At 33.2% G+C, this 72,089-nt stretch overlaps 5 protein-coding genes and 1 long non-coding RNA gene across 7 annotated transcripts; 5 read left to right on the top strand and 1 right to left on the bottom strand.

Moving 5' to 3' along the window:
- Positions 1-5,750: 5,750 nt before the first annotated feature.
- LOC103501368 (protein REVEILLE 1-like) lies at positions 5,751-9,288 on the top strand. 2 transcript variants are annotated; one of them, XM_008464939.3, is made up of 6 exons: positions 5,751-6,392; positions 7,142-7,255; positions 7,353-7,464; positions 7,547-7,608; positions 7,777-8,157; positions 8,249-9,288. In XM_008464939.3, the coding sequence occupies exons 1-6, from the start codon at positions 6,366-6,368 to the stop codon at positions 8,960-8,962; spliced, it is 1,410 nt and encodes a 469-aa protein (XP_008463161.1). In that variant the 5' UTR covers positions 5,751-6,365; the 3' UTR covers positions 8,963-9,288. The 2 variants fall into 2 exon arrangements, with proteins under 2 accessions (XP_008463161.1, XP_008463162.1); XM_008464940.3 differs by lacking the exons at positions 5,751-6,392; positions 7,142-7,255 and having other exon boundaries at positions 7,376-7,464; positions 7,547-7,670.
- A 6,302-nt stretch (positions 9,289-15,590) lies between these two features.
- On the top strand, positions 15,591-18,312 carry LOC103501395 (uncharacterized). Its single transcript, XM_008464965.1, has 5 exons — positions 15,591-16,850; positions 16,948-17,033; positions 17,209-17,303; positions 17,403-17,571; positions 17,727-18,312. Exons 1-5 carry the CDS (start codon positions 15,591-15,593, stop codon positions 18,310-18,312), a joined length of 2,196 nt encoding a protein of 731 aa, XP_008463187.1.
- An 8,232-nt stretch (positions 18,313-26,544) lies between these two features.
- On the bottom strand, positions 26,545-27,748 carry LOC127151029 (uncharacterized). Its single transcript, XR_007823709.1, has 2 exons — positions 27,481-27,748; positions 26,545-26,836 (listed from the first exon to the last, which is right to left on the bottom strand). It is a non-coding gene; the product is annotated as an uncharacterized LOC127151029 (long non-coding RNA).
- An 18,289-nt stretch (positions 27,749-46,037) lies between these two features.
- On the top strand, positions 46,038-56,674 carry LOC103501369 (expansin-A13). Its single transcript, XM_008464941.3, has 2 exons — positions 46,038-46,588; positions 56,092-56,674. Exons 1-2 carry the CDS (start codon positions 46,092-46,094, stop codon positions 56,399-56,401), a joined length of 807 nt encoding a protein of 268 aa, XP_008463163.1. The 5' UTR covers positions 46,038-46,091; the 3' UTR covers positions 56,402-56,674.
- Positions 56,675-60,602: 3,928 nt separating this feature from the next.
- On the top strand, positions 60,603-61,292 carry LOC103501397 (uncharacterized). Its single transcript, XM_008464967.1, has one exon. The coding sequence runs from the start codon at positions 60,603-60,605 to the stop codon at positions 61,290-61,292; it is 690 nt and encodes a 229-aa protein (XP_008463189.1).
- Positions 61,293-69,979: 8,687 nt separating this feature from the next.
- Positions 69,980-71,518, top strand: LOC103501370 (glutathione S-transferase 3-like). The gene is made up of 2 exons (XM_008464943.2): positions 69,980-70,309; positions 71,174-71,518. The coding sequence occupies exons 1-2, from the start codon at positions 69,980-69,982 to the stop codon at positions 71,516-71,518; spliced, it is 675 nt and encodes a 224-aa protein (XP_008463165.1).
- Positions 71,519-72,089: the final 571 nt, after the last annotated feature.

Raw genomic sequence — 72,089 nt, 5'->3', positions numbered from 1 at the left:
TTTCAATTTATACTTGTATAATTTTTATTATCTGTCATTTATGTTATTTGCGATTGAAGTACAAGATTTGATGCAATTATAACGCGTTTAGTTTTCCTGGTCTCAAGCTTGACTCCTCGCGTTTAAGTGTTTTAATGTCTTCGCACTTCAATGATAACTTTAAATAAGGTGTTTTAACATAAGTTAAAACAAAGCCAAAAATGTGAAAATTTTTTAAAAAAATCTTTCACTCTTTTATTCAATTGAAAATAACAACTCCAATGTTGCCTCCTCCCACAAAAAATAAGAAGCAAAACTTCAAAACAAAAAATTGAGACTTGAGTTAATAAGTGGCGACAAGAGTTATAGTTGAGGAGATGAACGGACTCATAGAATGCCTATAATTTTCCACTCAACACAAAGTCCTAACCAAATAAGAGATTTTTTTTTTCTTCGCCAAAAAGTATTCAAAACTCTTAAAAAATTTAGCCATTTCTAAAAATTGAAAATAAAATTTTTTTGGGGGAATGAACAATGGTGTTTTGAGTAGTAAGCTTGCCGCATTCTGAACCTGGAAATATTTTCATTGTGAAGAGAGTACATAATGAGAGTAAATCCAATAATGAATAAGATTGACTCGCATCATGAGAAGTTTAGGGATGCGAAAAGGAAGGTAGGTCTTTGAGGTGGAATTGTGCTTGGGGACAAGCAGTGATACAGAGTGATGCTTGAGGACAAGCATTGTTCTAAATTTAGGGATGTGATAACTTGTATTCTACAAGTTATTATGACCTTTTAGGAAGAAAAATGGAGCTAAAATGCCTGATTAATGTATCAAAACGTGTAGCTTCTATCGTAAATTCATAACTATTAGAGAATACAACTTACATAAGTCTCCATGTTTGTTTTACCCTGTTTTTTCAGTGTTTTATCGCAAAGATTATATATAAAAACAAAAGTTAGTGAATCAGAGGAGCGTGTGCTACGCGATAAGAAGTTTGTTGGCGACAAAACATCTCTAGGCGAGATCCACATCAGCACGAGAGGAAGATTCACTAGAAGATAATAATGGTAGTTGGAATTGATGTGACATGATCAGAAGAATAGAAGTTTTTTCGTCGAAAGTATCCTATAAAAAGAACTTTATCTCTACCAAGTGAAATAGCAAGCTTGAATGGGTCAAACTCTAGAGAGCTCCATTGGAGCCAACGAAAAGGACTAGCCTTTACGCCATCTGTAAAAAATTATTCTTCTTCTCCGGTCAATCTTGTAAGTGAGAGCTTCGAGAGAGATTAAAGAAAGATTCCACCATTTTCTGGCCCCCTAACTTGTAATATTCTTCATTCTCTTTACCTTCCACTTTTTCATTGTAATGTATAGTGTTCATATTGTACTGTGACCTAAGGTCTATATTCTTTAATACATTACATGTTTATACCTTTTCATTCCATCAATCTTTTACTGTTCATCTGTCAAAGTGTTATAAGTAGTTTAGTCTTGTGATAAGTTCTTGATAAGAAGCTTAGCTTATAAAGTTTTTCGCGTTAGTTGAGCTATAATCACCGCTTGGCCAACTTTTGATGCCAACTACTCAAGAGAGTAAGTAGCAAGGATATAGCTAACACACGCAAGAGGGAGTTTGGAGATAAACTCCACGTTGACGATTAAACCTCCATCATTTGTGTCTTGAAAGGAGAACAAGTGTGGTAACTTTTCGCTCAGAGGTTGGCACACCCTTAAAAGGGAGGTAATATAAGTCTTATAAGTAAATACTACTAGATAGATATCGCTTAACTAAGCTTTATCATTTTCATCGTGAGAGAAGAGCAAGTGTAGCGTTCTCCTAGCTTTCCTGTTCCCAAACTAATACCTAATGACGTTTCTAGACTTTAACATATTGTCTATACTAATTTCATGATTAATATAAATACTACCTAATGACATGTGTAATTAAATCAACACCCTAAAACATCTCACTTTGCATTTAAATGTTTGTTTGTTATGTTTACTTTGTTTTCAAAATTATTTCATTTCGGTTGCTAAAAATTGATTTGACTCTGAAATAGCTAAACATAAACGATTGATTGATCCTTGAGGATGATACTCGACCTCTTAGGTCGTTTTATTATATTATAGTTTGATCTCGTGTAGTTGCATGTTTGCTCATATCCGACATAATAAATTTTTTTTTATAAAAAAATATTATTTTAAACTTAATGCAGCGTACTCTTCTATTATAAACTTTGCTGTACTAATACTAGAATTTTTTGTTCTCGGGCAAAGTAGTATTATCCATATTAGTGGAAGAAGAATATCCAATGAAAAAGTGAGAAGAAAATGAGACACCTCATAAAAAAAAAAAAAAAAGGAAAAAAAAGGGAACTCGAATGTTCCCTAAACTTCTAATTAAGAAAAGACACGTGTCGCATAGTAGAGCTTAAAAACCGCCACTTTATTGTACGCCTTTTGTTCCACGCAAGGGTCGTTGTAGAAAATTCTTGTGGTTGTCATTTTTTAACTTAAAAAAAGGAAAAAGAAAACAGTTCAGCCAATGAGAAAGGAGGTGGAGGAAGACATCCACAAGGGCGAGATGGTATTGGTCTACGAATGTACACGTGGTAAAGTGGACAACAGAAAGTGACGTGGCCAAAAAGCGCACTTGAGATAATTTAGGGATGGCCTCAAATCCACCTGACATGTCGTTCTTATTTTTTCATTTATTGTTCCAAAATTAGAAAAGAAAAAAAGAAAAAGAAATTAATTTGAAATTAATATTTGTATGCCTCATCCATAACTCCTGGCCTACCTTCTCCGCCTCTCTGCTTCAATATTATAGGCCCTTCATCAAGATATTTCTTTTCTTTTCTTTTTTTCTTTTTCTTTTTCTTTTTTTTCTATTTTCTTTTATACTTATCAAGTCATATTTATAAATAAATATCATTTTCATCCTTTTTTTTTTGGATAATATCTTTCTTTTCCTTTTGTAACACATACTTTTTCTTTCCTTTTTGACTGTTATTGTTGTTTATGCTTATTCATCCAATAAATTTTACCAATTATAAAGTCAACAATCATCATTTGTGAATTTTCCCTGGTTGGTTGTATGAGTGAATGTAAAATTGTTAAAATTACTTTTACTAGATTTTAAATTGCTATCGAGTGCGTAGTTAATAACTAAAAATGATTTAATATTTTTAAATACAATCTTTATATCTTCAAAATTAGTTTTGAAATATTAAAAAACACCATTTATATTGATTTTAAAAATTTTAGAAAAGTGGTTTTAATTATTTAAAAATTATCACTTCCAAACATTTTTTTTATTGTCTTCCAAACATTTATTTACTTGCAGTTTTAAAATTTCTTGAATAATAATACTTTGACAACAGTTAGTATTTCTCATAAAATTTTGAAAAAAGCATACCAATTATTTCTTATAAGAAAAGAGCACACACATCAATTTAATTGAAATAAAATAAAATCGTTGGAAGGTCAATTTTGGGGGAAAAAGATCAAACAAAATTTATTTGGCCAAGATTTTTTTGGTTTCCCTTCTATGGATTTGATGGATTTACCAAAAAAAGCTGTCCCGTCCAGATTCAATTAATTTATCATATTTTTATTAATGACATTCATATATTTTCGTATAAATTTAATTTAAATATCATAACTAAATTTATATATAACCAAATAATAATAACAAAACCTTCAGGCTTCCTTCAAGTAATTGTTTAATCCCATAATAAATTATAATCTTCGTTAATTTAAATATAAGAGATAAGATAAACTAATAACAGAAGAAATTGAAAAATAAAAATCTGAAAGTGAAATAGATGACGTCATAAATAGATTTAAAAGTTATCTGATGTAGAGGAGGTTGGCCAACAGAAGATAATAGAAGAATTGCCACGTGTTCTCTACTTATCTTCGGACGTGAGCCACAAATTCTATTTTTTTAATTCCACCTTTTTCTTTTTCTTTTTTCTTTTCTTTTTCTCGTGGCTTCACCTCCTATTAAATTAAACAAAAATTTGAAAAAAAAAAATTCATTTATACTTGTTAATTTTGAGATTGTATTATGAAAGCTTTATACTAATAATCACCCAAATTTAAAGTTTAAATTCTTTTTTCACGTTAGATCATCACTCAAGAATTCTATTTTTAAATTCTCAACTAACATATATATCTTGATCAATGAAATTCACGAAAAGCAAATATATCCCTTTATGTTCTAGACCTGCATTGCTTTAGGATTGTTTTCCATTTTTCACTTGTATGTGTCCTTTCCATGTATAACCATCTTCAAATTGTGCAACAAATGTTTGAACTGGACAGACGACCGATCATAGTTTCGAAACACCTCTTAGTCGTCAACAATACCTAATGTGTCTACATCAAACTGAATTTTCTTGTCCTTTCCAACCATTGCAGCCTCAATGAATAACACCATAGCAACCTTCACAACGTCTTTGCCGGTTGTAAAATTGCATCATTTGAAGACATCCTCGACCTCCAAACATGTTTTCAATTTCTCTTCTGGGAGCATTGGTCCAAGTATGAGCTCCCGCAGCCTATCTACGGAGGTGACTCTTTCAACTATTACACCGATTGGCCACAATCTAGTTATCAAGTTAAAATCTTCTTCTGAGAATGTTACTTTCTTCTCCACTTATGACGTTCGACCTATCGTCACTTACTTCCCTTAATAAGGAGTGGTGAAACAACTGCTCATTGAAGACTGTGTCAACGTTTAACAATGGTCCAAATATCGTTTTATTGAACATTTCCACCTATTCATTTGTTAGAATCACTGTATGGATCTTGTGTACTGGGCAAGAAACAGTGGTCGAGAAATATTTGCTCTCATATACAGTCATCCTAACCAAATTGGTCATAGAAAAATAATACATACTCAATTACTAAACCTTAAACCCTAAACTCAAAAATGTCAAACGATCATGTAGACATGCTAAACGACTGTGTAGAAATGTCAAAAACGATCGTTTAGGAAATCTAAAATTTTGGTTAAAATGTCTAAACACAATCTTTCAGTAAATCTAAACGATATTTTGACCTAGACTAAATGACCTATCAATTATTGGTAATTGATTGTCGAGTAGGTGACAATTGTTTAGTAAAATTTAAGAGATCGTTTATTTTAGGTCAAAATATCATTTATTATGAGTTAAGAGATCGTTTAGTATATGAGGACATTTCTTTTAGATCGTTTAATATAAGAACATTCCTTTTAGATGAACAAGTAAAATACACGAAAGTCTAGGTGGTGAAAATACCTTCGGAGTTCAAAGGGAATATGAAAAATGTAGAAATGAGATGAGCATTGAGAAAAGCGTAAGCAAAGAGAGAAAGCGAATGAAACAAGCAAATGAGGTAAGAGACGATTGTTATTCAACCTTATTTTATATCACATGGGTAAAAAGGATATTTGACGTTTAATTTACTCGTTTAGGGTGTTTTAATAAACGAAAGAACTAAACAATTGGTGAATTATTTACTATGTGATCACGCACTTGAGTCTAAATGATTGAACACTTACTACTAAGCGATAGTTAATATTAAGTGACCGAATATTTATGATAATTTGAAGTTGCATAGAGAGAGAAAAAGAAATATAAAGTTTGTTGAGTAGATAAAGGTAAGAATGTAAATTGATGGCAAAAATATTAGTTGTAATAATGTTTTTAAGAATGAGTACGTGTAAAAAAAAGAAAAACTTTTAGTTTTTACTATTAGAGTATTTGGGTTACTTTCCATCCTTTCTTCTTATTCACATAATTCCCCTTCTTCTTCAACCTCCTCAACCTTCTCCTTCTTCCTTTTCAGTTTCGGACTCTGTTTTCTCCTCCACCCGTCTTCTTCAATCTATAATAATATCCTTTACTTCTTCATTCTTTTCCCCTCTGATTTCTTCTTCCACTTCAACATTCATCTCATTTCTTTTTCTTCTCTCTATCTACCCACAACTTCTTTCATCTTAACAATCAACCCCTTCTTAATTTCACTCTCTTCTTCTTCTTCCTCTTCCTAATCTTATAATTACTTCTTTTTTCTTGCCTTTTTTGTACGGATGAAACACCTTTTGAGTTTCTCTTAACCTGCCTGCCAATCTGATTGATTCTCTTTGTTTTTTCCTTGGCTTCCACCCCTACAACTTGGTTTACTTCGGTGCCTACTCACTCGATTTTAGGGTTTTTGAATAACCATCTTTAAACGTAGAAGTGGAACTAAATCGGTTCGATTTCAAGCTTTGGAATGCAAACCCAGTTGGAAATATGACTATTTAGGGTTGTTTATTCTTTAAAGTACGGAAGATTTCTTGGTTACTGTAAATTGGAAGAAGATTTGCAGTGGAAGAGGAGTTAGCCATGGGTGCTGTGAACATGGAATTACAAGTATGAATATTATTCAATTTCTTCTTCTCCTCTGCTTTCATATTTCGAGACGTAAATTTGAATATTGGACCAATGATCATATGATTTTTTTCGTCCATTTTTGTAGCTTGAAAGTTGAAAGTATTTAGATCTTGTTAATTATTGGCATGAGAATCGAGAAATAATAGGGAGAACGTGTTTTACATTCCTTTTTCCTTCTGTCCATGTGATGAATTAGATGAGTTTTTTTGGTCAATATTAAAATTTCAACCAATAGATGTGTTCATCCACGCCTCCTAAAATTACTCTTGAAATGCTTTTCGATTATCCCTGCGAAATATTAGACAAATTTTTTCCTCGTTTTCGTTATGAAGTTTGCTACGAAACTGGGTAGATATTTCCCTCTCGGTGAAAAAGTATATACAGGGCCTTTGTGGAGTGTGAAGAAAACATTCAATCTTTACTTATCTCATCACCCATTTTTTCAGTTCATTATCACTTGTTTTTGTTCTTGAGCTTATTCTTGGATTTGAAACCATGCTGTATAATCATCCTATGCACCGTTTTGTTTTGGATAATTCTGGAAATATCAACATGGTAACGTTCTGGCTCGAGTTCAAGTAGTTTAGTTTCCATTTTTTTAACAGAATTTTGTGTGAAGACTGAATTTCTGGATGTTTCTTGTGACATGGGTTTTCATTTTTCCTTCTATTGTAAAAGAATGAAAACAAATGTTTGTTAACTTATCCTCTGATTCTTGATCACTGTAGAACACTGGGGGAGGTCTCTGTTCTGACAGCATTAGTTCAGCTGGTTATGAACCAACTGTATCCCCTGATCAACACTCATCGCCAAATGTTCAATTGAAGGAATTTTGTCCCAAGGTTTTGCTTCTATTGCCTAATTATCTGTTCCAGAATTATGATTTGCTTCATTTCAAGCATTTGTAAATTACTTTACACTATGTTTCTTGTTGGATAGGTGAGGAAACCTTACACAATCACAAAACAAAGAGAAAGGTGGAAAGAGGAAGAGCATGAAAAGTTTATAGAAGCTTTGAAGCTGTACGGTCGCGATTGGCGACAAATAGAAGGTATGGTTGAGCAAAAAGAAGATGATGGGAAGAATTCTTATTATATTTTTTCATTCCTTCTCAAGTTAATTTTATCTAACAGAGCATGTGGGCACGAAGACCGCAGTTCAGATTCGTAGCCATGCTCAGAAGTTCTTCTCCAAGGTCTAATGCTCTTATTCCAGTACCCATTATCTACCATAATATACATATTCCGATTTATGAATGTAAGTAATTGTTAAGAATCACAAGGGGTGCTAAAGATACTTGAAGGATTAATGCTTGTCTTTCATGATTTTCCAACTTCTCATTTATTTTCTTCTTTTGCCTTAGGTCACACGTAATTCAAATGGGTGTAGCACAACTTCAGTAGGATGCATCGAGATTCCTCCTCCACGTCCTAAACGAAAGCCAGCTCATCCATATCCCCGAAAAGAAGTACCTCAATCTCGTAAGGCATCTCCCATATCAGAACAGACAAGGTCTTTGTCTCCACAACTTTCAGAAAAAGAATGCCCGTCTCCAACATCAATAGTTGTAGCAGGGAATGGTTCAGATACACTAATGTTCACTGATTCAAGGATCCATCACGACAGTGGATCTCCTGATTCGTCTATTCCATCCACGGAACCAAACTCATCTTCATTGGACAACGAGTCTCTAACAGCAGCCCTAGGGACGGAAAATTCAATCCCTCATGATAACATTCCAACGGTGCTGCTTCTTTTTCTCTCCCTTTTGATAGCAATTACTTGAATTAAATACCTATTCATGGAACTAAAAGCTACGTTATTTTTTATGACAGAACCTGGAGTTATTTACAAAGGATGATGTGATTGAAAAAGATGACTCTACAAAAGAAGTATCAATCCAGAGTCTGAAGCTCTTTGGAAGAACTGTATTAATAACAGATCCCCACAAACAAAGTCCGATTTTAGAGAACAGCATGCCTGAGGCTGACCGTAAACCAGGGGACAACCAAAAGCAAGTATCACCATGGAACTCCATAGTGATGGACTCTTCTACAGGAAATACAGATTGCACTTGGAATCATGGAGCTTTCTATTTCATACAACTCAATAACGGAGACTCAAAGCAAGGCCCCGGTTCTGCAGTTCCAGTATCGTGGTGGAGCTCCTATGGCAGTTATCCATTTTCTTTTGTGCACTGTTTCAAACAAGCAGATTCAAATGCAAATCAAGTCGATGATAAGGAAACTCACAAGGATCAATCATGGTGCGGGTCTAACACTGGATCAGTAAACAGTGGGGAAAACGGTGATAAAGCTAGCGAAAATGACATCCAAAGCTGCAGATTATTTCACAACAATAGAGATGGAGATTCAGTTTCTAAAGAGGAGTTGATTGGAAAAGCATTGTCTTTTGAATTAATAAGTAGCCATGAAAAGAATACCAAAGGGTTTGTTCCTTACAAAAGATGCATGGCAGAGGGAGCTACAAAATCCCATACAATCACAGAAGCAGAGAGGGAGGAGAAGAGGATTAGGCTTTGCTTATAGAATGAAATTAAATTGTGTACAGGGCATTATGGAGCACACAAGAGGCTTAAGTGATATAATCTCAGGTTTATAAAAAGATGGTACAAATCTGATCAAAATCACAACATCACTGGCCTTGGCTTCTTTAAAGTTTTGCCTTATTTAGTATTATTATATTTTTTAACAATGTCCTTTTTCATAAGTTTTCCTTTGTTCATTATATATAATTATGTTCTTTCTTGCTCATCTAAATAATTTTATCACTTTGTAACTGTAAATTCTCACTTCTTTGGTGGAATCTCAAAGATTCGACTTTCTTTTAAAGAGATTAAAACTTCATTTTGTTCTGGCCTTGTTTCTCTATTATTATTGACTTTTGCAAATGCATATCGGTACATCTCTTTGATAGGTCAAAAGTTATCAAAAGTTTGTATTTCACTTATACATTTGTAGATCTTGTTGTAAAATAAAATAAATAAATAATTGGGACTAGGATTTTCCCCAAAACTCTTTTGTTTTAATATTAAAACAACAACCAGAAATAAAAATGACTACTTAATAACTAATATGATTGAAAAAAAAAGATTAGAATAAGGAAAATAAAATTACAAAAAGGAAGTAGTAGTCAACACTGGTATATGCTTAGGACAAAAATTACCAATCAAACAACTTCATTTCACCTGTAATCATCATAATTTTTGGGAAAAGTTTCAAAAAAAAATCATCTATATCAATGAGTATAATTCTACTGGCTTGGTTGATTCCTACCATCAATAGCAAAAGAATAAGGCTCAAAAGTTGAGAAATGAGAGGAGAAGGCAGCACTACATCTACGTCATTGTCAAATATTACCTTTTAGAATATAATAAGAGATTTGCATCATTGACCTCTTGATTGGTTATATACGTCTTAACTAATCGTGCTATACTTAAGTTAGCAGTAATGAAAAGGTTATTTATTTGGTTTTATTGGTGCACTCATTTTCATTGCAAAATGAAATAATAATTCAATTTAACTTAAAATTGAGACTCCTAATGACCCACGTTAAAAGAAAGATAAAAATAACATGAACTTATATATTCTTTGGAAAAGAAAATGGCTCATACTTTGAAAGAAATCTAAAATACTCTAATGCGGGAGAAGTTAATAGAAGAGCTAAGGGTTAGACTAACTTAATCACTCTGCCAAAAATACGATCGTCTAAAAGTACAAATTCATCAAGTTTTTTCTCGAAAAACAATATTTATTAATCACACTATACTACGGCCTCTAGAAAGGATATTCATATCTAATATTAATAGTTTATAAACAGATGATTCAAATGTATGACATATTAGAAGAAGTAGAAAGAAGCATTTCTTAACTTTTTACTACGCTCATACCCATGTAACAAACACTAAATCATATGTTATTCCGTTTAATAAGTAGCATTAACTTTATATGTGGAATCCTTTTGAGCTAAAAATTGAATTTAGTTCGTGAAGCTTTTAAGGAGCCAATAAGATCATGGCACTTGACAATATAAAGTACAACTTCTCTCACTTTCTTTTTCTTCATTTATCTTTTGAGAGGAACTCGATATCACAAGTCACAACCAAAGCATTTCTCAAGGGTCCCATATTTTAAATATTCAAACAATTGGAAGGGACAGGGCCATTCACAATTGTCCCCAAGTAGACAATAAGCCCTCACTTTCTTTTACCTTTAATATACACACATATATTTCTATTTCTTTCTTTCCATAAATCCACTCTCACCTATGATTTCTCTTAATATATATGGGATTTAACCTTTTAGGATTAAAATTAAAAAATATATCCTCATTTATTTATTTTTTTTAAAAAAAAATTATCCTCATTTAGAATTTACATGTTCGTCTAGTTGTAATTTAATTAAAAAGTTGTTCAGAAGCTAAAAATAGATTACCTTTTTTAAAGCGTCTAAATTTTTAAAGAAATCATTTAAAAAAATTGAAGTGTTCGGTAACTTTTCAAAATGAATTTTTGAAAAATTAAATTTAAAAATAATTCATTTTAAAGAAAACACTTCAAACTTAATTTTGAGAAAATAAGTTTTTAAATAAAATAGGTTTTTAAATAAAATTATTTATATAAACACTTATAAAAAAATCTAACCATGTAAGTGTTTAAATTTTAAACTCATTTTAAAAGAAGTGTTTAAAAGAAAATGTATTATTGAAAAACAATTTTATTTTCATAGATAATCCAAACGTTTTCTTAGTATAGCATTTTGAGAGAAAAGTTAATTGTTTTAGTTAGTAGTTTTACAAGTGTGAGTTATAACTATTAGGAAATAAATCAATCTTCCCAAATCTCCCTCCATAATTTAAGCTCATAATTGTAAATTAAATTGTAATCAATATTTCCATAATTTAAGCCCATAATTATAAATTAAATTATAATCAATTGTCATTATTTTCTACCATAACCTCATTGTAATTGTATAAATAAGCAACATCTATTAATGAAAAAATCAAGCAATTCAGTGCAATTTGTTTCACATTTCTTTCATAATATCAGAGCTAGTCTCAAACTATTTTTTTTTTTACTTACCTCCTCTCAATGGCAACTTTCAGTTTCCAAAATGATCCAATCACCACTAAAAATCCCACCAATTCCATTCCCACAGAGCCATCACCACAAAATCAAACCGTTCCCACTTCCACCCTCTTCTTGCTATCCAATATTTGAAACCTCGTACCTCTTCGATTGGACTCCACAAATTATGTTCTATGGAAATACCGAGTTTCTTCCATTCTCAAAGCTCATTCCCTTTTTGACCACATTGACGATTCCCTTTCCTCCCAAATTCTTGCCTTCATCGACTACTGAAACCAATCTAGAATATCTTCAATGGCTCTCCCGTGACCAAGCCCTCATCACCCTCATCAACACCACCTTATCACCCTTTGCTCTTGCTCATGTCGTTGGATTAACCTCTTCCAAATCCTTATGGATTTCTCTAAAAAAGAGATATTCTTCCAACACCCGAGTCAATATCCTCGACCTCAGATTTGCCCTTTACACCATAAAAAAAATCCGTCTGAAACGATTGAACAATATACCTCTAGAATCAAAGTACTTGTTGACAAACTTGCCACTGCATCTGTTTCTCTTGAAGAAGAAGAAATCTTGGTTCATACCTTAAATGGTCTTCCTGCCGCCTTTAATACCTTCCGTACATCGATTCGAACTCGAAGCGGAACCATCTCCCTTGAAGAGCTTCACACCTTACTCATCTCAGGGGAATCAACCATAGAAAAATCTTCCGCAACCAAAGCTTCTCCCACCGCCTTTAATGCCGCTGTGCATGATTTTCATGGAAGCTGTGGAAGAGGTAGAAAAAATAACTCTAGTTTTTATTCCCCAAATAAATCTCAATTTCGTGGAAATCCACCTTATTCTTCTGGATCGCATGGAGCAAATTTCTTATAGCCCAAAAGCCCATTTCATCACTCTCAGCCCATAACATGTCCAAACCGTCGCCCAATTTACTTCTCTCCAGCCAACAATTTTTCTTCGGGCCATTCCCATCATCATGGGCTTATTGGGCCGGATCCCATTTATAGGCCTATTTTCAATCATGAAAATAATTTTGCAGCAGGACACATTTTTTGTCAAATATGCCAAAAACAAGGACATGGAGCTCTTGATTTCTATAATCGCATGAATTTCTTATATCAAGGCCGACATCCACCTTCTCAACTAGCGGCAATGGTGGTAAATTCTATGAATTCTCAATCTTTTGAACATACTAATAATTTTTTGCTATCTGACAGTGGATGTAACGTTCATATGACGAATGAGTTGGCAAATCTCAACCTATCTAACAATTATAATGGTGAGGAAACTGTCGCAATGACCAATCTTTAAATATTCAAAATATCGACAGTGGATAAAGTCATTGATCGAATACTGTATACTGGTGAAAGCATCAATGGTCTCTACCCTATTCCCAGTATTTCTACTCTACCCACATCTACCATGCATTTAAAAATTTTAAATTTTCACGCAAAACAGGAGCATTCATCATTATGGAATTTTCGTTTAGGTCATCCTACTCCAAGGATTCTCAGTTCAATTTTATCTCGCATAGGTCTATCTTTGTCTCATTCTCTTTCTACTTACAATTGCACTAGTTGTTTAAAAGCAAAAATAAAAAAATTACATTTTCCTATATCTTTATCTACTTCTCTTACACCACTTGCACTTTTTCATAGTGATGTATGGGGATTATCTTCAATAATTTCTTCTAATGAAAATCGTTATTATGTTTGTTTCATTGACAATTTTAGCAAATTTACTTGGCTCTTTCCTATTGCTTATAAATCAGATGTTCCTTCTATTATGCAAAAATTTGTTTCTTTTACTGAAACTCAACTATCTCAAAATATTAAAGTTTTTCGATCCAATGGTGGTGGCGAATTCTGCAATAATTCTTTGCAATCCTTTTTTTGAATCCAAAGGTATTTCTCACAAAAATCATGTCCTTATACTCCTGAACAAAATGGCATTGCAGAACGTAAACATCGTCACATTGTTGAAACTGCAATGTCTTTAATTTTTCACTCCTCTGTTCCAGTTGAATTTTGGCCTTATGCCTTTTCTACTACAGTTTTTCTTATTAATCGAATGCCCTCACCCTCTCTTCACATGTTGTCACCATTTGAAAAGTTTTTTGGTAATACTCCTGATTTGCGTTATTTAAAAGTTTTTGGATTGTCATGTTATCCCCTTCTAAATTCCTACACCAAACACAAACTTGAACCCAAAACCACACAACACATATTTTTAGGCTATCCTCACAATTTTAAAGGTTATCTCTGTTATAATCCATCTACCAAACAAACCATTGTTTCACATCTTTCATGAAACAATTTTTCCCTTTGCCCAATCCTCTCCTTCTTCTCCATCTCATACTAAATCCATCTCTGATCCCAGCCTACTACTCACCTTACTAAACTTTCCACAATCTTCAAACTCTACATCCCCACAATCTCCCACTTCTAACTCATCCACTGTTGACAATACTCGCTCACCTTCTATGGATACTAATGCCACTCGTCACTACTACTGCTAATCTTTACTCGATACGACAACTTCTCTCGTTCTTCCATAGAAGCAGAATATCGTTCTCTCGCCACTACTACTGCTGATTTTTACTAGATACGGAAGCTTCTCTGTGATCTCTGTGTTCCTCTAAAAACTTCACCAACACTATGGTGTGATAATGCTTCCATTGTCTCTCTTGCTCATAGTTCTGTTTTCCATGCAAGAATAAAACACATTGAGATTGATTATCACTTTGTTCGGGAAAAAGTTCTTCGCAAAGATATCTCTGTTTGTCACATCTCCTCTGACAAGCAACTTGCTAATATATTCACAAAATCATTGTTGGCTTCAACCTTTCTTCATCTTCGCAACAAACTACTGACTCAATCTGAGTTATCCATTAGAGGGGGGATATTAGGAAATAAATCAATCTTCCCAAATCTCCCTCCATAATTTAAACCCATAATTGTAAATTAAATTGTCATCAATAATTCCATAATTTAAGCCCATAATTGTAAATTAAATTGTAATCAATTGTCATTATTTTCTACCATATTTACCTCATTTTAATTGTGTAAATAAGCAACATCTATCAATGAAAAAATCAAGCAATTCAGTGCAATTTGTTTCACATTTCTTTCGATAACAACTAATAAGTCATAATAGTTTGTGGTTGGAAAGTAGACTATTGTCTAACTATAATAATTTGTGTTTAAAGTGCATAATATATTAGTTTGAATAGAAAATAGTAGATGTGATAAAAAAAGAGAATAATCTCTAACAAATAAAAATTTTGAATGGTATAATTGTAGTTATCGTCATTATAATTGTTGAAAACAGTATATCATCGTTATCTTCCCACCTCAATAAAGGATGGATCCTCCACCCAAGAAGCATTTTGAAAAAGCGGGCGCGTGAACTACACGCGCGTCTCTCAACTTTTCCAATTTCGGTGTTCGGGCGATCGGCGTTTGGAGGTGCGCGGAGGCATTTTTCTGGCGAAATCAGTCGTTTCACTCACTGGGTTTTGTAGGGTTATCATTGATTTCATCAGATTTATCATTATTATTGATTGAATTAGATTTTCGGGATGATTTCAATCGATTTTCGATTCAGTTGAAGGCCGTCGGACTAGTTTTTTTGGTCGGGGATTTCTACGTCGTTGCCTCAGATTTTAAGAACTTTTTGCTCTATTGTGTTGATTAACGCTTTTGCTTTCTGATTTGAATGGTTTATTGTGCCGATTATATGTGATTTCATTCAGATCTGGGTTTTGGTCGATTAGTTCTTTTGATTGAGGTATGAATCAGATCGGAAATCGGGGCGTTTGACTTCTGTGGAGTAATCGGCACGTTTATTGTAGTTTTCATTGTAAGATGATGTCTATTAATGGAGATGGATTGGTCGATGATGCATCAAAAGCTCAAAAACGGGCATTGGCCGGACTGTAGAAGGTTCACAAGGCAGCGGTAAGAGAACGAAAGACGAATGACCTAGGTACGGTTCGAATATCGCTGAACTGGCCGACTCAGAAAGATCGGTCGATTGTGCTGAAAGTTCATAACGCTGATTCTATGATGGACGGGCTGAACGTAGTTGGGCCTGACTTAATTGGGCCTGATGTTGAATCAGAAGGAAAACGTGGATCTAAAGAAGCTGGTCGGCGAGACGATGGGCTGGGTTCTTTTGGGCCGCGAAATGAAACTGTAATTGGAAGATGTGGGTCTTCGGTGTGTGGGCAGAAGCTGGATGATATTTCAAGTGGGTCGCGAATTGAATTTGGTGATTTTTTTAATTCTGGAGAGGATGAGCCGAGCAACGTTTCGTCTGGTTGCGTTTTGAATAATCAGAATGCAAATGTCTCTAATGTTGTTCAGAATGGAATTAATAAGCAGCTTATTGACTCTAAATCCACATGGGCTTCGCTATTTGGGACCTCTTCTGAAGAATCCCTGCTCTATACTCTGCCCAAAATTATTGGGGATAAAATTGTAGTCACTCCACCTGAAGAGGTTATCGATCAAGGAATTAAAGTGTGGGAAAATTCTTTGGTAGGTCAGCTGATTGATTCCAAGCTACCTTATACCGTTATTCAGCATTTGGTTGAGAAAATTTGGGGGAAGATTGAAATGCCCATTATCACTATTTTGGAAAACGATCTCATTTGCTTTCAATTTAGACGGTCAAAATCAGTGGAGTGGATTCTTTCGCGTGGACCATGGCATCTCGATGACAAGTCTATGCTCCTCAGAAAATGGACTCCAGGTATTGTTCCTGAATTCTTTGTGTTTAATTCAGTTCCGGTTTGGATTAGATTGGGGAAATTACCTATGGAGTTATGGACAGAAGCTGGGTTGGCTGTTGTAGCGAGTGCTGTGGGGAAACCTATATCTTTAGACTTGGCCACTAAGGAGCGTCGTAGGCTCTCATATGCTCGTGTTTGTGTTGAATTAGAGGCAGGGTCAAATATGCCTGCTGAAATTACTGTTAGTCTCAGAGGAGTAGATTTTAATGTTTCGGTTAATTATGAGTGGAAACCACGGAAGTGTAATTTGTGTTGTGCCTTTGGGCATTCTGGTAGTAATTGTTCTAGAAGTGTGGAGAGTAAAACCATTCAGGAGGAGGTTGTGCACAAGGGGGATGATGTAGACAGTGAACCTTGTGGGGAAGTTGTTCTTGAATCGTTCAAACAGTTAGAGGAAGGTGAAATTAGGAACTCTCCTAATAGACATAACAGCCAAGTGGAGAAGGGGGTGGGTAAAAGTGATGAATTTACCCTTGTAACTCGCAGGAAGAGTGAGTTGGTCTCTGTTAGAGATCGTGGAAAGAGTATGGAGGTGATTATGTCAAACTCTTTTGGTAGTCTTTTGGAGGTGGGGTGACGCTGACAAGTGGGCACTATCTATAATAGAGGGTTCTCCGCCACCCTTACAGGTTGATGAAGGTACTGATATTCTTAATGGTGTTAGTTCTTCTATTGGTCCTAAAGGATTACCTACACTTAATAATTCTCATGATTAGTTGGTGCACTTGGAATGTACGTGGTTTAAACCACCAGATGAAGAGTAAGGCAGTTGTTGATTTTCTGGGGTCTTCCTCAGTGGGGTTTTGTTGCCTCTTGGAGACTAGAGTTCGAGAAGGTAATTTTGATTCTGTTTCTAAAAGGTTCAGTAACTCTTGGGATTACTCTTGTAGTTACAGTAATAGTGGTGTTGGTCGGATTTGGGTGATGTGGAAGAAGAATCGTTTTTCTTTCTCTACTAATGTGATGGATGAGCAGTTTATTACAGGTACGTTAACAGATCTTTTATCCGGTGTTTGTGTAGAGGTGTTCTGTGTTTATGCCTCTAATAGTAATATTGAGAGACGTTTATTATGACGTCGATTAGTTGAGATTACTTCTGCTTGGTCGAGCCCAGGGGTTGTCATGGGAGATTTTAATGCTATTAGAGTTTATTCTGAAGCATTTGGGGGATCTCCTATTCAGGGTGAGATGGAGGATTTTGATCTGGCTATTCGCGATGTTGATTTAGTGGAGCCTTTGGTGCAGGGGAACTGGTTTACTTGGACTAGTAAAGTTCAGGGGTCTGGGTTGTTGATCGTCTGGATCGTGTTTTAGTGAATGATGATTGGTTATTTGCATGGCCTACCATGTTGGTAAATGTGCTTCCATGGGGTATTTCTGATCATTCTCCAATTTTATTTTATCCTAGCTTTCAGCTAAATAGCAAAGTGGTGTCTTTTCGGTTCTTCAATCATTGGGTGGAGGATCCATCCTTTATTGAGGTGGTTGCTAGGAGGTGGAGTCGTCATGAGGGTGTCTCTCCGCTAGTGAGCCTCATGAAAAACCTTCATCATCTCAAACCTATTCTCCGTGGACGGTTTGGTAGACACATCAAGAGTCTTAATGAGAAGGTGCGCATTGCTAAGTTGGCCATGGATATAGCTCAGAGAAAGGTAGAACGTAACCCAATGTCGGATGTTTTGAGTCGCCAAGCAAGTCTTGCTACTGAGACTTTCTGGACAGCAGTTAGATTGGAGGAAGCCTCGCTTCGGCAGAAATCCAGAATTCGATGGTTAAAGCTGGGTGATCAGAATACGGCTTTTTTCCATCGTTTCGTTTACTCTCGTATGAGTCGTAATTCACTACTTTCTCTAGTTGATTCTGATGGTGATGGATCCAGGGTGTCTTCACATGATGGGGTGGTTCATATGGCAGTTAATTATTTTAGTAACAGTTTGGGGTCCCAGGAGATTAGCTATAGAGAATTGACCCCAGTTATTGATGAGATTGTTTAGTTTCAGTAGTCTGAGGAGTGTTGTCAGGCGTTACAGTTACCTATTAGTAGGGAGGAAGTTAGGAGGGTCTTATTAACTATGGATAGTGGAAAGGCTCCCGGTCCTGATGGGTTCTCTTTAGGTTTCTTCAAAGGTGCCTAGTCTGTGGTTGGGGAAGATTTTTGTGATGTGGTTTTACATTTCTTTGAGACCTGTTACCTTCCAGTATGGGTTAATGCTACTGCTATCACCCTCATTCCTAAACATAATGGGGCTGAGCGTCTGGAGGACTTTCGTCCTATTTCTTGTTGTAATGTGTTATATAAATGCATTTCTAAAATTCTGGCTGATAGACTTCGTGTGTGGCTTCCTTCTTTTATCAGTAGTAACTAGTCAGCTTTTATACCTGGGAGGAGTATTATCGAGAACATCCTGCTTTGTCAGGAATTGGTAGGAGGTTATCATCTTAACTTTGGTTAACCTCCATGTACTTTGAAAGTTGATCTTCAAAAAGCTTATGACTCTGTTAATTGGGATTTTCTGTTTGGTTTGTTGATTGCTATTGGTACTCTGCTGAAGTTTGTGAGTTGGATTAGGGCCTGTGTTACTTCCCCTATGTTCTCTATTATGATTAATGGCTCACTAGAGGGGTTTTTTCATGGCAGGAAGGGTGTAAGACAAGGTGATCCTTTATCTCCTTTTCTCTTTGTTATGGTGATGGAAGTTCTTTCTCGTATGCTGAACAAGATTCCTCAGAGTTTTCAATTTCACCATCGTTGTGAAAAGGTTAAGTTAACCCATCTGACCTTCGCCGATGACCTTATGATATTTTGTGCTGCTGATGAGCTCTCTATCAGATTTATTCGAGATTGTCTTCAGAAGTTTGGTGAGCTTTCAGGTTTGTTTGCAAATCCTAGGAAAAGCTCTATCTTTGTTGCAGGAGTTAATAATGAGAATGCTTCTCATCTGGCTGCTTGTATGGGTTTTGTCCGTGGAAATCTCTCTGTTCGTTATCTTGGCCTTCCTCTTCTTACTGGTCGGTTATGTTCTAATGATTGTGCTCCTCTGATTCAGCGTATCACTAGCCAAATTCGTTCTTGGACTGCTCGAGTTCTTTCGTTTGCTGGTAGAATGCAGCTTGTTTGTTCTGTGCTTCGTAGCCTTCAAGTTTACTGGGCTAGTGTGTTTGTTCTTCCTGCGTATGTGCATAATGAGGTGGACAAGATTCTCAGATCTTATCTTTGGAGGGGTAAGGAGGAAGGTAGAGGAGGTATAAAGGTGGCGTGGGTGGATGTGTGTCTTCCCTTTGAGGAGGGTGGTCTTGGTATTCGAGATGGCCCTTCTTGGAATATTGCGAGTACTTTGAAGATTTTGTGGCTTATGTTGACAAATTCGGGTTCTCTTTGGGTGGCTTGGGTGGAGGCTTATATATTAAAGAGGAGGTCTTTGTGGGATGTGGATAGTAGAGTGGGTCGATCTTGGTGTCTTCGGGCGATCTTACGTAAGCGAGAGAAGCTGAAACATCATGTAAGGATGAAGGTAGGGAATGGCAATAGATGTAGAGTTTGGCTTGATCCGTGGTTGCAGGGGGGTGCCATTCTGGAGTAGGTTGGGGAGAGAGTGATTTATGATGCAGGTAGTTGGAGGGAGGCTAGACTTTCTGACTTTATTGACCCAGATGGAGAATGGCTTTGGCCACGAGTTTCTTTGGAATTAATTGACTTATGGGAGAGGGTTCAGGAGGTTAGTCCGTGTCTTAGTGTTAGTGATAGTTGGGTCTGGATTCCTGGTCGTTAGGGTGGTTTCTCTATTGCAAGTGTATGGGAAGCTATTCGTCCTAGGGGTGGTAGGGTTCTTTGGGATGATTTATTGTGGGGTGGGGGAAATATCCCAAAACATTCCTTTTGTTCGTGGTTGGCCATTAAAGATAGGTTGGGCACTAGAGATAGATTACATAGGTGGGATAGTTCGGTACCGTTGTCGTGCATTCTACGTCAGGGGGGTGTGGAGTCTTGCAATCACTTATTTTTTTCGTGTTCGTTTGGGGGGATGTTTGGTCTAGAGTTCTTCGGATCATGGCTTCATCACATAGGATTGGGCATTGGGGGGTTGAGTTGTCTTGGATTTGTCATCAGGGTATTGGGAAGGGTGTGAGGAGGAAGCTGTGGCGTGTTCTTTGGTGGGCAACTATCTATTTTATTTGGAACGAGTGGAATCATCGGTTACATGGTGGTCAAGCTCGTGATCCTGTTGTCCTTTTCCATCTTATTTGTTCGTGAATTCGTGCTCGTGCTGGCTCTTGGCGAGAGGATGTTCATCTTCCTTTTAACTTGTTCTTTTGTTTGGTTTTCCTGCTTGTCCTCGGGCTGTGGGGTTTTATTCATTTATATGTTAAGTTGAACTTCCCTAGTTGATGGAACTTTGTTGAGATTGTGGTCCTTTTGTCCTTTTGTCTTTTTGTTGTTTTGTGGTTCAGCCTCTTGTTATGTTTAGAGACTTTCTTTGTTTTGTTAGCATTTTATGCGTTGTTGCCTTGACCTCAGGCTGTGAGGTCCTCCTTGTTGTTGTATAAGAAAATTACCTTTTAAAAAAAAACACTAAATATTATAATGGGAACCACGATCCATTCCACAAAGTTAAAAGTTGGTGATTCAAATACAGGAGATATCTAAATCTAGGACTTGTATATGAATGAAGAGTAATGTGAAATAAATAAAAGTTTAAAAACTAAAAGGAAGCTATTTATAAATTTGGGAGTAATACTTTGTAAATGAAAGCACCTATTCTGTATTTCTTTTTCTTATCAAAATAACATAATGACCATCAATAATATCCCAAAGTTATCCTCTATAGGTTTGAAATTGGACTTTTCATATCCTTCTCTATATCACAAGTTTTTTACTTTTTACAACTTTGGTTTCAAGTACATATTTGATATGAATTTTGAAAATAGAAATTTAAAAACTAAGTGGTTTAATGCATCATTGTATTTTATGTTTTCAAAATTGTGTTTGGTAGTATATTCATAAATTAGATTCTAATTAAACTATTTTCTAAAATGTTTTCGACATTATATATATAAATCATAAAACTAGGTGCAGATAGGGACATTCTAAAAAGTACAAAAATATTGAAACTATTTACAAAATATAGCAAAATTCATCCGATTCTTTTTTGTTTATTTAACTTTTCTTTTAATGTATTTTGTAAACAATTTCATTCTTTTATATCTACACCAATTCCATTATCTATTAAGTACTAGTTAATAATAAAGTATATTATATAATTTTATTTATAATTATTATTATGAAGTATATTATATAATTTATAATACATTATATATATATATATATATATATTAACAATGAGTTTGTTCAAAAATATAACAAAGTGGCAAAATATTTACACTGTATAGAACAATTTTGAAAATAGAAAAAGCCCACAAGCCCATAATGAATAATACAAAAAATAACCCCGGCAACATGCGATTTTTTAAATATAACAGACCACTAAAATATTTATGGTCCGTGTAACAAAGCCCATGAAGTTAGCAATTTTTTAAATATTCTAGGTTTTTCCTTCTGTCTTTCTTATCATTTTCACTGCGATTTCTTTCTATCTTTTTTCTTCTTTTCCTTTTTTTATTTTTCCACTGCGATTTCTTTCCATCGTCTTTCTCCTTTTCTTCTTCTTTTTTTTTCTTTTACTTGGTTTAGATTTGGGGTAGCCAAATCTAAACGATCGTTTATCAAATTTTGAAAAAAAATCATTTAGATTTAACTAACCAAATTAAACGATCGTGTAACCAAATTAAACAATAGCCAAATCTAAACGATCATGTACCAAAACAATAGCCAAATTTAAACGATCTTGTACCACATATATTATGCACGTTGTTTACGGTGGGGTTGACAGGACATTTTTGGTATTTTCCATTGTGGGCTTGTGAGTTTTTTCTGTTTTCGAAATTGTTCTATACAATATAAATATTTTGCTCTTTGTTATATTTTTTAAAAGATCCCTTGTTAAAATTATATGGGTAGTAAATATTTTGCTGGTTTGTTATATTTATGAAAATTAACATTTTAACAACTAAATTGAGTATATAACAAGACATGGTGTATGTTAAAATATTTTTATCTTTATTTAATATAGTTATCCATTTTTAAAATTTACAATCAAAATTTGGATAAAAACATAAAAATATTGTCTTTTTGCACAATGTAGGTCACAAAATTTGAAAATAGTTTTGCAATTTTGGAGTTTAGAAAGAATATGTTAATGAATAGAGATAACTCTTAGAAGTAATTTAATTAAAACAAGTCTATGGAATGACAAGAAAGATTGAGAGAAAGAGAGTTTGAAGGAGGTTAGAGAGATCGAGAGGTTCTGATTTACCAAATAATAATTTTTTTTCCACATTATGTTTTAAGTTAAAGAGAAGGGAAGAGAAATTTCATTAAGTGCAAAATTGACTTTTCATTATCAATTTGTCCTAAATCTCAACTTTTTTCAAACCTAATTCTAAAAGTCATCAATCCCTCCACAAACATCTCGTAGGCATTAAATTGATTCTAAAATCGAACTGAATCGTAAGAGGATAAATGATCGTATAGAAAGCTAAGCTATCGTGTAAGAGGTTGAAGAATCGTATAGAAAGCTAAATGGTCGTGTAATAGGGTAAATAATTGCGATGGTTTGAAAGCTAAACGATCGTGTAAGAGGGTAAACGATCGTACAGAAAGCTAAACGATCGTATAGAGAGCTAAACAATTGTGTAGGAGGTTGTAGGAACATATGTCTATGGTATGGGATGATTTAAAATCGAATCAAAATTAGTGATTCAGTTTCGATCCAGTTTGACACAGATGAGCGGTTTGATTTGGTTTCGGATGATTTTTTTTTTCATTTTGCAGTTTAGTGTGGTTTCAGTTTCAAACCAAATCGAATTGAACCGTGAACACCCCTTGGTGTGACTATGTTTTATGTGATACACTTAAAGGCTTCCTAAAGATTCATACACTGGTTTTATGTGATATGTCAACTTCTAACTTCAAATCAATTTCTGCAGGAACTAAAAAGTTTAAGGTTGTTTAAGGTGGTTTAAGGATGTAACATTTTCGAATTTTAATGCGTTACAATGGTGTATGGAATGGGAGATGAAGAAAATATGAAGGAGCCATGTTAAAAAGCATTGTTAGATAAGGAGGAGGTCGTAAATCTTCATACTCAAGATAACACTTACAAGGAGTTTCAAACTAAGCAACTACCATGCTCACATGTCATTGTTGCAGCACGAGACCATAATATAAATGTTTATAGTTTATGTGCTAATTATTATACTAATGAATGTTTGTTGGTAGCATATTCGGAGGTCGTCTACCCAATTGGGAATCAGTCCAAAAGGTTAGGAAGCCTTTGGAGTGCTTTTATGCATGTTTAGGAAGTCTTTTAAGTATATATGTATTATCTCACACACATCTGACACTTCCAAACTTTTACTATGCGTTACAAAATCAAATTTCTCCCTTTTTTAAGACCTTTGGAGTGCCTTTATGCATGTTTAGGAAGCCTTTTAAGTATATATGTATTATCTCGCACACATCTTGTACATATCTCGAATACATCTCACACATTTCAAACTTTTACTATGCATTCCAAAGTCGAATTTCCACCTCTCTTAAGTCCGTTGAAGTACTTTTACGCATGTTTAGGAAGCCTTTTAGATACATATATATTATCTCGCTCACATCTCACACATATCTCACACATTCCAAACTTTTACTATACGTTCATGTCATGCCCTGCCCTAAACGCCTAGTCTTAATGTTAAAGCACGCTTCTTCCTCGCCTTTTCTTCCATTATATCCCTTTTACTCGATAGCTTTCTTTCCTTTGTCCAACTTGAGGCCTCCTCACAAAACTCGTTGATCAGAACGAGAAGCCACTCATGTTCGTATAGTTTCCTTGCCAATTGTCCTTTTGATAATGTCCAACTTGTTTGCACTTAAAACAAACCTTGTTATGTCTGTAAACTCTTGAATGCCGCTTACCGACTCCAAACATTTGAAATTTTGATCATTGTCCTAATGCGATCCTTGACTAAATCCAGAGTTAGCTTGCTTACTAATTCCTTCACCACTCCCTTTTCCTTTGCTCATCTCTATGCTTGGTCCCTTTTCTTTCAAATTCTTTCCTTCTCATGCCAGCGTACTCTCAAGATTCATAGCCGCCTCTATTAACTTAGAGAAATTCGACCGATCTGCGCTTGCTGTCATAGGCACTCAGATTGCGGTCCTTAGACCTTCCTCAAAATGCTTACATTTATCCTCCTCATCCATTATAAAGGATATCGCGTACTTCCCGAGCTCTCTAAATTTCTTTTCATACTCCGCGATAGCCATATCACCTTGTTTTTAAATTCAAGAATTCCTTCCTCTTTGCATCGACAAACGAACGAGGGTAAAACTTTTCTTGAAATCATTTTCGAAATTTGTCCCAAACAAATTCTACTCCTCCTACTTTTGCCACATAAAATCCTCGATACCGTCTTGCAACATGCCAGCTTTACTTTTTTGTCTTCGAGGCGCTCCATTACGCTAAAACATTTCTCAACCAAGTTCACCCTCCTTTCCACATCAGCTGGATTCATGGTTCCTTCCAAGGTCATAGCTCCCAACGCCTTCAATCTTTCAATACTAAATTGATTTTCTGACTTACTTAATGTTTGTACAACTCTCTCAAGCAGTGCTTCTTCTCTTTCTTTTCCTGCATCTTGATTTACCAAGTGTGCTTCTGTGTTCATAGTGGGCTTGATAATAGTCTATGATCTAGTATGTCCTCTTCCTATCTTCGACATAGTGTATCTTGCTTTTATAACAAGATAACTACAAAATCTTAGTTCAACTTGTGTACCAATGCTTACGAATTCACACCCTTACAACTAACAAGAACTCTATTCCAAAAGGTTAACATTTCATATTACAAGGTTTACCATAATAAAGTATTCAAAATATACGGCTAAAAATGGTTTAGCATGATAAGAAAATTATGCATGCAAAGTTAGCTCTCCCATGTTAGAATCATAAGGCCGAAATTAGCTCTCGCACGCTAGAATCATGCGGCCGAAGTTAGCTCTCGGATGTTAGAATCATGTGACCAAAATCAGCTCTCATAGGACAATTCATGCGGCCAAAATTAGTTCTCGCATGATAATTCATGCGGCCAAAATCAGCTCTCACACAGTTAAAGAGTCATGCGGTTAGATTCAGCCCTCGTGTATTTAGCACTTGTTATAATGGCAACCGTTATGCAATCAATCACTTAGTATAGTAACTCACACGTGAGGTCACACTGCCAGACTACTAAAAATAATTTACCAAGAGTTCCTTCCTTGCGAACCAAGTTCTACCTGATTTAGACTCTTATCTTCCTCTTCTTAAGAGAAATCATGCTCTAAGCTTTCTAGGTTATCTAAAACCATGTTTTGATGCCACTTGGTATTAAACTACTTCATCTTGACTTAAACCCTTTCTCTTCTTTCTCCAAGAACATATACTCTGATAAATCTTGACTTGACTTCTACTCTTCCTTCCCCTAAGAAACTTATGCTTTGATACCACCTGTGGTGCCTCGCCCCAAACGCCTAGTCTTAGTGTCAAAGCATGCTTCTTCCTCACCAACAAAACTCATCGCATCGCTTACTTTAACGCGATAACACTTAGGCTCAAACACTTCTCTTTGCATTGCCTTTTCTTCCATCGCATCCCTTTTCGCAGAACACCTTTTATCTACACTTAATCATCATAATCCTTCTCAATGGGGCTCCTCTTCAAAGGGACTCTTTTCAGTTATGGGCCTCACAGTTCCAAAATCGAATTTCTACCTCTCTCAAGTTCTTTGAAGTGCTTTTCCTCATGTTTATAAAGCCTTTTAGGTACATATGTTTTATCTCACACACATCTTGCACATATCTGGCACATATCTCACACATTCAAACTCTTACTATGCGCTTCAAAATCTAATTTCTACATCTCTTATGTTTTTAGTTACAAATTTTTATCTTGCAAGCAACAAAATATCAGTAAATAATTCTTTAAAATACACAAAAATCAATAAACATTTTATTGTAAAAGATGTATAACAACTTTTCTTTCTTAGTCTACTCATACCAAATTTTGGCAACTAAGATCAATTTACAAATTAAAAAAATTAATAAAAAAAAATTAAAAACTCATAAGAAAAAAAATAGTAGAAATCAAAGAATAGTTTTTACACATAGAACAATTTCCAAAAAAAAATCAACAAAGAACAATTCACTACAATGGTTGAAGTTTGAGAAAATTTTCTAATATGTAAGGAAAAATATTGCTCACTGCCATCCTAGTCTCCATTGGTACTGTTATCCACCGTCTGATCATGTTGTCATCATTTGATGGAAGCACTTTTCATCGTTGTTGCTGAGTAGTCGTGCACAAGGGGTATGTTTGTGTAAAATCACCATAACTCACCTAAAATGAGTATAGAATTTTTTTTCCATACTCCACTATATAACGAACAAAAATTCAAACATAGGTCATCCTTAAATTATTATGAGATTTTCGACATGAATATCCATACACCTTCAAATTACAAGACAATCAACTTATTGTTGAATAAACTAGATCTAATACCTCAACAACAACAATCAAATCAGCCAACGAAGAGCAGTAAAAAAGCAAAAACAATAACACCCAAATCAACCATAATCATATGCAAAAAAGAAATCATCAAGCAAGTCATGACAACAAATTCTCAAAGAATATCAACCTCGATTGATTAAAACAAGAGTTAAGGTTTCTAATGGAAGCAAATTTTGGAAATCAAATGAAAACCACCATTAAAATTGCAATTTACTATCATAAGCAAACAATATTTATTTGTTGGTAAGTATGCATAATTTGCCATTTAGCAATTCAAAAAATGACAGAAACATCTAAATGAGACAATCTAACTCTTAAAGAACTTTTTTTTAAAAAAAAAAAGATCCAGATATAGAAAACGATGGAATCATCAAATGAAAAAAATTTTATCATAAAATTTGACAAAAAATCTAGATGTAGACAACGAATCAAAAATCAATAAACAAGATTTTCATACCAACTAAAAATTTATCACGTACTAAGAAGTTCATAACCAAACGAAAGTCACCTTGCCATGTTGTTCGAACTCCTTCACCACATTACACCGCCTTTGTTCGTTTTCCTTCGCCTTTCGTTTGAAGATGTTGTGGAAGAACAAGAGAGATAGAGAGAAGATCACATAGAAGTGGGGAGGGGAAGAATGTGGGCAACAATGAGGAGGGGACGAAGATTGCATAAAATTGGGGAAGGGAACAACAGTCAACGTCCAAGCCTCTTGTTTACCGTCTACCAAAGAAAAAATAGAGAGGAGGACAAGAATGATGGCAAGAATGGGAAGCACGAAATTAGAGGGAAAGAATAAGAAGCATAAAATTATGATTTTTTAAGAGGTAGTTTTGGCATACACCCAAAAATGCCTAAAATAGATGTCTGGCGTACAGGCATGGGCCACAGGCCTAAGGCGTGATGCATGGTCGCTCGCTAGCCTCGTTGTCGCACGCCATGTGTGCCTAATGCAGCATGCATGGAATGTCTTAAGCACCCCCAAGGCACTTCATGTGTAGCCCCACCCCGATGCTCGGCTACTCAGTGCAATGCCTAGAAGTTGGGTTTTCGGTCAGAAACATAACTTGAATTTTGAGCTTAATAACTTAAAATCTAAAACTCAAACGACAACACTTCCTTCTATAAAGTTGCTTAGAAGTGTCTTAAGTATCTTGCCCCCAAATTTTAGCTAAAAAATTCTAGAAATGCATCATATAACCTCCAAAAAGTGAACATTGCTCAAAGCTATCCAAGAAATGACGTTTGGTGCTTTAACTCCGATGTTAGCCTTCCTCCTCAACTCTTTTTGGTCAAGTAGCCTCACCCTTAAAACTAGACACAATTTAAGAGATTTTTCAAGTGGAAACAAGAAAATGGCACAAGTGAATTTGATGCTCTTTTTTTCAAAGTTCACTATTTATAGAAGAGGTTGCATGGTTTGAAGTTAACACCTCGTACTTACACTTTCCACCTCAAGCTTGCATGGCATGGCCTTGACACCACCTACTAACCTCTTTACACCCCATCCTTGCATGAACCAAAGGTCTTGCATGCCATACACTTTCTACTAAATTACAACAAATTTTTCTTGTCATGACATGCCTTGCTTCCAAGTCTGTTTTTTTTTTTTACAAATCTTCCTTTCTTTTTAATTAAAGCTTTCATGACGCTCAAACATGACGTCCCTGTAATGACGTACCTTTTATAACATTTGGAATATATTACCCAAATGCTCTTCTTAACTAACTCTTGAAATAAAATTTTCTTTTAACAAAAGTCACCATACTTGTCTTAAATGGGTCTTTACATACTCTTTGATTCAGCTATAATTACTAAAAATCTTGGTACAAATTTTTTTCCAATTTTTCTTGTACTATAATCCTTAACTACTAAATTTCACTAAAGTTGACCCTCGAGTTCCTTAGAGTACTTAGAACTTTGAAGACTAATGATTACCCAAAATTCCCTAAGACTTGGGAATTGGGGTTTACATGTACACATCAAAACACAAACATTTTGTTCTTATATAAATATCCATGAAACGGTATATACAATCAAAATAAACCATAAAGGTAAGCCAAAGCTCAATAAAAAGTAATTACATGTTTGGTAAGTATTTGGCTTTTTATTTTTGAAAATTAAGCTTATAAACATCACTTTCATCTCTTGGTTATATATTTTATTGTATAGATTTTAGGAGTGTTTACTAAATGAAAGTCACATTTTGAAAATTAAAATCTCGTTTGGTACCCATTTCTTTATTGGTTTTTGGTTTGAAAATTAAGTATATTTTCTTTCAATTTCTTAATATAATTTGCATGAATTCTTAGCCAAAATCCAATATATATATATATATATATATATATATATATATATATATATATATATATATATATATATATATTTAAAAACTATTTTTTTTTTAATTTTCAAATATTGGTTTGGTTTATTTGAACTATTGGCAAAATATGGATAATAAAGGAAAAAAATTGAAGGTAAAAATAGTATCATAGATTTAATTTTCAAAAAACAAAATAATTACTAAACGAGGTCTAAAAAATTTGTTTTTCGTTTTTAAAAGTTGACTAACTTTTGAAAAACATAAAAGTGTTTGTATTGAAAATATGAAAGTCATGTGAATAAGAAATTTTAAAATAAAAAGAAAAACAAAAAATAAGAAATACCTAAATTTATTTAAGATCGGAGAAAGAGTGGATCCCATTGCTAAACACAAGTGTGAGAGAAGGTGGTTGTGAATGTGATGATCACTTTAAGAGGGTTGTCCTAAGAGAAACTAATATCACCCATTTTACTTCCAATGTTATAAGGTGGACGTGTACTCTTTTGGATTTAGTATCTTGGTTATATAGTGTACCCTCATTGTCTAGATGCAATAATTTTTAGATATACCTTTTTTCATATCCATGTCGAGGTCTTAATTTTACAAAAATATAGAAGATGATTTAAATGCGTTTTTAAAAAGATTATATAAAAATCTTGAGATTAATAAGGAAACATTCTTCACTTTTTAAACAAATTAAAACGTCTATATATCACTTATATTATATATTCACACTAATAATATTTTGTTGCTTATTTGGTATGTTTTATGATATTTTTATAATATAATAAAATGCCAAGTCACTATGTTAATGTTGAACCTATAAATATGTGAAAATATAGATGGAAATGTCAGTGTCGAGAATTTAATATCTAGATTAAATTACAACTTCAGTGTTGGTTCATGTTCATAAATGTAACAAAACACGAAAATATTTACGATCCATGTAACAAAAAGCAAAAGATCATGAAATCAGTACAATATTTTCATAAATTACAGATTTGCCCTTGAATATTGCGAACAACTTGGTCGCTTCACTTTCTTCTTCTTCTTTGCAATTTATTCATTTTCTCTCCAGATTTATGCATCCCCTCTTCCAGATTTTTTTTCTTTTATTTTTAAATGATTCGTTCTTCTGTTTAAATCTCCTATTTCATCTTCATCGTTTTCGACATGATTCTTTGAAACTACTTCATCTTCCTCATATTCAAGAATATCAAGATCATCTAAATATCATTTTGACATGATGTAAATGATCGTTTATCATTATCAACACGATCGTTTACCATTGTCATTACCATGGTCAACACGATCGTGTAAATTTGAAGCCTTTTTTTCCTCATTTAAAATGATATAAATAATCCTGTTGACATGATCTAAATGATTGCTTACCATAGTTAACACAATTATTTATCATGGTCAACACGATCGTTAGAACTGAAGCTTTTAACGATCATTTACATTGGACTATACGATCACTTTCCATAATCAAAACGATCATTTTTCATGATTAACATGATCTTTTAAATTTGAGACTTTTTTCACACACGTCATGTATCATGACCTAAACGATAGTTGATTATTCGTTTATACTATAAGGACACGATTATTTAGAAGAAGATTACTAGCTTGCGTGTGTGGCGCTAATTAATCGCGTGTTAACTGGGGCATTTTTGGTATTTCCCATTATGGGCCTGTAGATTTTTTCATTTGTAAAATTGTTCTATACAATATAAATATTTTACTGATTTGTTATGTTTTTGAAAAAAATCCTTTAGTTTTTATGATTTTAAAATTTTCAATTTAGTACTTATTTTAAATTGAAAATTGCAGATGGGGGTTTTAAAGGGATTAATCCTTATATTCAAATATATATTTTTTTTCCCATTTTTTAGTCTTATAATGTTAGATGTATTTAAATAATATTACATAATGTAGATGAATGATTGACTTTCTATCCTAATAACCTAATTAAATAGTTAAACTATAAGAATGACTTAAATACATCTAGTTTTTCATGAACAACCTAATATGTTACAATATTATGTAAAATCATGCATAAAAGTCCACAAATACTCTATTAATTTATAGTCATTTTATTTTAAAAAAATAGAAAACATAAATATGAAAAAAAAAATATGGAAATCACGGGCCTTAAATAGTTGTTTCCAAAAATTTTCAAAATCCATTATAAAAGGAAATTTTCATTTTCATTAAAGGTAAGATCTTTATTTCTTCCCTAATTTGTCTTACAAATTTTGAATTGACTTTGTTGAATATTTAAGCTATATAGAGAAATGAGAAAATGGGAAGTATATCAATCATTCAAAAATGCTCAAAATAAATACACATCTTAAGTTTAAAAATAGATTGTACAATGCTAGCAACTAATCCCACTAACTTCATAAGAATAGGAAATTAGACTTGACTACAACTAATAATAACCTCAACAATTTCTTAGAACCTAGGAATTGACTAGACCAACTCAAAACTAATTTACAATTTTTTGAGTTACTAACATTCTCCTCCTAACTCAAATACTGCAAACACCTAACTTGCTTTTAAGAGCTTGAAAACGACCCACATAAAAAGACTTAGTGAAGATATCTACTACTTACTCTTCTAAGTTACAATGCACCAACTGCACTTCTCCTTCCTTTTGAATCTCTCTTAGAACGTAATACTTGATCTTAAAATGTTTGGTCCTTCCTGAAAACTAGATTCAATGAAATGGCTAGAGTGGTTTGATTATCCACAAACACCTTCACACTCTCTTCCTTCTTCAGATACAAGTCATGCATCAATTTCTTCAACCAAACAGCTTTGTTGACAACTGTCGTTGCTGCAATGAACTTAGCTTCTACAATCAACTGAGCCACTATATCTTTTTTTTTTTTGAACACTATGAGAAACATCTTGAGCCAAAGGTGAAATAATAACTAGAGGTGCTCTTCATATCATCCAATGACCCAGCCCAATCACTATCCGAATAGCCTTTCAACTCAAAATTTTCAACTTTACTAAATTCGATCCCAAAAGACAATGTGCCTTTTAGATATCTCAGAACACTTTTTCCAGCAACCATTTGATTCTTGCTTGGAAAGTGAAGAAATCTATATAAGACACTTACAATGTACATAATGTCAGGTATAGTGGATGTGAGATACATGAAGCATCCAACTAGACTTCTATACACATTTTCATCGGCAGGTTCCTCCCCATCATTCTTTTGCAACTTCTTCTTTTGAATCATTGGAGTGTTCACACTTTTACACTCCTCCATATTAAACCTCCTCAATATCTCTCTTACACACTTCTTTTGATAGAGAAATATTTTATTCTGCTTTTGTTGAATCTCCATTTCTAGGAAGTAATACATCAAACCTAGATTAGTCATCTTAAACACCTTCATCATTTCTTGTTTGATCATCTCTATCTGAATATCATCATATCACTAGTAAATCATCTACGTAGAGAGATATAATCACAATAGCAGTACTTGATTTCTTCACATATAGCGTGAATTCATTAAAACTCTTTACAAAATCTAAGTTTAGTAAGTGATCATCTATCTTGTTGTACCATGCTCTAGAAGCTTGCTTCAAACCATAAAAAGTCTTCTTCAACAAATAAACTTTTTGCTCTTGTCCTGGTATGATGAATCTGTCAGGTTACTAAACATAGATCTCTTCTTTTAACGCTCCATTTAGGAATGTTGACTTCACATGTAACTGATACACCTTTCATCCATGTTGGGCTGATACAGCTAGTAGCAACTTGATTGTATCCATTCTTGCAACTGGTGCAAAAGTCTCAGAAAAATCAATTCCATAGACTTGTGCATATCCTTTAACCACTAACCTGGTCTGGAGCTTGTTCACAGAGTCATCTAGGTTCAATTTGGTTTTGAAAACCAATTTGACTCCAATCACTCTCCTGTTTGTAGGCTTCTCCACCAACTCCCATCTATTGTTCTTCTTTATCGTACTCAATTTCTTCTTCATTGCCTCTATCCACTTCATATCTTTTTTAGCTTCTTCATATCCTACAGGCTCTAATTCAACTACATTACTTCTTCCATACACTTACTCAATAGTCTAGTCTCTCCAATTGGTACATCATCAACTAATTCATCAGGGTCTAGAGAGACTTTTTGTTGTTTTTCTTCTGCTTCTACTGTCTTCTAGTCCCACTCCTCATCCTCCAAAAATTGGACATCTCTACTAATCACCATCTTCTCTGTATGAGGTTGATAGATCTTGTAGGCTTTAGATACTCTACTATAGCCTACAAAAATTCCTTGTTAAGCCTTCTCACTCAACTTGTCTCTCTTCGCTTGTGGAACATGGAAAAAAACACAAACCAAACACCTTCAAGTTTTTCAGTTTTGGTTTAATATCAAACCAAGCTTCATAAGGTGTCTTCTTCACTAATACTCTTGTAGGTAGTCTATTTAATAGAAAGACTGTTGTATATGCTACTTCAGCCTAAAAATTCCTTTGGAAAGCACTTCTCATGCAATAAGCATCTTATCATCTCCATAATACCCTTGTTCTTCCTCTCACTAACTCCATTTTCTTGTGGAGAATATGGAGTAGTGAGCTGATGCTCTATCCCAGCTCCTTCATAGATGGAATTGAACTTTTGCGATATATATTCAGTCTCATTATCAGTTTTCACCACCTGAACCTTACAGTCGCTTTGACTCTCAATCTAACTTTTAAACTTCAAAAACACTTCAGCTACTTCAGACTTATGCTTCATGAAATATATCTAACACATTCTGGTATAATCATCAATAAAGATAATAAGATACTTGCTATCATTTAGTGAGGGAGTTGGTTAAGGTCCACACAAGTCATAGTGGATGAGCTGCATCTTCTTAGTTGCTTTCCATTGTGACTTCTTGAATGGTAGCCTTGTAAACAAGCTCTATAGTTTGTTTTCAACTCCTTCAGAACTGGTATTCCTATTACTATCTCATTTTTCTGCAAATACTGCAACCCTTTTTTATGAAAATGCCCCAACCTCTTGTGCCATAACTTAGAGTCATTCCCTTAACACTTGAAAGTTACTTGCTCTTCTTCAAGTGGATCCAACGAGAAGTTCTTGTGTTGCATCTTTATTTTGAAGAGCTCATTCCCATTGGAATTAGAAATTAGGCACTTTCCTTCTTCAAACAACACTTTGAATCCCTTCTACTAGTTGACTAACACTTAACAAGTTTTGATCAATCTCGGGGACAAACAACACTTCAGTAATCAACTTGGTTCTAACATAACTCTCTATCGACACTATGCCCTTATCCTTTACTTCTAAATAAGCATCGTTTCCTATTTTCACCTTTGACTTAAATGACGTGTCAAGGTCCTCAAACAACTCTTTGTCACTTGTCATGTGATAGGTACACCGGATATCAACTAACCAATCATATCACATTAAGTAGTTGATGAGAAATAAGTAGCTACAAAGAGTTTATCTTCTTCTTGTTGTCCTGCAGTATGGGATCTTCCTTGTTGTTGAGTTTTTACTTCCTTGTAGAATCGTTCAATGTGTCCCAATAAAGGACACCTTCAACACTTCACATCTGGCCTTCTCCAATATCTAAAATATGGATGATTCTGCTTCCCACACTCCTTGCATGCACTATCAACATCCTTCGCAAGAGACTCCATGCTCCTTTTGCCCCTTCCCTTATTCTCTTTCCACTTCTTCTCTTTTCCACCTTCTTCCTGCTGCATTCTAGCTTTCAATACTCCCTCAATGCTTCCTTCTTGCCTCATCAACCTCATTTGCTCTTGTGCTTGCAAAGCATTAACTACTTCTATCACTTTGCGTTTTGAGAGATCTTTAGTATTTTATAGGAAAGCAATAGTTGCTTTATATCGCTCAGGTACTGAAACCAGGATCTTCTGAATCAATCTACTGTCAGATAAATCGATTCCTAATGCTCTTGCCTTATTAGGAATCTCAATCAACTTATCTGAGTATTCCGTGATGGACTCAGAATCCTTCATTTGCATTCACTCAAATTTTCGCACCAAATTCAACACCTTCATGCCTTTAATCCTTTCATCACCTTCATAATCACTTTTGAGAAACTCCCAAATCTCCTTTACTAACTCTAAGGTCATAAGTCTATTGAATATAGTAGGAGACATGGCTACATATATGCAAGCTCTTGCCTTTCTGGTGATCCTTTCCTTGTGAGTCTTGATCTAATTTAATGTTGGATTATCAGGAAGTGGAGCAATCTCATAGTCTTACTCAATTGCTTCCCAATAATTACAACCCTCCATGTAGGCTTGCATTTTAATAGCCCAAGCTTGGTAGTTTTTACCATCAAACACATATGGAGCCAATGAAGTAAAACTGTTTGAGCCAATGAACTAAAACTACTTGATTCTAACTCCATCTCTAATAACTCTCACAAGTGTACCACTCAGTTTCTTAAGAATCAGGCTTTGATACCAATGTTGAATATTTAAGCTATATAGAGAAATGAGAAAATGAGAAGTATATCATTCATTAAAAAATGCTCAAAATAAATACACATCTTAAGTCTAAAAATAGATTACACAATGCTAGCAACTAATCCCACTAATTCCATAAAATAGGAAATTAGACTTGACTACCACTAATAACCTCAACTATTTCTTATAACTTAGGAATTGACTAGACCAACTCAAAACTAATTTGTAATTTTTTGAGTTACTAACAGACTTGAAGTTCAAAATCTCCAAATTTGGTGGATTGTATTTAATACATAATTATAATATCAAATCTTTATTCTCAAATACAACCAAGTTTATTTCAAATATATACGATGTTATTTCTAATATATACAATGTTTATTTCAATAAATTTAGAACAATTACAGATTTAAGGTTGTTATAACACTATATTATAATTTTGTGTCATTTCTATTAAGATAAATATTTCACATACTTTGTTAATTATCCATTTTTGTCATTTTGCAAATATATGCCTTATATGATGTAATATTAGTGATTAGAAAAGTTGTAAAGCCTAATATTAAAACTGTTAGAATTGGCATCCTTAATCTTACGGTTTTTAGTTTTATTAACAAAAATATTTATTTAATAAAATCAGATGTATTTTATTTCACATTTAGATAACATTAATTCAATCCAATAAATTAAGATATAAGGTTACATGATGTTACTTGAACAATATGTGATTGATATACAAGTGATTTATTTTTAAGTTATAATCTAAAATGTTTGCACTGATGGATAGAGGTTAGGTGTTTTATCCTGATAACAGTGCAAATACAACCCACTTTATAATTGTTACATGAGATGTAAATGTTAGAAACAATACAAGTCATATTGTTCATGTGAAGACATGTGAGTGGGGCTATCGTGCATAAAAGAGTCCATGCATAGACCAAATCGTTTAATAATTGCTTTCTCTTTATAACTTTGTTACTTGAAAGAACCAATATTTTACTATAATGACCATAGGAGACTTGATCTTAATTTCGAATGAGTTGTGAACTCCAGTTTATGACGACAGTCTTTTGATCTACATAGGTGGGAGTAACTTGATCACTTTGCATGTAGTTTTCATCTTATCCATATCTGTACTTTATCTATGTCATTGACCGTATATGAATGAACTAGTTATCAAGGAAAGTTGAGTTCCAGAAATAGTGACAAAAGTACCTTGATTCCGTGTTACTCCATGAGATGGACTATATTGAACTAAAGAAAAATTCCATTATTGAAATAACTTGTTCACCTACGTTTAAGATTTATGTGATTTAATTATACTATGTACACAGACATAGTCTAAGTAAGAGATTGAAAGACATTTAAATAATAATTCACATAATTCAAGTATTGGTTATGTGTGTGGGTTAATAATTTACCATATTGTATTATTTAATTAGATTGGGTCTACTATGTGATCTATTTAATGAATTTTGGTTGAGGAAGACAATAGTCATCTCATAGGTATCATCAATCATTCAATGGTATTCTATATGTGACTTATTCTTAATAATTTGGCATGGATAAAGTAATACCTCAAATTTCAAGTAACTCAACTAAATTATTTTTTATTACTTAAATTGTATTATGAATTTTGAAAGAATTGAGCAAATTTATTAATTTAATTTTGTAGAAAGAAATATAAGAAATTTAAGTTGACTTTTGAAAAGATTGAAAATATGGGTGTATATATTATATATAGTATATACATATTTAAAAAGAAAAAAAAGTAGGAGTAGCTTGTCGATGCCCCCATAGAAGAAATGGACTTGCCCCTATATAAAAGAAAAATATGCACACATTTATATATACATACAGATAAACATCATACATATATACTTTGTATATATATAACAACATATATATACACACACACATATATATATACACACACGTATATATAACAACAACAACTATAAATATATTATTGTTTATTTACCATCCTTCATCTTCACATCCTTCTTTCCTTTTGGCCTCTTCGATCTCTCTCACTCTCACTCTCATCTATCTCTCTCTCTCTTTTTCTAAAGCATCGTCGTTACTCTCTCTTGCTTCTAGTGATCTCTATTTATCCGATTTTCGTGGGTTTTGTCGAACTCTTGTAGTCTTGTGGTTGGGTAAGTTATTTTGAGTGAATTATGTGGATTCTTGAACTATTTTGGATCATCAATTGAGGTTAATCTTAAATAATAAGGTTGGATTTACAAATCAAAAGGTCTATTATCATTGTTTAGTGGATTTGAAGTTGTTTACGACTTATTTTGATTAGAGTTTAAAAGAAAACTTGAAATTAGTTGCACTCGGATAAGTGTTCAAAGAAAAATGGACAAGTTTATTGTAACGACCCAAACTTTTTAAACTAGGCTAAGATCAATACTCAAAAGACAAACATTAAAAGTCACTTTTTTGAAAAGAGAATAACTAAAATCTTTATAATATTAATATCAAATAACTCTTCACAAAACATAAAATTTTCAAATTCAATAAAACACTGTAAAAACATGATTCGCAAGTCCTAATAATTTTAAAGAAAATAAAATTAAACAAATAAGACAAAATCTTTAGTAAAATTTCTAAAATTTAAAATACTGAAAAACATATGCGGAAGTTGAAATGTGTCCCCTTATAGCCTAACACGGATCCTTTCTACAGTTGCATGAAATATTAAACATAGAAAAGAGTGAGTATATAAATATACCCACTAAGGGACCCACAACTAGTCTCGCTATGTGATCTGTTAACTGTACACTAAGAACATAATCACACCATCGTGTGTCCAATGGAGCACACCTAGGTGAATGAAATCGTATCACACCCCTAGATTATGCAAGTGATCTCGTGGAAACATCTTTAGTCTTGCAAGTGATCGCAGATACATACTCCATAAACATTTCTATAATACGTAAGTACACCCCTGATCGTGTGAGTGGTCCCATCGAAACACCCCTAGTCGTGCGAGTGATCCCATATACAAAGTATAACTATCCACAGACATGTGATCGGTAGGTATACCCCTAAATCGTGAGAGTGGTTCCATAGGAACATCTCTAGTCGTGTGAGTTGTCCCATAAATAGGATCACAATACATATGGGGTAAGAAGCTTAACAAACAAAGTTAATAGACACACCACAATCCAAAAGCATGTAACATCATCAAAAACCTCATAAACATGATATAAATATTAATCATAACATCCTTAAGCATGTGATTAATATATCGTGTATCATAAACATAGCAGTTATTATCATCAACATAATATCAACCATTATCTATAGCGTCGTGTCATGCATCTTAGCTATCATCAATGCATAACCATAAATACATGCAACTTTAAAAATTTCAATTCGAAGGTCTAGTAGTAAAATCTCTTATCTCAAGATTAGCTAAAAGAATTAATTGTTAGTTGACAATTAAAGATTTTCCAATGGCCCAATCCTAGGGAAAAATTCAACAACTTAATTAATAAAAGTAACACTTGGCTAAAGACTCAAAAATACTTTTAAATAAAATTATCCAAGTTGAGGTTGAAACCAATTTAACCTTGAGGGGAAAATGTACAGATTAAATCCTCAAATTAGCCAGTTGAACCTTTGAGAAAAAAAAAACAACCCAATTTAATTCAACTAAATCCCAAAAATCAATCTAGTTAGACAAAAATTAATATTTGATGAACATACCTAAAACCCAATCAAAACTTACCAATAATTCACCCAAAATGGCTTAAATAGTTGTGGAAGAGGCAGAAAATTAGCTAATGGCTAAAGGAAAGGGATTGGATGGCTAAAGGACAGCGGCTTGGCTCGTGAATTGGAAGCAGAAAACTGCTTGGGTAAGGTTGGCTCGAACATAAGCAGACGGCTTGGTACATCAAATGGATGCTTTGCGCACGATGGGGAGAACTGCGACAAATGAAAGGCTAAGTCGAACTCTTTGATGGATGGATCTGCTCGGGAGGCACGACGTGGAGATGACATTGGATAATTTGGCTCGATAGAAGACGAAAGAGGAGGTGACTTGCTCGACGGTGCTTCGCAATGGCTTGCAACTTAGAGATCGACGTACGGTTGGATTATGATGATTGACGATGAAGCTTTCGACTGACAGTGAGATGAACGGAGAATATGTTTTTTGACAAAGGCGGCGACTAGGGTTGAACCAAGGAAGAAGAAAGGTTGAAGATGAAGTGTATAGAGAACGAGATGGTTTAAACATATTTAATAATAAAATCTTCTTTTATTATTTTCCTTTTAATTCTTTTCCAAATAAAATAAAATCTTCTCTCTCTTCATTTAAATTTCTCATCCAATCAAATTTTCTCTTTCCCATAATAATTATCTTATTACCAACAATTATAATTTTCAAAATATAATTGTTTTCCTTATCTTCCTTTTCTTTCTCTATAAAAATTAACATCCAATAAATTAAACCTAATTAAACCAAAACTAAGATAATTAGGTAAAAAGATTATCTTAATTTTCAAGGTGTTACAATTATTTTTTTTGTTTAGATGTTAAATATAATTTTTAATTGGACTCATGTTATAGGTTGATTTAAGCATTCGTGAGGCTTGAAGGAGAATGATGAATTTTTTTTTAATAATGTTTTTAAAAAATAAAGGAAAAATATTGACAAAAAGAAGTCATGGACGGAGTCCACGACTTCAATGTGCTGGCTGCATGGACCCCACACCTTTTTCTTTTTTTTATTATTTAATATATATATATATATATATATATATATATATATATTCAAATCTCCAAATCTCCAAATTCCAATTTCCAAAAATATTTTTTCAAATTCCAAATTCCAATCTCCAAAAATATCTTTCCAAATTCTAAATTCTAATCTTCAATTATTTGCAATCTACCGAAATTAACTAAATATCTAATTTTTTTAGAATCAAAATGAAAAGAGTTATGACAAGTTAGAATCAAAATAAAAATATCTAATCTCCAAAAGAAATTTCATTTTCGATCCGTATCGGAACAGTTATGATTATTTGAATGTCATGCTGCGAATCTAGACAATTTTGAGAAATATGTGGAATATGGTTTTATTTCTTAAAGTTAGACTTCTTAAGTATCATATTTATTGATCCATATCAAGCATAACATTTGAAGTTCATAATATTTAGGTTTCTAATACTCGGTTTTGGTTGTTTGATAAGTCAAGAGGAAATAGGTCGAGTCTACACACCGAAAAACTAGTCTAAGACTGTGAGTGACAAAAACAAGTTTTGAAAATGATTATTTTTTTTTTAAAAAAAAACTGTTTCTTATAACAAAATGTTTAAGTGTTTGACTACAAGTTTATAAATGATATTTGATTTCTATGTTTACCTTTCGAGTATGAGTTTTGAGCTTAGATTTCGTAATGAAATTCATATGTTAGCACGTAATTAATGAGTTTTGAAAAGTAGTTGAAATGACATTTGTTTAAGTAAAGCATAGTTTAAGTAAGAATTATTTTAAGATTTTTGGTTTTTCCACAAACAAGCTGAGTAAGTTTGAGTTTATGCAAGATTAAGATAAGCATACATGTTTTAATGTTTTGATCTGCTTTATGATATTTCCATTGACTACATGACTGAGATCTTGAGCCTGAGGATGGAGGATACCGTGTGCACAAAGGCAAGCCCCACTACGATAAAGACGATAGGAGTGCTGCGTGGACCCTACTACATCGTAGAACTAGCTAGTAAACGTCAATTGTACTGGGTGTGTCCTACACAACGTAATGAAGTAATGTTAGTTAAATAGTTTATAAATAGGAAATGTCTTGCTAGATTTTCTAGATATATGTATTAAATGTTTAAAGTAGCTGTTTTCTGAAAATATTTACAGTTAACGCATTGCTTGTTAGATTTATAAATTTTCAATGATTATCATGAGTTATGAATTACAGTTTTAAAGTATTGTCACTCACTAGGATTTATAACTTACCATTCCAAAATGTTTTACCCAGTTTCCAGGTAGAGGTCGAGTTTCCAGTGCCTAAAGTCGCCTTAGTCTGCTGAAGCTGCGATATCGATTCCCAGTTCGTGGTTAGAGTTGTGCATAGAGTCTGTGTTATGATGTATATATCTTTGTATGATATAGATACTCTACAGTTTGGGTAAGTTTAAGAGATGCGGTTGTTTAAACCTTTGTGGGTTATGTTTTGGTTAAGGTGACTTCATGTTTACTTGCACAATCAGTTATTTTCGGGCTACACTTCATGTATGTTATGATTAGTCTAGGTTTCGCTGTGTTGTGTTGCATGTATAATAGTTTTTATACTAGATTAGCAAGTTTATCACATTAATGGATTTAGTAGAGTCTATGAATATCGGTAGAGAAAAGTGTTATTGGTCGGCTTCATGCCATCTTTCTGTCTAAACTAGGAGGTAGTCCAGGATGAGGTGTCACAACTTGGTATCAGAGTAGTGTGCTCCATGGGAATTAGGATAGAAAAGTTAGCTCTAAAAAGAAACTGAAAAGTAAATAGTTGGAAGTCAAGTTAGCTTAGAGGGAACTAGTGGAGTATGGTCTAAGTAATGGTAGAAGTAAGTCAATTTATGATTAACATGTGAGTAGACATTTAGTATCATGCATTTGAGTTAAGTATCTATAGTATGTCTAATGCGTTGATATATTATAGAAGTCATGCCACCATGTACTAGCAGATGACGCAGGCAGAATCATGATGAGTGCAAGGTCCTATCTAGGGTCAGTCTGTAGGGGAATCTAGTACCCCAAGAGTTCAGGTTGGGGCAGGAAATGATCGGTTTGCGAGAACTACACATGAGATAGGAAGGCCAGAGAGAGCAAAGCCTAGTGATCCAGAAAAGGCATACGAAATTGAACGACTGAAGAAGTTAGGGGCTACAGTGTTTGAGAGTTCCACAGATCTAGCTGATGCAAAGGATTGGTTGAATATGCTTGAAAAATATTTTTACGTGATGAATTGTCCTGAGGAACAAAAAGTTAGATTGGCCACATTTTTGTTGCAAAAGGAGGCTAAAGGATGGTGGAAATCCATATTAGCTAGGCACAGTGATGCACGTACTTTAGACTGGCAGATGTTTAGAGGCATATTCGAAGATAAGTATTATTCCAACACATACTGCGAGGCCAAGAGGGATGAGTTTCTGGGGTTGAAACAAGGATCACTTTTAGTGGCTGAGTACGAGAGAAAGTATACCAAGCTTTCATGGTATGCTGATGTTATTGTGGCATCTGAAAGTGATAAGTGCCGAAGGTTTGAAAGAGGGTTGCATTTTGAAATACGTATCCTAGTTACAACCATTGCTAAGTGGACGAATTTTTCTCAATTATTGGAGATTGCTCTTCGTGTGGAGTAGAGTATAACAGAAGAGAAATCAGCAGTGGAGCTTAGTCATGGGGCTTCCACAGCTAGCGGGTTTAGAGGCCGTGAGCAGCGGAGGTTCACACCTAGGGTAAATATTTCAGGTCGTCAAGACTTTAAGAGTCAGTTTGGAGTTCAAGCATCAAGGAACATGAGTTATGGTAGTGTCTTTCAGAGACAGAGCTAGAGAATACCTAGTCAATCCACTAGATCAACAGTAAGACTGCAAATAGGTCAGGAGTCCGTTGCTAGTACAGTTAGGCAAGCCCCATGCACGAGTTGTGGCAAGAACCATCAGGGTCAGTGTTTAGTGGCTATCGGTGTGTGTTACCAGTGTGGATAGCCAAGACATTTCAAGAAAGATTGTCCACTGTTGAACATGACAGTTAGAAAGATCAGGGAGTTGGGTCCTAGACAGTTGAGCAATCGAGAGTTTTAGTGGTTCGAACAGAGGGCACCAGTGGTGCAAGGCAAAAGGAAGACCTAGGCAACAGGGAAAGGTCTATGCTATGACTCAACAAGAAGAGAATGATGCACCAGACACTATTACTGGTACGATTCTTATTTGTAGTGTACCTGCAATTGTTTTATTTGATCCAGGTGCTATGCATTCATTTGTTTCTAGTATATTTCTGACTAAGCTGAATAGGATGCTAGAGCCTTTATTTGAGGGGTTAGCTATATACACTTCAGTTGGTGATGTTTTACTTGTTAATGAGGTGTCACGTAGTTGTGAAGTTTTAGTAGAAGGTATCAGTATGCTAATGGACTTGATACCACTAGAATTACAGAAGTTAGATGTAATTTTAGGAATGAATTTCTTATTTGCTCACTATGCATCTATGGATTGCCATAGGAAGGAAATGGTTTTCAGAAAACCAAGCTTTGCTGAAGTGGTTTTTAGAGGTCTGAGGAAAGTCGTTCCTAGGAGTTTAGTCTTAGTTTTGAAAGTTGAGAAATTGCTGAGGATAGGTTGTACAACATTTCTTGCACACATGGTAGTAGTGCAGAGAGAAAAGCTGAAGCTAGAAGATGTTCCTGTGGTGAAAGAGTTTCTTGATGTATTTCCAGATGATCTGTCAGCTTTGCCACGTGATAGAGAGATCGAGTTCACTATTGAATTATTACCAGGGACAACATTTATTAGAACATAGTTAATTGTATTGTGGGTATAGAGAACTAATTTATATTGAAAGTTTGGTCTTGTTAGAGGCTTTGTAAGAACCATCTTAAAGTTTGTAAATAAATGGGTTGCACTTGAGTTGTTTATTATTCCCTTCTCTAGAGTTGTGTTATCTGCTTTCGTGCGAATTTTTCTACATGGAATAAAGTAATAGTTTACGTTTTATTATATGAACTTGTTTATCATGCATGTATGCAGCTTTGCAAATGTGGCTTAGCATAAAGTTTTTTTAAGAATGATGTAGATAACTTTGCATGTAGTTTCCATGCTATCTATTCATACTCGACCTATGTAATTGAATGTATTGAATTGATCAAGGAAGGTTTAGTTACAAGGGTGTAACAAAAGCCGCATTGGTTTTGTGCTGATACAGAAGATGGACCAGATTGAACTAAAGTGGAATTATATTATATTGAAATAACTTATTTATGAGTGCTTAATGTTCATGTGATTTAATTATATCAAGTACATGGACATAGTCCAAGTGAAAGATTGTTAAACACATTTAAGTAATAATACGTATAATTAAGGTATGTGTAGATCAATAATTTATTACATTAAGTTATTTTATTAGATTGGACATCTATTTAATTAAGGCCTTATGTTCCTAATTAAGTATGATCTAAATGAGTAGAAGCCTATTCCTAGATTGATTAGGGTTTAATAGAAATTCTAGTTGAACTAGTATATAAAGAGAACTTAGGCTATGGTCCACAACACACCAAAACAATAATAAGCACCCAATATTTCTTGAATCCCATCAAGAGAAAGATCTCACCAAAGGTAATCAGAGTTTTAGTTGAGGAAGACAATAATCATTTTACCATCTTATAGCCATTATCAATTCTTCAATGAAATCTAGTACGCAATTTTATTCTTAATAATTCGGCAGGAATAATTTTAGAGTTAATCTATTATATAGATGTAAAGATAGAAGTTGATTTTGTTTATTTACAATAAGATGACTATTAAATACTATGGGCTAAATTACAATATTTAATTAAATTTACACCAACAAAATTATTTTTTTTATTTTTTAATTTTACACATGTTTATTGAGTTGGTTGGTGAGTCGTTAAGGTTGATGAAGTTGAGTGGTTAGTGTTGTTCACTAGAGGTGATTGACGAAGTTTGCTGTCAGAGGTGGTAATTACACAGAATTGAACAAAGAAGTTGTCTCTGGAGATGATTACCAGATGTGGTTGTTAATTGGAGTTTGTTTGCTAGGTAGGATACCAAAGGTGCTTGTTAGAGCATGTCGCCCATAATGATTCTTGTTAGGATGGTGAGAGTCATTGGAATGATTAGTGGTATAAGAAAGAAGAGAAGATAAAGTTCTTCGATAATATGCAAACTTTAATAATATAACATCGTTGAAGTGAGTAGAATTGAGTTATTTGACATTTAACTAAAATGTTAGATGCTTAAAATACCACCCGGTTCACACCAAAAGTAGTGTGAAAAAAAAAGAAAAAGAAAAAAAAGAAAAAGAAAGTTGACAAAAGGAGAAAAACAAAGGTAATCTTTTTCTTTTTCCCCCTCGATTCCATAACCGACATGAGGAGATAAAAAAACTATTATTCCATGCGGAACCAGCAAAACTATTCACTTCAATTAATTTTGTTTTTCTTTTAACAACTTCGTAATCCTTTTTCTAACAATAATATAAATTAACACCAATTTCAAAAATAGAAAATTACAATTATATTTTCTTCCTCATTTTGCCCATCACACTCTCTCCGGAGTGATGTCGCCATCTCTTCCACTTCACTTCCTCTTTACTGTCGCAGCATTTCTCACATCTCCAGTCTCCTCCCATTTCTCTTCTACATCCTCCTCGCCCTCCCCGGATTCCACCCCTTCTCTCTCAGACTGGAGATCTGCTCGTGCCACCTACTACGCCGCCTCCGACCCTCGCGATGCGGTCGGCGGAGCCTGTGGTTATGGCGATTTAGTGAAGGCAGGCTATGGCATGGCCACTGTTGGTCTCAGCGAGTCGTTGTTTGAACGCGGACAGATCTGCGGTGCCTGCTTTCAGCTTCGGTGTGTGGAGGACCTCCGGTGGTGTATTCCTGGAACCTCTATCATTGTCACTGTTACTAATTTCTGTGCGCCTAATTATGGCTTCACGGCTGAGGGTGGAGGCCATTGTAACCCTCCTAATAAGCATTTTGTTCTCCCTATTGAGGCGTTTGAGAAGATCGCTATCTGGAAGGCGGGAAACATGCCTGTTCAGTATCGGAGGTATATACTCGGCTCCTTCTTTCTTGCGGCTGCTTTTTTTTCTTTTGGATAATCTAATTGGTTTAATTGAGGATTGAAATGTGTAAAGAGATCTGTGTGCTTTACTCTGTACTCAAATTTTACTCGCTTGTTAACAATTGAAATTGCCTTTACATGTCTTGACCTTTCATGTTTTATTTTTAAATTTGAACTTATAATTCTACTGAGCCGTAATCATCGTGAAGTTTGTTTGGTACATGATTTTACGTATGATTGAACCGTCTGATTTATCTGACTCTGTCACCATATGTATATATTATCACTCATCCGTGTGCTAGATTAGGTGGACTTTGCTAGACTTTCAATCATCCATTTGCTAGAAAGCCACATTGTGCACTTGACAGCGCAAAAGTTATTTAGCGTATTTAACCAAAATAGTAAGCTTCATCAGAATTGATGTACATCTTAAGACATAGTTAACTTCCCTATGTAGAGCCCAATTAACCAGTTAAGGTCAGAATCTCAAACCTTCCTTAATCTACATGCATCTGATTCAAGGAGAAATGAATACTACAATGTGATAGTTCCATATCAAAATTGCTATGAAATCAACAAATAAAGAACATAAAAGAAGAAAAAAAGAACTGTAAAAGTAGAGAATCAATGTACAAATCCATGTGGTTCACTAGTAGTGTGTTAGGAATAACAATTTTATTGGAGAGAATTGTCCTGACTTTCATAATGTAGGCATCTTTAGGGTTTAGAGAGGTTATATAGTGCACTTCTCTAAATCCTAGGGTCATAAACGTAAATGACATAAAGATAGCAAATATGTAAATAACTTAAGTTTTGGAGATTGCCCCGAACACCCACCAGGTGCGCTGGCCCTGGACCCTAGCTTGCTTATTGGTCAGCAGAAGCCCTGTACTTGGTCGTTCAAAGTACCCGACAACATGTTCGAGGCATTCCGACAAAAAAGAAAAAGTACAAGTGTGTTAGACCCCAACTTTCTAATTAGTTGGAGGTTTTAATAGCTATAGCTCAGAGCCTTACACAATCTTCAAGGCCGCATGACTTTGCTTTTATTTTCACCCAAAAGAGCTTATTGAAGACAGCTGTTCTTACTTCCATACACATGATCTTCCTATCTTCTAGCAAATGTGGGACACTGCTCACATTTTTGGTAGTGGTGGTAATAACCTTCAACTAGTTTGAAACACCAAGTTGGGTTTTGGTATTATAACAAGGGATGAGTAATCACTGGCAAGAACTCCAATGATATTAGAACTTAGTTTGGTAGAGAAACCTTAAGATGCATGATATTCATGTTAAAATTGATTGTCTTGTGGGGTTTAGAGGCCGAGATCCTTATAATGAGATGATCACCTTTCTTAGCAACAATGTTTTGAATGATGTTACTGTCAGTTGTTTTGTTGGGAAACTGTAATTTTTGCTGGACTTTGGAGAGAATTGTGACGTTTATGCTACAATATCAAATTCATGTCAATTAAATAAATAAGGACTAAAAAACAAGGACCTCACAAAAATGAAGATAAGGTGAAAGACAATACTAGGAAGCTTCGTATGGGTCAGATTGTTATACCTCCAATCAAGCTAGTTTACAAAAGAAGAAATAAAAATAAATAACAGAATTAGTTAGCAAAATTAGTTAGCAAGTTAGTTAGCAAGCACGTGTTAAATGTGCTAGTGAGAGAGTCGGTGAATAGCTGGCTGTATATAAGTAGATAGTGGGGGCGGGAAGAAGGTATGAAAAGTTTTTGATTGTAAGTTTGTATCTGAATCTTGGAGAGCAAGATCAAGAGATTGTAACTGAATTGATATCTCATAAATTCTGAGTGTGAATTCTTACTAAAATAAAGAAGAAAGCTTATTCTGGAAAGGAGTCCTATCAAATTGGTATCAGAGCTGTGATCTGACAAAATGGTTCAAACCAAAATCGAAGAGGCTTGAAATAATCGATCAAGAGATCGCCCTGATGAAGAAAGAGCTCGGAAAAATGCCGATCATTGAATTGAGTCTAAACGACATCGCGAAGAACATGGAGACGATGTGATCGCAGTCGGATAAACAAGAACAAATGCTGTTGATGATAATGGAAACCATAGCGAAGGATCGAACTACAATTAGCGAGCGAAATGATGAACCAAATGTGCACACGTCTGTGACGAATAAAGGAAAAGATAAAGAAGCGACGTCCAGTAAATTGGCCATATCGGGCCGAAATAATGCGGACGGCCGAAACGAAGGAAAAACAGAGACCGATGAGTTTACGCTGGATCGGAATAAATTCAAAAAGATCGAAATGCCAGTATTTGCTAGAGAGGATCCAGATTCATGGCTTTTCCGCGCTGAAAGGTATTTTCAAATCCATAAACTTTCCGATTATGAGAAAATGCTGGTTTCCACAATAAGTTTTGATGGTCCTGCTTTACATTGGTATCGATCCCAAGAAGAAAGAGAAAAATTCCTTAACTGGTCAAACCTGAAGGAGAGATTATTAGTAAGGTTTAGATCTAGCAGAGATGGAACAATATTAGGAAAGTTTTTACGGGTCAAACAAGAAACTACGGTTGACGAATATCGGAATTTGTTTGATAAACTAGTCGCACCGTTAAGTGATGTTCTAGATTCTGTAGTTGAGGATGCCTTTATGAATGGTTTGTTTCCGTGGATAAGAGCAGAAGTAGTATTTTGTCGACCGAAAGGTTTGGCTGAAATGATGGAAGTTGCGCAGCTTGTTGAGAATAGAGAACTCATTCGAAATGAAGCTAATTTGAATGGTTTTGCGGGCGGGAAATATCCCCCACAGAACACAGCGAACAACAGAGGAACGACAAATGGTGTCAGTGATAATAAAGGAAATATTACTTTTCCAATGCGAACCATCACCCTGAGAAGTTCTAATAATGCCGAAGTCCGTAAAGACACCAACTCAAGAAGATTACCCGATGCAGAATTTCAAGCTCGAAAGGAAAAGGGGCTTTGTTTTAGATGTAATGAAAATTACTCGGCTGATCATAAATGTAAAATGAAAGAACTACGTGAATTGAAGATGTTTGTTGTGATAAAAGAAGGCGAGGAATATGAGATAATTGAAGAGAATGCAGCCGAAGAAAAGACATTAGCAGTATTACAAGTAGAAGAAGAACATAAAGCTTTTGCAGAGTTATCCTTAAACTCTGTCGTTGGATTAAATGATCCTGGCACACTGAAGGTTAGAGGTAAGCTTCAAGGGAGAGAAGTGATTATTCTCATAGATTGTGGGGCTACTCACAATTTCATTTCTGAGAAATTGGTAAGGTCATTACAATTATCTATTAAAGAGACTGCCCATTATGGTGTTATATTGCGATCGGGAACAACAATACAAGGCAAAGGTGTATGTGAAGATGTAGAAATTCAATTAATGAATTGGAGAGTGAAGGAAGAATTTCTACCGTTGGAGCTTGGAGGGGTTGATGTTGTGCTAGGAATGCAGTGGCTTCATTTGCTGGGGGTAACGGTAGTCGATTGGAAAAATCTTACACTCACGTTTTCTAGCGAAGGAAAACAAATTTGTGTAAAAGGGGATCCTAGCCTTACTAAATCCCGAATTAGCCTTAAGAGTATGTTTAAGACTTGGGTTGATCAAGATGAAGGCTTTTTGATTGAATGTAGAGCGATACAAGTTTGTGAAGAGAATGAGCAGAGTAATACAGGAATTGTCCTTCCTGAAGCGGAGTCTCTACAAACCATGTTGAAACAATTCGAAGATGTTTTTGATTGGCCTGAAAAGCTTCTACCGAGGAGAGAAATTGAACATCAAATACATCTCAAAGAAGGGACTAACCCAATAAATGTAAGACCTTATAGATATGGTTTTCAACTGAAAGCAGAAATGGAAAAATTGGTGGAAGAAATGCTAACTTCAGGGATTACTTTTTCAAGCCTAGTTCTGCTGGTTAAAAAGAAAGATGGCAGTTGGCGTTTCTGTGTCGATTATCATGCAGTAAACAATGCTACAATCCCGGATAAATTCCCAATACCTGTGGTTGAAGAACTATTTGATGAGTTAAATGGTGCAACCGTGTTCTCAAAGATAGATCTCAAGTCAGGTTATCATCAGATAAGAATGGTTGATAAGGATATCCCAAAAACGGCTTTTCGCACTCATGAAGGTCATTATGAGTTTCTTGTTATGCCGTTTGGATTAACCAACGCTCCTGCTACTTTTCAAGCCTTGATGAATAACATCTTCAAACCATTCTTGAGAAAATTTGTTTTGGTCTTCTTCGATGATATCTTGAACTACAGCAAGAATGAGAAAGACCACGTGGAGCATATTGAAAAGGTCTTTCTTACATTAAGAAGACATGCCTTATTCGCTAATAAGAAAAAGTGTAGTTTTGGTCAGCAAAAGATTGAATATTTGGGGCACGTCATATCAGGGGAGGGAGTAGAAGTGGGTTCTGAAAAAATTAAAGCAACTGCTGACTGGCCATGCCCAACAAACATAAGAGAAGTCCGGGGATTCCTTGGATTAACAGGCTACTATAGGAGATTCGTCCAACATTATGGGTCGATAGCTGCTCCTTTAACTCAACTTCTTAAGAAGGGTGGATTTAAATGGAGTGAAGAAACCGAGAAAGCCTTTTTGAAATTGAAGTTTGCAATGATGTCCTTACCGATATTAGCATTACCCAGTTTTGAACTTTCCTTTGAAATAGAAACGGATGCGTCCGGGTTTGGAGTGGGGGCAGTGTTAGTTCAATCAAGGAGACCCATTGCTTTCTATAGTCATACACTATCCATGAGGGATAGGGCTCGGCCTGTGTACGAACGTGAGTTGATGGCTGTTGTATTATCTGTACAAAGATGGAGACTATATTTGCTAGGGGCAAAATTTATTGTAAAAACAGATCAAAAATCACTCAAATTCTTGCTGGAGCAGAGAGTTATCCAACCGCAGTATCAAAAATGGGTATCTAAATTGCTTGGATATTCATTTGAAGTGGTTTATAAACCATGCTTAGAAAATAAGGCAGCCGATGCCTTGTCAAGAAAACCACCGGATATTCAGTTAAATACTATATCAGCCCTGTATTTGGTGGATTTGCAAGTCATAAAAGAAGAGGTGGAAAAAGATGAGAAATTAAAGAAAGTTATATCTACTCTAAGTGAAGAAGGGGAAGCTCAAGACAGTAAATTTTTGCTGAAGAATGGCCTTTTGCATTATAAAAGTCGGTTGGTAATCTCAAAAACTTCGTCCTTAATTCCAGCAATATTGAATACTTTTCATAATTCAGTGGTGGGCGGACGCTCTGGTTTTCTAAGAACATATAAAAGATTAGCAAGTGAGTTATATTGGGAAGGGATGAAATATGACGTCAAAAAACACTGTGAATCATGTGTAACTTGCCAACGTAACAAAAGTTTGGCCCTATCACCAGCCGGGTTGTTAGTGCCACTAGAAATACCTCATCAAGTTTGGAGTGACATTTCTATGGACTTCATTGATGGTTTACCTGAAGGAAAAGGATGTGGTGTAATACTAGTTGTAGTGGATCGGCTCAGCAAGTACAGTCATTTTTTGGCCCTAAAACACCCTTACACAGCTTAGTCAGTAGCGGATGTTTTTGTAAAAGAAATAGTCCGACTACATGGATTTCCTTCCTCCATTGTTTCTGACCAGGACAAGATATTTCTCAGCCACTTTTGGAATGAGTTGTTTAAAATGGCGGGTACTAAACTTAGGAAAAGCACAACATACCATCCACAATCCGATGGACAAACGGAAGTGGTAAACAGAGGCTCGGAAACTTATCTTAGGTGTTTTTGTAATGAACACCCGAGAGAATGGATTTTGTGGCTGCCGTAGGCCGAGTATTGGTATAATACCACTTATCAGAAAGCACTTGATATGTCTCCATTCCAAGTGGTGTACGGCCGTAAACCACCAACCTTATTGTTGTACGGAGAAAGAGGTACTTCAAACTCATCAGTAGATGAACAGCTGAGAGAACGAGATGTAGCATTAGATGCATTACGGGAACATTTGTTGTTGGCCAACAACAAATGAAATTATATGCTGACCGAAAAAGGCGACGTGTTGAGTTTCAGATTGATGAATTGGTGTTGCTTAAGATTCGGCCGTATCGACAAGCCACCTTGCGAAGTAAAAGGAATGAGAAGTTATCATCTCGGTATTTCGGACCTTACAAAATTCTGAAAAGAATTGGTGAGGTAGCCTACAGGTTGGAAAGTGGGTGTGGTTATCCATCCTGTTTTCCATGTCTCTCAATTAAAAAAATTTGTGAGTAATCAGACGAACGTATTGCCTACATTACAACATGTGACAGAGAAGTTTGAATGGCAATCTCAGCTGGAAGAAATTCGGGATTACAGACTAGACAAGTCTGGGAAATGGGAGGTGTTAGTTGCTTGGCAGAACCTACCGGACTATGAAGCTTCTTGGGAAGACTATGATGAAATAAAAAAGCTTTATCCTAATCTACACCTTGAGGACAAGGTGAATTTGAAAGGGGAAGTAATGTTAGACCCTCGATCAAGCTAGTTTACAAAAGAAGAAATAAAAATAAATAACAGAATTAGTTAGCAAAATTAGTTAGCAAGTTAGTTAGCAAGCATGTGTTAAATGTGCCAGTGAGAGAGTCGGTGAATAGCTGGCTGTATATAAGTAGATAGTGGGGGCGGGAAGAAGGTATGAAAAGTTTTTGATTGTAAGTCTGTACTTGAATCTTGGAGAGCAAGATCAAGAGATTGTAACTGAATTGATATCTCATCAATTCTGAGTGTGAATTCTTACTGAAATAAAGAAGAAAACTTATTCTGGAAAGGAGTCCTATCACAGATGTTTTAATTCCAGAAGCTTTTTAAACCATCCTCTCACAACCTAGATGGTTTTCTTGTAAAGTTCTTGTTTTTGTTGAATAATATAATGTTATATTTGCTGGGTAATTTAAAATGGTATAAGAGTAGGGAGTCCGTGAAGGTCTTGTGTTCAAACCCTTACGATGTATTTCTTCTTCCAATTAAAATTGGTTTCCACTTTTTGGGTTTTCTATATTTCAAGCTCACAGGTGAGGGGAGTGTTGAATGATATAATATTAAATTTTTCTTCACCCATCAACTTAAGTTTTTGGGTCAATTGGTGATTTAAAGAGTCTGGTGGATGAATCTTGCAACCCTGATGAGTCAATAAGCTTCTGTCACCACCTTGTAATGTAGTGTGGCTGATGGATGAGAAAAGGTGAGGTAATTAAAATTGAACCACTGAAAGCATGTGATATAGGCTTAACTTGGATTTCATTAAATCTGTTCTTAGAGGTAGAAAAGATTTAAGGTTGGCTTGGAGTAGCTGGGCAAACAGCAGCATTTGGATGCCAACTTTTCCTATATTCCTGTATGGTTTCCTCATGAGAGAATAAAAGCTTCAGGGGTACTGTTCAAATAGCTCTTTCCGCAATTCCCATTGTTCATTGTGTTTGTTTTTAATGCTTTGAGTTCATTCTCGATCTAGAAGTATGGTTTTTTTAGCTGTAGTTGTGAAATGATGCTGTACTCTCTGCTGAAGTTAAAGAGGGCAAACGTCAAAATTAACACTCTTAGATTGCAAATGAACTTAAATACTTCAGTTTGTTGGGCCTATATTTGCTCTTTTGTGTATGTTGGTATTCCATGTTTTTGTCCGGTTGGCCTAAGATTAAACTTTAAAGCAATGGATTCAGTGAAGTTCTTTCTTAACTATTCTTTTTTTCTGTAAATGAATTGAACTGCGAAGGTAGTCAGTCACCTTGTGAATTCCTATATGGATTCCATCCCCTTAGAAGACGTGATATGGTTTAGGAAACTGAAAGAAAAGGAACTTGGTTAATGACTCTGGTGTTTCCCCAAGTAGATTAATTCTCTTTGGTACTGGACTACTATCAGAAAGTATGGCAAAGACCCTCTTTATTGGAGTGCTTCTACTTGGAAAGCTAGCGAAAGCGGGAAACCATGTTTTCATTCACACTATCAAGTTCCAGCCGTTCTCTATTTTAAGGTCCGTACAGATAGAGTTCCGTAAGATATCCAGAAAAACCTTGGATTGATAGTGATTCACTAACACTAGTGCTTCCCATAGACTCGTAATTCTAAGACAAAAAGGTACCGGTTCATGACTGCTGGAATGGGAGTGTAAGGAACCCTCAATATATGCAGCTTCCAGATGTTTGGTTTAGAAAGAGATTCTATTGAATACTTGAATCTCACTGTAGGCCCTTGCATTAGAGAGAGTTAATATTATTAAACTGACAATTCACCCAAAAGCTTAAACTGGTGGTTGAAGGCAAATTTAATTATTTATCATCAACAAATACTAGCGATCAAGTTCAAAAAAATTTATCTTTATGCACATTTAGCCCAATTAGTGCATAATATGCGTAGAACTGGTTTTCCGGTTCTTTTCCAAAAAAAAGAAAAAAAGAAAAAAGAAGAAAATAATATTAATAACAATAATGGGCATTTTCAAAAATAAAATAATGAATTAAAATATCTACAAATTATATTAGTGTGTAGCATCGATTTCCAAAATTTTGCTATATTTTGTGAATATTTTCAACAATTTTGTTATTTTATAATAACTCCTAGAAAAAGTCAATACACGGTGATTATCATAATCACTTTTTTGTGCATTGTACATTTTTGTTGCTGACTGATTGTCGAGATTTTCTCTCTATTTCCAGTTTAAGTGGTATGCCTTCCACTATTTATATGTTTTGGACCAACCTCTTTAGGGCCTTATGTTCAAAACGAAGCTAAAGTTCTACTCAAAATTCCATTGTAGCCACAGCTGATATATAAATAATAGAATTTTCTCCGACATCCTGAGAACTTATGATGAGGTTGATATAAAAAGAAACAAGAAAAGAAAAGAAAAAAGGAAAACTTCTGTTGAGATTCTTGACTATGGCGAAATTGGTGATTTCTGTGTATCCTTTCCAAAGTTCTTTGCTTTGTGCCAATTAGATTAGTTTTGTTGTAAATTCCCTTTGTGGATAGATCTATCCTTCCACCTTCTAGGTCTCTTCCGGTTACACCAAACAGCTTAATAATATCGTTTGGTATTTTGTTTTTTGGTTTTGAAAATTAATTATAACCAGTACTTGTACTCATAAGTTTCAACATTTTATTATCCACTTTATTCCAAGTTTTCACAAACCTATAACTTTATTTTTCTAAAAAAATCAGTTTTCAATTTTTTGTTTTTATTTTTAGAATTTAGCTAAAAGCTGAAGTGCTTCTTCAAATAATGTGAAAGGATAATTGAAGAATCGAGAGGAAACCACCGTAAATTTCAAAAACTAGAAACTAAAAACATAATCACGACTAAATGGGCCTTTATTTTCTTGAAAAATAGCACATTAGAATCGAGGGACTATACACATTGTTTGGTGTCTCATATTGCCTCTGCTCCATCTTCCTAAATCAGTGAGTCTCAACCTTTGTTGGTGTGATTTCTGCAGGATCAAATGCCGAAAGGAAGGGGGTATTCGATATACCGTTTCTGGGTATGGCATTTATCTCTCAGTGTTGATAAGTAACGTTGCTGGGGCTGGAGATGTTAGTGCTGTAAAGATCAAGGGCACAAGAACTGGTTGGCTTCCGATGGGTCGTAACTGGGGGCAAAACTGGCACATTAATGCTGATTTGAACCATCAAGCCCTTTCGTTCGAAGTCACTAGCAGTGATGGAGTAACAATTTCATCCTACAATGTTGCTCCAAAGGATTGGAACTTTGGGCAGACTTTTGAAGGCAAACAGTTTGAATCTTGAAATTTTCCACTCTTGTAATTTTTGTCTGTAAAAGTTTTAAATTAGTTTCTATTTTCTCTCTCCATTAGGCATTTACCAAAGGGTTATTCTTCTTCTTTATTTTGGTGCTTAATTTATCCCCTTTTTTCTTAGCCGAAGGGTAATAGGCTTTGAGTTTCATACCTTCATCAAGTGTACAAGAACAGGTGCTCAACTCGAGAGGTTTTGGATGGTATTTGTGAAGGATAAGCGTACGGAAATCCGATCTAAACTATATTGTTAAAGGGCTTCTTTTTAAATTTATTTTTTTTATCTCCTATTTAGTATAGTAATGATAGATAGGCCATTTGAATCATCCACTTCAAAACCGGCAATAATATGGTTTAAGCTGTTAACAATTTTTTTCACAATAGGAATTGTATATTGCAAATTTTGAACTATAGAAGCTAGGGGTGAGATGATAAGCCGATTAAAATCGAAGTCGGTTGGACGAGAACCAAGAGAGATCTGTTGATATTGGTTTGGGAAAAGTTTCAAATTGAGAAATTTAAAATAATATTACCCTAAAATAATATTTCAAAAAGTTAAATAGACAAATGACGTTTATTCTTGGGTGGTTGAAGTTAGTTACTTTCACAAAGCAAGGTGATGATCGTTGGCTGCAATTTTATAGAAAATTTTCCAATAGCAAGATTTTAGTATAATCTTCTTGAGATATAATTGGCTCTACACATTCTTCTTTATTGCAAAAATTGCTTTTGTAAAAAAGGGTTTATCAACAATTTGGAGTTCTATCGTGCATATTATTTTCTAGTCTTTCAATTAACCTTCTCATCTAATCAAACTTACTAGGTCATACTCCTTTTTTGCTTGAAGGTACTCGAGTTTGTGGATTACGGCTTCCTGCTTTGTCGACCATGGATACGGTGACTCAATCTTCTAGTGTCTGCTTTTGTTCTACGTCGTTTTGGTTTCCGGATTTCTGCTGGTTGGTTTTGAGTTTGTTGTGTTGTCAGTGGTTGTAGACAATCGGGTGGCAAAGGGAGGAAACTGTAATGGTAGAGGGAGAGAGGGTGGAGATTCAGCCGGTGAAGGAGGAGGAGGCCGAGACTCTAGTAGTGGATGGAAATAGAGTTAGATGTTCTGGAGGTGAAGGAGATGGAGGATGCGACGACACACATAGTAGATGTTCGGGTTGTGGAGGAGGAGGAGGTGGCTGCAACGACAAATGGGGAGATAGTGTGAGGTGGTGGAGTAGGAGACTGCATTGGGGAATGGAGAGAGAGTAGAGATTGAGGTGATCGAGGAGGAGACTGAAACGGAAGACGGAGAGAGTCGGAGATTGAGGAACGACCAATCGGGAATTGCTTTGGTTACTACTTTCTTTATTCTCCATTATTATTATTAGATGAGATGGTTTTGAAAAACTAAGTTTGATGGCTTGAGTACTTCTAATGAATGTATGACAAAACATTTGGTTCTATGAATAGAACTAAAATATAGAAAATCCCCAAAAAAAAAAAAAATCATAAATTATTATAAATCAGAATAAGATTTTTATCTTTAACAAATAATAATAATAATAATAATAATAAATTTAAACAAAAAAAATCTTTGCATCAAAGACTCAATTCAAATTCTTGCTTTTCTATTCAAGAGTGGTTTTTCATGAATTATTTTTTTTTTTTTTAAAAAAACTTAAATATTTTCCTTTTATCCTTACCCTTCAAGATTTTTCCTAACCCGACATCAACCGAAGATCTCTATAACACTGATCACATTTTGATTTAATTGATCGATTTTGGTCGATTAGCTTGATTTTTCGATCTATTATACTCACCATTAGTGTAAATAGGAAAGAACAAAAAATTTTAATCATTCTTAATTTTAGGTTTTTAGTCTATAGACATATTTGAAAACATTATTTAAACTATAGAACTTAATTAAAATGAACCATTTAACGTAGAATTATAGAAGTACTAAATGGAATATTTTCAAAATTATATAAGTACGAGGAATCAAAATCAATCTAAACAAATTTCATCTAAAAAACAATATGAAGCTAAGACAAATATTACTTTGACCTGTTTCTTCAATATCGACATCTATAGTAACTTCTTAGAAGATAATAGATAACAAGTTAAATTTAATCTTTCCCAAACTACAATGGACAACACCACTTAAATTTAATTTTTTATTTTTATTGAAAAACTACTGTTTTAATTAAGGGAAATTAGATTGGGTGACACAATAAAAATCTAATTTAGCAATATAAGCACTAATATTTTCAATTATGCAATTATAGCAACTTTTTAATTTTGGTTAATATTTTTTATTTTAATCTTTTTCCTATTCCAAAATTGTCTTTATCTGAATATCCATTTTTTTTCTCTTCCTCTTCAATTTCTTTCTTTTATCGTTCTCCTTCATTCTTCGTTTGCTTCTCCCGATCTTCTTCACTGTTCTTCTTCACAGTTTCTCCTCTTCTCGTCTTCTTATCCCTCTTCTCCATCGTCCTTCTCTTCTCTCTTCTGTTTCATTCTTTTAGATTTCTCCCTTTTCATCTGCTTCTTTTTTATCATCTACTCCTCGTCTTTTTCTCCTATTCTCCTCATTTTTTCTCTAGGAAAAACAAAAATCATGTATGTATTTCTTTCCATTTCTTTAAAGTCCTAATATTCTTTCTTATACTTATGTATTTATTTTGATGTTCGAAATTGGTAAGGGAGTTTGATCTTTATCTTTTCCTTCTTTTTTCTGTGAATCGCTCATACTTATTATTTATTGAAATTAAGGCTACAATTTGTTCTTCCTCATCTCTTTTGTTTGTTCTTTTATTTGTTCCTCATATCTTTTACCGAAAGGAGCTTTGCAGATCCGTTATGTTTTTATTTAGTTACATTTGGTTTTGTTTTTTTTTAATTTGTATTAGTTTTTTATATCAGTAGTATGATGTACTGATATTATATGTATTAGTTGATTAATACACTTACTACGTGCTTTTTTTATTTTCTCAAAATTGTTGCAGTTAATTGTAGTTATGGTTAAGCTGACAGTAATTGTTTTTCAGAGTGGTCAATGGGATGAGCAACATTGCTACGTGGATTACAAAACAATTTGTATTTTGGCTGATAGAGTCATATCATCATTTGATTCTTTTGTAAACTTGATTCATACTAAAATTCAGGTTGAGTCATGTATTTAACTTTCAGTTTTAATTTGTTGACTATAGGGAGTAATGATGTTCAACATGTTCTTAAGATTGTAAATAGACAATAACAACTGTATCGACAATACATAAAGTGTATCATGCTTAGTGCATCATGTGTATTTAATTGATTGAGTGTATTAATAGTTGAGCAAGTGTATCAACAAACATATCAAGTGTTTCAAACTAATAATATGTATCAACGAAGTTTAGCAAGTCATTAAGTGTATTAAATCTATCAAGTGTATCATTCTTAGTGCATCAAAGTTTATTTAATCTTGATTGAGAATATCAACAGTTGAGCAACTGTATCAACAACATATCAAGTGTATCAAACTAATAATATGTATCAATGAAGTTTAGCAAGTGATTAAGTATATTAAATTTATCAAGTGTATCAGCAAACAATAACAAGTGTATCAACGATATATAAAGTGTATCATCCTTAGTGCATCAAGTTTATTTAATTGATTGAGTATATCAACAATTGAGCAAGTGTATCAAGAACATATTAAGTGTTTTCAACTAATAATATGTATCAGTGAAATATTAGAGAGTAAAAAAAAGTATGAGCAGTACATCGACAAAACAAATCAGGTGTATCAATATTCATATTGGTGTATCAATGATATATATTAGTGTATCAATCGTATATATTGGAAAAGATGAAAATTTAAAACGTGAAGAGAAGAAAAAAACATGAAATGACTGAAGGATAGCTTCGTAATTTCATATTTTTAAAATGTGGGTATAAGTGTAATTTATGATATTATAATTGTCATATTTACATAACCTCTTTAATCAAAGAGGATAGAATTTCAATTGTAATTTTAGTTTTTAGTTGACACAATACAAAGATTCTGCTGTTTAGATTTTTTTTGTTCTAAAAAAAAAGATTTCATTCGGATTTATCTATTTCTATAGGTATTATTTTAATTTCCTCATCTTAATACAATATTAGAAACCTCATATGTCTCAATTTTTTGAATCAATTCCTCCTTCTAAAGGTCGAAAATGAGCCCCAATCTTGATCTCGATCTTTCTCTCCGTTTTCCGTCTCTTCGTCCTCCTCTACCACCCCAATATTCACAGCCACCCACATCCACATTGCCATCGCAAATTACAAACGAAGAATCCGAGGCAATCACTCGACCCAACAATGAAACTTCAAACAACCAACAACAACAACGGAGACGACGTAGAACGAGAGCCGACATGACAAGGATTGAGCCACCATATCCATGGTCGACGGACAGAAGAGCGGTAGTCCACGAACTCAAGTACCTTCAAGTGAACAACATAATGACAATCAAGGGGGAAGTGATATGCAAAAAATGTGAGATGAAGTATGAAATGGAGTATGATTTAATGAATAAGGTTAATGAAATAACAAGATTCTTTGAAGAAGAAATAGATAGTATGCATGATAGAGCTCCAAGTTGTTGGACAAATCCTAATTTACCAAATTGTAGTTTGTGCAATGAAGAAAAATGTGTAATGCCAGTGACATCTCAAGAAGATACAAAAATCAATTGGTTGTTCTTGTTCTTGGGGCAATTTCTTGGATGTTTGAAGCTCAGACAACTCAAATATTTTTGTACTCAAACAAATATTCATAGAACTGGGGCCAAGAATCGTCTTCTTTATCTCAGCTATCGTACTTTGTTTCGTCAACTACAACCCTTCACCAACACTCAACAATAATTGAGGTAAAGGTTATATTTTGTCCCTTCTTTTATTTAATTTTCTTTTCGAATGTTGGGGTTCGACAACATATATATATAAGAGTAAAAAATTCAGATTTCGGTTCTGAAATTGTTCTAGATGGTTTTAAGATTGGTATTGCAATTTTTCTTTCTATTATGTTCTTCGGAGACTATTGTTGGTTTGGTTATGAATTTGATTTTTATTTGAGAATTATTGTGTTAAATTATCTATTTTTGTTAAGATAATTTGGCTTATATTTATTTTGCATCTGTTCGGGTTATTTTACCGAAAGAGAAAATTATTGAACGTGTCGTCTCTTAGCTTGACATTGTTAAAAAAATTTATGTACGGTTTTTCATTATTTTAGAAGATTGGTAGAAGAGAGGAATCGGGAGGTTTGAGAACAAAATAAAGGATTGATACTCTCAAAACTCGTTTCTTCGCTCTCTTATCCCTTCCAATATTAGTTGTTTCCTTGGGTTACAGTTATATGTTTGGCAACAGATTCAAATTTCAATTTGATAATAGTTTTTATTGTTGAGATAAGACTTCTGTTTTTGGTACAGATTTGATTTTAATTTAATTGAAATGTTAATTGTAGATGTTGTTAAGGTTGAAATTTATATATGTTAACCTATGGTTTTTCATTATTTTCAAAATTATTTGATAAGAAAATAAATGACTGAATACTATCATTTTTTTAATGATAGTTTTTCATTCTTTCAAAGAATTCATGTCATCTTTTTAAAAGGAAAAAAAGTTCAATATATACTGTTCATCGTCATATTTACAAAGGAATTGCAGCCTTAATTCATATAGAGTTTTTTTTAAGCCCTAATTGATTTAGGATTAGCTTTTAGATATTTCTCTAATTAAAGAAAAACTGAATTATGTTTTTAGGCATAAGATATATGAAAAATAGAAGAGTATAATTGAACTTTTTTTTAGAACTAAAAATATAATTAACTTTGAAATGTTTAAAAGTAAAGTTCAAAGATCGTATGATATATCTAATTTTTAGATTAAAAAAAAGATATTTTTAAATATAATATAATAAATCAAATTTTTTTACAAAATATAATAAAATTTCAGATTTTATCAAATGATAGACTTTTATAAATGTCTACGAGTATATTGATAAAAAAATGTATCAATTCTGTTAATGTCTATTATTGACATAATATGATATTTTTACTATATTTTTAAAATATTTTAAGCAATTTGTAGTATAATTTTTCTGACAGAATAAAATAAAATTTGGTTTTATATTCTTTTCAAGTATTTTATGAAATACATGATCTATCTTATCTAAATCATTTGATTATCTATTTAAACGATTCTTTTTTCTGTTTTTTCAAATTTTGAAGATGAACAAAATTGTTCTGTTCAAAGTGATTTGTATCTTTTTTTAAGTAATATGATTGAATTTTTAATAAAGTTCTAAGACCAATAACAAATTTTTAAAAGCTAAATATATATTTTGTAGTTTGTTATTTATTTTAACAATCGTTAAAAGATAATAAAAGAAAAGATTGAACGTAGTGTATCTATTTTTTAAAAAAAAACTACATAACAAAATGATAAAGCATTAATTATTATTGGGTTTGGTTATGAGTTTAATTTTTTTGTTGAGAATTTGGGTTGATTGTCTAATAGAAGATTTTAATTTTGGAATAACAAGGGATAACAATGTTTTTAGGGATAAAATGACAAAACTCCTCTTTCTTTTGATTTTTAGTCGATGATATTTCTTTTGTATATTTTTAAAATACCAAAATATTTACCTTTTCGAACAATAATTATTTTGTTTATGCAGTAAAAGTAAAATTAATTTGTGTTATAAGTTTTTAATTATCGATAAAAATATAACAATCCATATCATAACTTTCTTTGTGATATCTTGGGACTTAACCAATTGATTCAACGTTTTAACAATTTTATTCCATCATACTAATTTCAAAATAATCAAATTATTTGTTTTCATCTTGGAGAATCTTTACAAATTTTATTTCAAAATAATCTTAATTGAATTTCAAAATAACAAAATTATTATTTTTCAAAATTTGAGTATCTCAACAATATATTTTATTTCAAAATAATCTTAATTGAATTTCAAAAGAACAAAATTATTATTTTTCAAAATCTGAGAATCTCAAAAATAGATTTTATTTCAAAAACGACGAAATTAAATTTCAAAATAAAACAAGCTTAATTGAATTTCAAAATAACTAAATTATTATTTTTCGATTTGAAGAATCTCAAATATTATTTTAAAACGGAATACCTCTGATGGTAGAATCTCACACTAACTAAATTATTATTTTAATTTTGGAGAACCTCAACTATTGATTTTATTTCAAAATAACTTAGTTTTAATCTCTAATTTCTTATCTCTTTAGAACTCAAGGACACATGTACAACCTATAGAACAGATCCTAAGGTCGTATTTTAATTTCTAATCTCAACCCTTGACAATTAAAAAATTAAAATTAGTTTTCATATTGAGCTTTTTTATTCGTGAAAAGTTCGAAAACTTCTAAATTTTTTTCTCGTGGATTTTATTAGGTTGATTATACATATACATGAAATTTTATTATTTTATATATTTAATTTGTAAAAATAGTTACACCGTATTTAATTTTTGTAGTTTCAGGTTAAAACAATTATTTAAATATATATTACTTTGTGAATGTTATTTTTTTCATGCCTATTATGTTTCTTAACATTTTCTTTTTGTTATTAATGGTAGAAAGATAACATTGTTATTAATCTCAAACAAATTAAAATTTCAAGTATATATATAATCAACCTATTTAAATCCATAAAAAAAATTCATAAGCATGAAGACATTGACTACTTTTTAAAACTTCAAATTTAAAAAAATAAAAGAAACTTTAATATGAAAACTAGTTTTAATTTGCAAATTATTAAGGGTTGAGATTAAAACCAAATTATTTTGAAGTTGAGATTCTCCCAAATTCTAAACAATATTTTGGTTATTTTGAGGTTCTACCATTCCGTTTTAAAATCAATCTTTGTGATTCTCCAATTCAAAAAGTAATAATTTGGTTATTTTGAAATTCAATTAATATTATTTTGAAATAAAACCAATGGTTGAGATTCTCCCAAATTCAAAACAATAATTTGGTTATTTTGAGATTCAATGTATAGTTGGATTCTTCAATTTTGAAAAATAATAATTTTGTTATTTTAAAATTAAATTAAGATAATTGGTAAATAAATCAATGGTTGAGATTCTCCCAAATTTAAAATAATAATTTTGTTAATTTGAGATTCAACCCATTAATGTTATCTTGTTATAAAATATCGTTGATATTCTCTAATTTTGAAAATTAATAATTTTGTTATTTTAAAATTCAATTAAGGTTACTTTGATATAAAATCTATCGTTGAGATTCTCCAATTTTGAAAAGAAAATTTTGTTATTTTGAAATTTAATTAAGGTTATTTTGAAATAAAATCTATTGAGACCCTCTAAAATGAAAACTAATCATTTGATTATTTTGAAATTAATATGATTGAATAAAGTTGTTAAAACGTTGAATCAATTAGTTGAGTCTCGAGATATCAAGAAGAAGTTATGATATGAATGCTATATCTTACCACGTCAAAAATAATTAAAAGGCTCATAAATGCATAACACAAATTAATTACACTGTTGAGATGAAATAATTACAGTTCAGGAATGTGAGTATTTTGGTATTTTATAAAATACCATGCATGTGCAAAAAGTGTCATTTGCTAAAAATCAAAAGAAAGAGCGGTTTTGCCATTTTCCAAAATGATCTTTAAAAACGTTGCTATATCCCTTATTATTCCTATTATTTTACCAAAATTAGTTTTTTTAAGGGTCTTTTAAAAAATATAACAAAATAGAAAAATATTTTCTTACCAAGACCATCAAGATAACCATTGCATCAAAAAAAATATTTTAAAAAATATTTTCCTTGATAGTCTTTTATCCATGACCATCAAGAAATCAAAATTCGAGTACGTCAAGAAAGGCCAAATTTGTAGTAGTATATATTGGCTAGTCTTTTTTTTTTTTTGGTGAAAAATTCTTTTAAATACTGCTTAGGGTGTGAGGATTTAAACATGAGACCTATCATTTTAAGTACAAATTGGTTGGTTTGTCATTGTATCATCATCAAATTCTATTACCATTTTAATGAGTATAATAATGAAGGTTTTTCTCCTAAATTTTATGGGTCTTTCCTTTGTTTTTTGAAGTTGAACTTCGTTTCTATTCTATATTTCATGGTATCTTCAAATATATCAAATAAATTGAAACTACTAACAAAATATAGCAAAATCATCAAATTTTATATAGTTTATTTGAGGTTTTTTTGCTATATTTTGTAAGTAGTTTTTTTTTTTATTATTATTATTATTATTTATCACAATTCATCTACATTTATATATTAATAATTTTTATTATTTAGATTTATATATTATCTTAATTTTTGATAGGGATATTTTTTTTTCTTTTTAAATATATTTTTATTACTTAAATTTGTAATATTTCTATATTATTCTATGAGTTATTTTCAAATAGCAAAATAAATCAAACTATTTATAAATATAGCAAAATGTAACTATCTATTAGTGGTAGACACTGGTAAATATCTACCAATGTCTATCAATTATTAACAATCATTGATATAAAATAAAATTCTAGATAATTTGCATAAATGTAAAAAAACCCAAAAAATATTTACAGCATGTGTAACAAAAACCACCATTGTATTTTCATAAATTCTAGATTTGCTCCTGAATATTGCAGATGATTCTTCACTTCTCTTCTTCTTCTTCTTTGCGATTTCTTCATTTCTATTCTATATTTTTTTTCTTCTATTTGTAAATGACTTAGTCTTCTGTTTAAATCTCCTATTTTATCTTCATCATTTTTTACACAAGATTCTTTGAAGAAATTTCACGATTGTCTAAATTTTAAGCCTATTTTCCATCATTTACAAGAACTACACGATTGTGTATCATGATCTAAACAATCGTTTACTACAATCAACATGATCATTTAGCATGATCAACACGATTGCCAAATTTAAAGTTTTTAACGATCGTTTACATTGGACTACACGATCGGTTACCATAATCAACTCGATGTGTTCCATGATCAACATGATTGTTTGCATGGTCAACACAATCATTTAAGTTTGAAGCCTTTTTTCCAATCGTTAAAAAAGAACTACACGATTGTGTATCATGATCTAAACGATCATAGGCCACTCGTTTAGATCGTAGTATTTTACCGGTTTGTTAATCATGTGTTGGCTGGACTATTTTTTGCATTTCCCAATGTGAGCCTATGAGTTTTTTTCGTTTCCAAAATTGTTCTAATCATTGTAAATATTTTACCGGTTTGTAATATTTTTGAAAAACGCTATAAAATTCTACTATATTTATAAATAGTTTTAATAGTTTTGTTAGTTAAAACAATTACCCATAAATAATATGGACATTTTCAAATATAGTAAAATAAACTAAAATATTTACAAAATACAACAAAATTTTGGATTCTATCAATGATACACTGATACAATTTTACTACTGTCTATCAATATCACTGATAGAAACATGTGTCTATCAGTATCTATTATTGATAGAATATGAAATTTTAATATATTTTATAAGTATATTGTCAAATTTGCTATTTTTGACAATTTTTCTAAATAAATGGTAATTATTCATATAGTTTTGTTAGTTAAAACAAGGAAAATTTCACCGAATAGCACAAATTAGGAAATAAATATAATGTATAGAACAAGGGAACAATATTTGCAAAAATAACTATTTTTGACCGGTCATATGGTATTTTTTTAAAAGTGCCAATTTTATCCTTTAGTTTCCTTCCTCTCATACTATTACTGATGACTTTTATCACGAATATCATGCTATCAGTGACTTCTATCACTAACATTATGCCTAATATGTCAATATGTTTTTCATAAATTTATCACTAATAACTTGAATTTTGAATGTCTAAATGATAAATATTGATAGCATAACTTGAAATCAGTAAGTTATTTGAACAATAGTTACAATTGCATCAGTTTCATTTATACTATCAGCAACAAAACCTATCATACGAATAATATGTTCAAATCAGTAAGTTATTTGAACGTATGCACAACAAGTGTGAGACATCTCGTCACATAGGGATGCATTATACAGCAAGGATAAGGCATCCCACATCAAAATGCACAACAAGTGTGAGACATCTCGTCACATAGGGTACAAGGATCATCTCACTTCCTCATTTCAATTCACATCAAAACTTATACATTTATAAATCACATGCCTTTGGAAAGCATAATAGAAATCATATATCTCAAGGTTTCAATGGAAACATAATAAAGGATTTAAACACATTGGGAAATCTTTTTGTTTTTTAAAAACATTTCAAACAAGGACCACTCACAAACAAGTTAGCTTCTTTGCCTACTCCTTAGCCCCAAACCTCTTGCTCTTCCTTGCACTACTTGTTGAATTCAAGCTTCTGAAAATCTTTGGAAATCTCGGAAATTCTCTTAGTTCTTTCTTAAATGCGCATAAAGTAAAATGAGCTTTACAATTGTCAGACTTCACCTATTTATAAGTTTTTTTAGTGATATTTTCCATGCAGAAATGATGATTTCTGCTCGACAGTGAGGGTCAACCAATGCCATAATGCCACGTGTTACTGCCATCTCCTTATCCTAAATTCAATTGGGCAGCAAGGTCAAATTAGTTAATCGACCTTCCTATGCAAGGATGACGTCAACTACTTGATAGTGAAGTAAGCTTCTATCGCGACAAGGATCTCGATATAGTCTTTTCTCATCACACAGTAGTTTTTATCACGTAGACTGTCTTCACCGAATGAGGTCTTTTTGCGTAAGGGTAGATCACGTTCAGAGTCTCACAATAACAAATATTAATTGCTACCAATGTGATTGCTTTCAATTTAAGAAAATTAGGAAAAAAATACTTGTAATGGTGACAAGTTATGACTGATAATAGCTATTAGTGATAACAATCGATAATAGGTAGTAGTGATATTTACTAATTGTAGCTATTAGTTTTAGCTTTCAACATGAAAAAATTGAGAAGAAGCGTGTAAAATAATTATTTTTCAAATTAAAAGCTATTAACAATAATATATATCACTGATAGCATTATTAGTGATAGATGCTACCGGTGACATTTACTATCACTAATAAAAGTTATTAGGGTAGATATTATCAATGATAGTTGTTATCACTAATTGATGTTACAAGTGATAGTTTTTAATTTGAAAAATTTGGCAAAAAACGCAACCAATGGTGGTTGGATGTGGATATTTCAGTCTCTTACCATTTTTTGTGCTATATATACAATTATTTATTATCCTTGTGCTATATATGTTATTATTTTAGACTTTTTTTTGCCGCTTATGCAACTAACCATTCAAATAATCGCCCCATAACCCTAATTATTTTTTATATATAAGTGCTCCTGAAATGGTTGTGTCCATTTTTAAATTTTTCTTCATCATCTTTTGCTTATTTACTATTACTTATTTTTATTTTTTCAAAATCAAATCGTGACACATAAATAGTGGACAATTTGTCCATATTTCTTCATTTTTCAAGTTTTCCGATATTGTTATGTTATATAAGGATACTGAATAAACATTTTCATTATATCGGTAAAAAGTCCATGAAACATAACAAATAAACAACATAAAATCACTAATTTAAATATAGTAGAATAAATAAATGTTTTAATTTTTTTCCATAACATTCATTTATTAATGTAAATAATTTCTTTAAATTTCTTGGTCCGTATTTATCTATAATCTGACAATATTTTCATCCACATTTCAACATAGTTGAGATGTCTATTTATATTGTACTATAAATGTAAGATCTCTATATATATGAATACATTTTATAACCGAATTGTAAATACTTATATTTTAATTTAATAAAATACAGAACATTAACAACCTACAAAATATATAAAAAATTCTCCCACTTCATATGACTTGGTTAAAAATTTATATAAACATAGTATATATATTCATTTATATGTGCTTAGAAAGTCTTGGAAATCCCATTTATTTATAACACAAAAGAGAGCTTGAAAATTATATCAACTCTTATCACATTGTTAAACTCAATTCTTTGGAAGCATTATTAATATAAAAATAAAACAAAAAGGGGCAAGTCAAGTTGATTATATACTTTCTTTCATTATTGAGACTTTGTAAACTATGCTTATACTAATTTTCCTTGTTGAGCCGTCCCTAGCTATACTCTCCAATATATATCAATTACTCCAATGTTTTTGTAACAACGTTTTGGTTGTCTTGAACGAGAATCACAATCATAATTAGAAAATAATTAAATAAATAAGTTTAAATTTGAGCAATCCAAGGGACCAAATGTTCTAATTTTCTCATCCCTGTCTTTTGTTCATCCCAATAAAATAAATTAGATCAAAAAAGAAAAAGAATAAAATCAAAAGATGTACAAACCAACCATGTGAAATCTACACATCACTATATAAACATCATCATCTTGCTTCACAATCTACAAGGAGCCAAAGTGCTAACCCAAAGAGAGAGAGATAGAAAAAGAGAGGAGCCTTTTTAGAGGGGAGAAAAAGGGAAAATCTTGAAGATGTCAAAAGAGGAGGTTATAATTTTGGACTGTTCGCTTAGCCCATTTTGCAATAGGGTTAAGATTGCTTTGAGTGAGAAGGGAGTGAGTTATGAGAGTAAGGAAGAGGATTTGTTTGGTTCCAAAGGTGGGAAAAGTGAGTTGTTGCTCAAATCTAACCCTATTTATAAGAAAGTGCCTGTTCTCTTACATAACGGTAAGCCATTGAATGAAAGCTCCATTATTGTTAGCTATATTGATGAGACATGGCCTTCTTCTTCCCCACTTCTTCCTTCCTCGCCCTACGAGAGAGCTCAAGCTCGGTTCTGGATTGACTACATCGACAAAAAGGTTAGTTTGTTTGTTTTCATAATTCTCTTAAAGTATTTTAGATCATGTTTGAAATGACGACTTTAAGATGCACTTCAAAACTCATTGCTAACATTCATTTTAGAATTACATTTCTTAAATTATAAAATTGCATTTGAAATTGGGTTAGACCAAAAACTCTGACTATCCAAGGCATAGGCATGGTTTTCAATGTTTTTTTTTTTTTTTTTTTTTTTTTTTTTTTTTTTTTTTTTTTTTTTTTTTTAAATATCAAATGGGGGCATAAATGATTGAAATTTACCTATTTGTGTGCGCTTAGTTTTTGATTAATTTCTTCCTATAGAAAAAAGAAAAGGTTTTGATTTAACTTCAAACTTGGAAATATCAATTATTATTTTCTCTAACCCTCATAATTACGCGCTTGTTATAAATGCAATCTGCCATAGTCATAGCCAGTCGATATCTAATTACCTAGATAATTGAATAGATAATAATAAAAATCATGCGTAATAACTATTTGGCTTTTGTGTTTGTATTTTTTAAAATTATGCATATGCCATATAACTTCTTGAGCAATAGTTTTTCTGTCTTTTTCAAAAGCACTAACTTCTTAGTCAAATTCTAAATATAAAAACAAAATTTTTAGAAACCCACTTTTTTTTTTTTAGTTTTTAAATAGTATATTGAACTAATATTTAAAAGATTAAAAATAAAAACCAAATAGTTATCGAACATCTCTTAAATGGGTTATGAACCATCATGATAGGTTGTGAAATAAGTGATAAATTCAACACTCTTGTTCTCTCTGCCTAGCTAGAGTTACACACATTTCATATGTTTTTACTTTCAAGAATAAAAAATTTCAAATTATTTTTTTTGGGTAAGGTATTTGATGTGGGTTCCAAGATTTGGAGAAGCAACGGAGAAGAGCAAGAGGAAGCCAAGAAAGAGTTGATAGAGATTTTGAAGCAATTGGAAGAAGCTTTAGGGGACAAAGATTTCTTTGGAGGTGAAAAGTTTGGGATTGTGGATGTGATAGCAATCCCATTCACAAGTTGGTTCTATGCTTATGAGAAAGTTGGGAACTTCAAAGTGGAAGAATGTTGCCCTAAATTCTCAGCTTGGGAAAAGAGGTGTTTGCAAAAGGACACTGTTTCAAGTGTTCTTCCTTGCCCTGATAAGATTTATAACTTTATCACCTCCATGAGAAAGAACCTTGGACTTGAATAGGGAAGCATATACATATATATATATATATATATATATATAAATATATATGTACGTACGTATGTATGTATCAAGTGTTTCCATATTCAACAACAAATTTGGCTATCTTTTAGGGCATGGGATATGAGAGTTGTTTTCAATTTCTATGTTCTGTTTTTTAGTGTGATCTTAATTTTGTGTCGAAGAAAATGGTACTGGGCTTTCAAGAATTTGAGATTGTGAAGCTTATGATTGTGTGTTGGTGTACTTTTGAATATTTAATAGTTGGATGGATTGAATTTGTGTGTGTGTGTTCTTTTTTTTAATTTGTTTTTCTTGGTAATTTAATTGTGATTATGTCTCAGCAACTACGCTCATTTATAAAACAATAATGTGTAAATAGAATTATTGAATAACTAAAACAATTGAATGTTGAAAAAAATATAAATTTAATTGTTCATTCGTTAAAAACTCCAAATTGGATTGAAACTATCAAATTAAGATGATGTTTTAGGTATAAATCTAACATGTATGAAAAGTTAAATTTGTAGTTTTTTCAATTTAAAAATTTTGTGTGTTGGATTATAGTCGAATA

This window comes from Cucumis melo, chromosome 9 (assembly GCF_025177605.1).
Source record: "Cucumis melo cultivar AY chromosome 9, USDA_Cmelo_AY_1.0, whole genome shotgun sequence".
Taxonomy (NCBI): domain Eukaryota; kingdom Viridiplantae; phylum Streptophyta; class Magnoliopsida; order Cucurbitales; family Cucurbitaceae; genus Cucumis; species Cucumis melo.
Note: the sequence above shows the minus strand (reverse complement) of the source record. Positions and strands in the feature narration are given on the sequence as shown.

Bases quoted from the DNA above. Each gene is read 5' to 3' on its own strand.
- LOC103501395 (XM_008464965.1), top strand. From the start codon at position 15,591: ATGGACGGGCTGAACGTAGTTGGGCCTGACTTAATTGGGCCTGATGTT. The intron at 17,034-17,208 runs GTTGGTGCACTT...TTACTCTTGTAG, and splicing joins CTTAATAATTCTCATGATTA to TTACAGTAATAGTGGTGTTG. The intron at 17,304-17,402 runs GTACGTTAACAG...GACGTCGATTAG, and splicing joins GGATGAGCAGTTTATTACAG to TTGAGATTACTTCTGCTTGG.
- LOC103501370 (XM_008464943.2), top strand. From the start codon at position 69,980: ATGTCAAAAGAGGAGGTTATAATTTTGGACTGTTCGCTTAGCCCATTT. The intron at 70,310-71,173 runs GTTAGTTTGTTT...TTTTTGGGTAAG, and splicing joins TTGACTACATCGACAAAAAG to GTATTTGATGTGGGTTCCAA.
- LOC103501397 (XM_008464967.1), top strand. From the start codon at position 60,603: ATGAGCCCCAATCTTGATCTCGATCTTTCTCTCCGTTTTCCGTCTCTT.
- LOC103501369 (XM_008464941.3), top strand. From the start codon at position 46,092: ATGTCGCCATCTCTTCCACTTCACTTCCTCTTTACTGTCGCAGCATTT. The intron at 46,589-56,091 runs GTATATACTCGG...TGATTTCTGCAG, and splicing joins ATGCCTGTTCAGTATCGGAG to GATCAAATGCCGAAAGGAAG.
- LOC103501368 (XM_008464939.3), top strand. From the start codon at position 6,366: ATGGGTGCTGTGAACATGGAATTACAA. The intron at 6,393-7,141 runs GTATGAATATTA...TGATCACTGTAG, and splicing joins CTGTGAACATGGAATTACAA to AACACTGGGGGAGGTCTCTG. The intron at 7,465-7,546 runs GTATGGTTGAGC...TTTATCTAACAG, and splicing joins CGATTGGCGACAAATAGAAG to AGCATGTGGGCACGAAGACC.